The following is a 70,787-nucleotide window of genomic DNA, read 5'->3' on the forward strand; positions in this document are numbered from 1 at the left end:
AGGCCCGATTTAAAATCAATTTATATTGCTATGTAACTTCTACTGATCCCAGCACTCATTTAATTAGTGTTATCACAGTGTTGCCAAAGTTCATACCTATGCTAATTTCATGCTAATGCACCTGGACTATTATAAAAGTCTGGTTACTGCAACAAGTGTAATTGTTAATAGAGACAGAGAACAACAGCATTATGACCAATCAGCAGATCTCATGAACACCTGCATTCATGCACAAACATCAGTAGGCTATGCGGGCAAAATCCAAAGGGAAACATCTGTGTTTAGTGAGTGATCACAAAATGTGGTTTACAGCAAACTTTCTTATTACATTTCCCATGAAACCACAACCTGTGCCATTTTATCCTGTTTCACAAACCACAGCCAAGTATTAAGCATTCTAAAATGGTTTTTACCTGACTTCAGTGTGTTTGAAGATGGTGCAGAATATAAATGTGGACTGAGGTCAATGAACACCACTGAATTGCTCCTTTGGTATAACTTTCCATTAAAAGTCTCAGCTATCTAAAGAAGAAAGCCTCCACATAACACTGTATCAGAGACAGTTTGAGCTAATTAGTGTTGCAGATTAATATGCTAGCAGTTGTGCAGTCCAAATTGTCTAGTTTGGAGTTAATTCAGTTCCCTTTGCATTTCCTACATCTTTAAACTCCAGGCCTCGAGACAAATAACAATAAATCAGCATGCAGTCATTAATTAAAATGTAAATATTAGGATTTATGCTCTGCTTTAAGAATTGTCTATTGGCAAATATTCTCTTCCATTTCTGCCATGTATAAGGTCATAGAAATATTGAGACTTTTTAGGTTATATGGTATTATATTCAGTCAATGCAAATGTTGGCCAATTTCCTGTCAAAGTCAAAGTCATAGTTGTTGTATCTCATTGTGTACACAATTAATTAATTGATGATAATCAGCATGGAAAATGAGTGTGCACAGCCTCTTAGACATAATTAATTAACCAAGTTCAGACACCAAGGGAAAGGCCTATAATTAAATATAATTGTTGCGCTGGGTTTTAAAAAGTGCCTTCTTAATCAGATGTGCATATAAAATAATGTACAAGGGTGATGGGAACAGACATAGAGTAAAAAGTAAAACATGAAGGCAAGGCATCCAAAAAGGAAGGAAGAAAGAGACAAAATTGGAAGTATTTGTTGTCTCACTCACTGATGCAAATAGGTTTCCTGCTTAATGAAATTGTCAGTATTTTATAATTGAGGTGTATTCTTAATTTATGTGCATCAACACACCTCACTAGCCCATGATGGTTTTTCATCATGACAACTCTTACCCAACTGTCACTGAGCTGCCTGCTGGTTAACAGCAATTTGACGTGGCGAGACATGACGTGGAGTGTGTATGTATGTCAGAGAGAGAGAGAGAGAGAGAGAGAGAGAGAGAGAGAGAGAGAGCTATGATCTATGTATGTGACACTTTCATTTAAATCCTGTAGATCCTGAAGTCCTCACAGATACCTTTACCCCAAGTGTGTGTGTGTGTGTGTGTGTGTGTGTGTGTGTGTGTGTGTGTGTGTGTGTGAGAGAGAGAGAGAGCGTGTGTGTGTGTGTGTGTGTGTGTGTGTGTGTGTGTGAGAGAGTGTGTGTATGTGTGTGAGTGTGTGTGTCTGTGTGTGTGTGTGTGTGTGTGTGTGTGTGTGTGTGTGTGTGAGAGAGAGAGAGCGTGTGTGTGTGTGTGTGTGTGTGTGTGTGTAAGAGAGTGTGTGTGTGTGTGTGTGTGTGTGTGTGTGTGTGTGTGTGTGTGTGTGTGTGTGTGTGTGTGTGTGTCAGCATGTCATACAATGGACCTTTTCTTTCTGTTCCATTAAACTGCCCATGCTCTGGTGAGTTGCACTTGTCTAAGTTGATTCCATACTAATAAAGACTAATGAATCCATCTAACTGATGATAATTATGTTATTAAAATGCAAATGCTTAATTTTCATTAATTGTAATACATCACATACAATCAGTCACAACAACTTATTCTGCTGTCTCAACTTCCTTATTGTGTCTTTGTAGTGGTTACACAAGTAAAATTACAAATCTATGGCAATTCTGTTTATGTTAACAATTGTGATAATCTAGACAAACGAGTCTTACTGTATTGCAGTTCATTAGGTAAATGTGTATTTAAGAATGGAAAGGATGTAAATCATCAAATTACCCTCCACTGTAGATCATAAAGTTCAATGTAGGTTTAAAATCTTGGCTCAGCTAACAGCAAATGCTCAAAAAAAAACTGTGCTGCATTTAAAATCAACAAACAGAATTTTTTTTTTAACCCAAAAAGAATGAATGGCAGCTTACTTATACTGATTATTTCATCAAGTTTCTGCACACCCTATACCACACAGGGTTCTGGGATATACACTATATGCTTAAAAGGGTATACAAATATATCACAGCTCAGGCTTTTGTGCCTAATATTAGGGGATTGTGTATTGATGTATCACTGAGTGCATATCCCTAGACTTTTTTACACAAGGCCAGGTGTCTAAAGCCATAAAGTCTAAAAGAGTACACAGATATGTTTGTGTCTAAGAGACTCATGCAGAGAGAGAGTGCAGAGACCTTGGTCAATGTTGAGGTTCATCCAGGGTTGTTAATCGATAAACCGTACATCGAAACACTTCGTCTATCAGACCTTTTGTTCAAAGAGTTCCCAAATGTAAAATAAGAGATACAACCTGTTTAACCATGTTAATAAAGCTCTAGGCACAAATATGAGGACATGTAGTAGTTACAGTAAGGATGTCCTTGATTAAAATGGTAATTAATTGTTAAATTGTAGAAAGTGTCAAATTATAATGCAGATTAAAAATCAAAATTACATGAGCATGGGCAAAGAGAATCATTCATCTTTAATGACCACTTTAACCTGATCAGGGTCACAATGGATCCAGAGCCAATTGCAGGAACAATGAAAATGAGCCAGGAGTGCACATAATTTATTGCAGGGCACCATACACACATACACACACATTCACATATAAGGTAAATTGCCATAGCCAATCCGCATGCTGACATTTGTGGGACCTAGGAAAAAGGGAGAGAACCCAGAGAAAACCCTCACAGACTCAGGGACAACATTAAACAGGCAGTAATCTGAGCTCAGTTTCAATCCAGGGACCCTGGAGACGTGAAGTAGTAATGTTACCTAATGTACCACCATGTCACCTTATCTTATCTCCTAGTGAGTTAAAATAACCTGGCACTTTGTATATTTAACACATAGGACTGTCGATCAGCTACTTGGGGCAATGTAAATATCACAACAAATCACTACAAATACATAACCCATGATTAGCTGTTTCTATAATAATACTTTAAAATAATGTTCCTTAGTAGCCCAGCAATTATGAAAGGACAAATTTACTTAAATGTTGCTGTGTTTTTCTTCAGTAGTTCACATTGTAACTCGTTACTACTTTTTTTTGTTAAAGAATTTGTTATTGATTGCTACAGAACAGCTTTGTGTTGTTGAAGTTTTCCATTTCTCACATTAAACCTTGACTCTTACTCTGTCTTTCCCTGATAATAAGTCATACAAACATTTACATTTTAGACCCAATGGTGTTGAACAGTTTGAGATATATTAGATAGTAAATCTCCTTGAGGAAGGTAAGGCTTTGCTATTGGGAATTAATGTTGGTGTGATTAATAATTCATCAGTAGTTATTATAAAAGAGCCATATTAATTAGTAGTTCTGCAAGAGTAATGTAAGACTCTGAGATTACTGCTCAAGACAACATAGTTAATAGACAATTCTAACAGTAATTACCAAGCAATTGTTAGTATTTCATATGAATAATATAAGTTTTAATGAAGAACTACTCATTCGTTCTTCCTTAGCTCCTGCATAGTTATCTATGAGTTGTTGAACGCTGATGCAAAGTTTTATCATTATTTAATTCAAAGAGTTACTACAGTGTGTGTGTGTGTGTGTGTGTGTGTGTGTGTGTGTGTGTGTGTGTGTGTGTGTGTGTGTGTGTGTGTGTGTGATGTGACATCTACTTTTATGATGAGGTTATTATTGAATGTATTTGCATTGCTTCTGTCAGCCCAAAGCACTTATTTAAAATGCAACCTCAGTTATTTCATTTCTAAAATGGCTCTCATTGTTGTGTTCAGCACAGCTGCATGTTTCTGCTCTAACTAATTGCAGCCTACATACCAAGTGACACCAGAATTCCATTTCTCCAATTTTACATCTGCTTCTGAGGGAGGAGAATGACTTGGTAAAATAAGGTGCTAATGCTTGATTGTTAAATATTTAGAGTGCTCTTACACTAAGTGCCAAGCTGCTGCAGCTAAGGGAAATAAAGGAGTCAAACTACACTAAAGCAACAGAAATCAATCCTTTTTCAAAGCTCATCAGTAATTAGGAGGCATAATACATAGGATACATTTTGAAGAAGATTCAAAATGCAGCATAATTGAAGTAATTCAACAACTCATTTTCAAATTAAATTTGTTCCTTTCTAGTGAGTGAAACATTGCACACATTTAGAGTGAGGTCTGCTTTTAAGTAAGTTCACCCTGTGGCTTGATAAATGTTTAAAACAGATATTACAAGAGCTCAAGAAGCAAATGAAAGTCCTATATTTAAAGATTATTTATAGTTTGTCTTTTCTCTATAAGACACATTAACCCTTTATTGGCAGGGCAGGTTACAACCTTGCTTTGCTTTTAATTTCATCATTGATAACGTTAACTCAATGATTAGCCTATCAGTTACTGGTATTGGTGGTAGGGGGTGTTATAGAGCTGCCTTGTGGTACCTGGAAATGTTTCACTGAGTGCCCTTTACTGTGTTACCTTTGATTGCCAGAGTGTTATGCCGCAAGTATTTTGGTTAGTCAGTTTTTTGTATGCTATAGTTACATAATTGTAGCTTACTCCATAGACAGAACAGTTGGGGATCTTTTCTTCACTGCTGGCACTTAATTGTGTCCATCTGCAGGTATGAGTAACTCCTTTCTTGATGTCTTTTTTTCTTTGTATATTTTTAGTTGTCTTGTTACTTTTTTACTTGTTTGGATTTGACAAGTCCCCAGACTCCTGGCATGTGTAGTTGTTCACTATACTGAATTGGGTTGGATGAATCCTTACCCACACAGTATGTGTTTGCTCCCTGTACTGATTTGGGTCAGATAAACCCATACACATTTCTGGATGCTGCTGTTTTGCTTTATTCGAGAAGGTTCTATTCATCTGTCCATCATGTTGTCTCTTTCATACGTGAGAAGTTGGGCTGTCAGTGTTATTGTTTTGTTTTGTTAATTGTGTTTCGCTAGTTTAATTGTATTTTGTGTGTATTTCATTTTCAGTATCTCAACTTTTTTATCTAACTCTCATATGTATGGAAGTGCAGCCTTTTTTTTGGGTCTGCGTGTTGCCTTTGATTCTTGTGGAATTGTTTATCATCTCTGAATACAGTGCATGACTAATTTGTTGCTTTCTGGGAACCTAAGAAATGGGTTTGGATCTTTGGTGATAGTATTCCATTCATTAGGTAAATGCTCCATGCTGCATTGTGCTCTCAACACCCAGATTTTGTGTGTGTGTGTGTGTGTGTGTGTGTGTGTGTGTGTGTGTGTGTGTGTGTGTGTGTGTGTGTGTGTGTGTGTGCATACAAACATGAGTGGGGTGGTGTCTTGCTTTGTGGGTGCAAACATTAGCTCCTTGCTACTAATCCTTAGCTCCAGGAGGTCCAGTGGTTGTTTCTGATGTTCAGATTGTCACTGTACTGTATATGTGTATATTTTAACATTAGATAGATAGATCTAGTTTGTTGTATATTCTTTATTTGTAATATGATAAATGTATTTTTGTACCAGTCTTTTTAAATCAGTCTTTCAAACATAAGCATATGTCTCATATTGGGTAAGCTTAATGACCAGGAAACTGGCACAAAGTCCATGAAAACATGTTTATTCCACATCCTTAGACATGTGTTCTTTAATCTTAAAGACAAATGATCAGTCCTTTCCTCTGTCTTTTATTAGACAATTGGCATTATGTGTTAATGGACGAACACACCCCTGAGCAAGGGATCCTTCTTCCTAGTTATCGTCTTATTCAAAAGACAAATCATGCACCCTTCACTCTCCATTATTGTTCCCTAATCTCTGATAAGGTCCTCTGGAAAGCAATTAACAGCCGTGTCCATTAATTGCATGTGGAAATGTTGCAGCTGTATGCTGTGTAGAGTAAGTGTGAAACAAAATCAGTCACTTTAATCTAGTTTTAGCAACTGGTAAGGCAGACATGATTTGCTCAATTGAGACATCAACGCAGCTTCATTTACTGACATCCCCTCCTCCTCTTCCTTGAACGACGCACTAACTGTCCTAAAGAAAATGAGAGTATTCGTCAGTGTTCCCATGAGGAAGGGATGATGGTGGAGATGAAGCAGCCTCCTATGCAGCCAACTGAGTTGACCAGGTCCCACTTGTCACCCTAATTAGTTTTGTTTCACCGCCGCAGGCCTGCGCTGATGCTCTTTATTACAGCAGTCACTCCAGGAGGAGCAAAACTGCACAATCTATACTAAACAGATCTGCACAAACACACACAGTTGGAAAATAGGGGGTGTTCAAGTAAAGGGGTGGATTGTAAGGGAAGCAGTGTGGATAGTTCTGGTGAAGAAAGTAAGGAGTCCTGAACTGAATGGAGAATAAGATATAAGTCATAGAAAGACAGTCATACAAGAGATAAAAAGATGTGGACAGAGGGGAGAAACAGACAGGAAAACTAAAGAGGACAGACAGAATGGTTGTCCTGAGTAACTTATTGATCGTTCTATGCCAAAGTCCTGTGAAAAGTAAACAACCTCTCTCTCTCTCGCTCTCTCTCTCTCTCTCTCTCTCTCTCTCTCTCTCTCTCTCTCTCTCTCTCTCTCTATACAAACACTCATTTCCCATTTGCTGGTGGGCAGAGTCTATTAAACTATCACACTTTACACCATTAACCAAAAGCAAAATATTGAAACAGTCAAATAGAGAGGCAATATTTACATTTGTCTGCTGTAGTTATTACTCTGTTTGCCCTCTAGGATGGCAAATAGACAGACAAGTAAGTAACTCAAATGCTCTGGAAATGTTTTCAGAAGACAGAAAAATGAAATATTCAGGAAGTCATAGATAAAGGATGCTTGATACAGGTCAAGATTGTCATTTTTAGTGTGTGTTACTACTTTTAATACACTCTTTTTTAAGACAGTATGTGACTGCATATTGCATACTTAGATGTTATATAAAGACCTCATTTTACATTCCAATTACAGTTTTACAAAAATTCATCATTAGAAAAGTTAAATGTTTCTTCTAAAAAAACATTCTTCTTATTTAACATCAGATTATCTAATTTCAGTGGCATGAGAAGCCAGTTAATAAACCGACTATGAAACCCTGATAATTAACCAGGAAAAAACACAGGAATGTGTTCAAAAACTCAGTTTAAAAAAAAAAAAGAAGAACGTGAAATACATTCTAATGTCCTATGACATTAGTATGTGTTCTTGGCACATCATCATATACATAAATAATTCTACACAGATGGAAGTTTACACCACGCCAGTTTGAAACATTTTGTCCCTTTATGAAGGCCAAATTAACTTTCATGCCAACTGTGTGGTCTTGGCATCAAAAATAGACATGATGTGCCCAATGCATAGCATTTAAGAATGTAAAGATGTACTGTGATCAGATATGAATAAGTATTGAGCTTTAAGCAGCAAGTGTAAACATCGCCCCAACCCTCTGAAGACTAAATATCTGACAATCTTGCTTCAACTGAAGGACAGATTTAATGCCACCGATAGTTTTATTTGACAGCACTTGTAGAAGACTCTAAACCACTGGCCTTAAGGTGCTGAACATGTTTTAAATTCATCTTCTTTTATAACCATGAGTTAAATATATGCCATATATTTTTCTCCCCCAGTAAAACTTCAGATGAGTCAGATGACAATTGAGTGTCGATGACTGACACTTACATAGGTCTGGTATTTATGCTGCATTTGGCTTACCTAAGGAAGTCAGAATTCAGAACTACATCATTTCCAAACTCTGTTATTTAAGGTACAAAGTGGGGAAAAATACAAGCTTGTCAGCTAACTGTGATAAGTGATGTATGGGGTCAGAATCGTTTCGTTATTCTGAATAAATATACTATGATCCACAAATAAATATAAAGAATTTCACAAATATTTTTTTAAATCAACAAATGCACAATAAGCAAACCGTAAACATATGTTACAAATTTCACAAAAAGAAATGAAATTCACAAATAAATAAAATGGGATTTGCAAATAAAAAAAATATTTATAAATATGCACAAGACGTGCACAAGAATCCACAAATAGGTGGACTCCGCCCATCGTCTACTCCAGCCAACGGTCTCGTGGCGCTGACCAATCGTGGCACGGTCTATTGGCTGGAGTAGACGGTGGGCGTATTTGTCCACATATTTGTGGATTCTTGTGCACGTCTTGACGTTAGAAATGTTTCAAATCCACAAATGCACAGAACGCGATCCACAAATGAGCAGGAAGCCATTCACAAATAAATACAATTAAATATATATTTATAAATATTTTTTTATTTGCAAATCCCATTTTATTTATTTGTGAATTTCATTTCTTTTTGTGAAATTTGTAACATATATTTACGGTTTGCTTATTGTGCATTTGTTGATTTAAAAAATATTTGTGAAACTCTTTATATTTATTTGTGGATCATAGTATATTTATTCAGAATAACGAAACCATTCTGACTCCATAGTGATGTACTGTATATGTACTGCCTCAAATCCAATACTTAATTTAAACTCCTCAAAACAAATACTTATGCACCATAACTCACTTAAAAGTGCTACTTTTTTGAGCAGCCATGTTGATAACCATAATTTGCTGAACTCAGGGTCGAGAATACATCTCACATACCTGAATAGGAAATCCAAGATAAGAGGTTGTTTTCTTTGTCTTTTCCTATTACAGGTTATGACCATTAGTTGAATGCAGCATAACTGCATATCACTCCATCTTACATGTGAAGTTTTGTACAGTGCTCTCATCTCATCTCCATGTTCCTGCTTGAAAGATGTGCTAACACGGTGCTCTTTGGTTCTGTCATGCTAAATATGAATGGGAAAGTTCTATACTATTTTTATTATGTGGAAATAAAATCTATCAATCTACAGTGCAGCCAAAGGTTTATGGGCACTTAACCATCACACCTATATGTGCACCGCCCCCACTCTATTGCCACGAGGTTGTAAGCACTAGAATGTCATTGTATACTGTATCATTAAGATTCGCCTTCACACAAGAGCCCAAGCTTGTTTCATGACAATGCCCCTGTACACAAAGCAAGTAAAGACATGGTTTGCCAAGGTTGAAGTGGAAGAACTAGAGTTCCCTCACAGATCCCTGACATCAATTCCAAATGAACATCTTTGAGATAAGCTGCTAGGTCAGCTATGTCATATCACTTGAGATCAGGTCCTGACCCTCACTAATGCTCTTCTGTCTAAATGTGAACAAATACCCACAGTCATGCTCTAGTGGAAAGGCTGGAAATTGGAAAGCCCAGTAGAGTGGAGGTTGTTATTACAGTATGTTAATGCCCATGATTTTGTAATAGGTGTATATGGCAGTGATAGTTGTATCCACTTACTTTGGTTCATATAGTGTATATTAGACATAGCTACAATTAGCCAAGTACATAGTTACCATTATTTAACTATATTTATTAAGGATACACCAAAAGTCTAGCCACCAAAAATATTCCGGTGAAACTAGTCAAAAATGTCACTTTGACTCTCTTTTTGGTCCAAAGAGAAAAAGATCAATAAAAATATTGTTAAATCGAAACACTACAACATGTGTAACTATTATTGAAATAATATGGTGATTCTTTCAAACATTTTTGGCAAATGTGTTAGCATGCTAAATACATTCTAATGTCACCCTATATGTCCAAAACTGCACCCTATCCACTACTTATGGACCAATTTTGAATGCAATGTGAAAACGTTCTGCAAGCATTTCATGGCTACACAATGAACTAGGCTGATAAAGAAATGTGCTAAAAATACTTTGCCGGATGTAAGGAATAGATAGTATATGGGCAGCATTTTAAACACAGCTGTGGACTTGCTGATCCTGTTGAGCTGCTGGATAGTTTCTTTTGCATTTTCTTAGCTTCTTACTTTTTTACTTTGTCTCTTTCTTTTGGTCTCTCTAGCTCTGTCTGTCTGTCTCTCTGTCTGCCTGTCTGTCTGACACACAAAAGAAATACACAAGGACAAATAACTGCTCCAGCCTTTATTTTTTCCTCTTGTCCTTTCTGTAATTATAAATCACAAATCACAGTGTGATTTCATCAAGCTTTGTGAAATGTGTCATCAATACAAAAACCCAACAAAGACTTGCATTTGTTGTGAATCAACAATTAATTGCCAGGCTCCATGGTTACCGTGGTAATTAAGGGTTTTAAATTAGAGAAAGGATTATGGTGGAATTATTGTGTGATTATGATGGATAGTCAAAAGCGGTCAAGGCCATTTTTAAGGATCCACAACTGTTTTATTTAAATCAAGTTTATTTCAGTAAAACAACATCTCATAAGAAAGTGGGTCAGTTTCTGAGCATCCTAAATCCTATATAGAAATGTAATGAAAATGAGGAGAAAACCCCAGAAACTGAGGGGTCCCAAGCCCAGATAAAATGGGAGGGTTGCATCAGGAAGGGTATTAAAAAAAATGTGTATCAGATGTTCCGCTGTTGCGACCCCAGGGAGCAGCCAAAAGGGCAACAACAACTAACACGGGTGAAAATAGAATATATAGCACATTCCAACAGTGAGTATATGTAACACTTATGTTTCTTAACATATTTCTTCAACATCTTCAGGACTGTAATAATGTGTGGTCTTAAAAAAACGTTTGCATAAAAAAAGACTGCATAAAAACAGCATATGAAGATTTCAGCATGTAAAGTAATTTAATTGAAAACAGTCCATATTAAATGTTGAAATTGAGAAACTGTATTGATTTGCCAGAAATATATGCTGATTTTAAATTTGATGCCACCAACACCTGGGAAAGGGGCAAAAACTTGCAAACGGACAATAATATGGGTGGGTATATTAAGAGCATCCCAAAAAGGTATAAAGATGGGGATGATGTTTCATGTTTTAGAGATATCTCTGTATGCAAAGAACAATGCCAAAAAACTAATACATATTAGCTACAGTATGATCTTCACTAAAAACAGACATGATTTTGACATGGAAATCACTGCATTGGTTTCGTTAAACGTCTGAAAACCAATTTCATTGAACAGTTTGTTGTTCACGGTTTGTCTGTCAGAGAAAACATATAAACAAGATCCAGAAACTCAGCTGTCTTCGCTGGGCCTGAGGTGAAATGCAAAACAGGCCTGTGGTCTAACTAATCAAAATGTTTAATTCTTTTTTGAAATCATGCATTCCACATCCTCCAGGCTAAAGAGGAGAGGGACCATTCTGTTTGTTATCAGCACACAATTCAAAAGCCAGTATTCATAATGGCATGAAAATGCATTGGTGCACATCAGTGGTGTAGTCGGGGCCATACGCACGTATACGCAGTATGCTTACTTTTTCCCCAGGGCTGTTTGCGTATAACGACTTCTATGGCTTAATATTAGCGTATACCCTCGGTATACCCACTTGTTTTGCTGCTTAAAACGTCCATAATTTAACCTTGTTTTTTCTTCCCCTATAACTGCATCGCATTTTTTAACTCGCAAAACTTCGTTGTAATTGGTTCATTTTTATTTGAATTCCGCCCGCTTTCCCCGCCCCAACATCTGTCATGTACCAACTTCACCGAGCGTTTACAGGGAGCAGTTTACTTCATCAACAGAAGCTGGTGTCATGCTGAAGCAGACTTAAGTAAAGTTGGCCGCATATTTACAGATTGGAGTTTCCCGAGTCAATAACTCCTGAGCTAAACGCTCTTATTACACAAATAACACCTCTTTTCTATAGTAGTAATGTAGAGAGGCAGCTACAACCCAATTTTCCTCAAAATCAGCTTTCCTCCGAGGTGGACAAAATACACAAGTCTCAATGTGCAGACGGCTGAGAGACAGATTCCAAGGGACCGTCTGCAAAGTGCAAAACCCGAAAAGCGAATACTAAAAAACAGTCAATAACTTCACTGCAATACACTGTACTGTCATCAAATTCAGGTCACACATCACTGATAGTTATACTACAACACTTACTTTTTGTATAATTTTATATGATCTTTTTAAATATGAAAATAATTCCATAACTTCACTATTATGGAAATTATATTCAATAACTTCACTGTAATACACTGTACTGTCACCAAACTCAGCTCACACATCACTGATGTCCTGATAGTTATACTATAACACTTATTTTGAGAAACCTTGCTTTTTGATTATTTTTTTATTGTTTGCATTATAAACAATATACAACAATATACATTTCACTGTGATGTAAACTTCAATGTGTAAATCAGCTTTTGTCAAACATATGTAATCCTGCTGCTTATATAAGAGCTATTACAGATATTGTTATACTCTATGGTCTCTGTACTTGCTTTAGCTCAATGCACAATTCATAATTGAATGAGAAATAGTTTTTATATAAGTGTATGAGTGCATTATGGTAGAGCATTATGTTAGCATCGCAAAGGTTGTGGGTTCGATTCCCAGGGAACACAGATACTGATAAAATGTATGTAACTCAAATGCACTTTGGATAAATGTGTCTGCTAAAGGCATGGATGTTAATGTCATGTAAATGCAAACATTGACTTCTGTGTGTTGTTTTTGCTTTTCTTGTTTTGGCAGCGTGGCAGGGAACAGGGGGTAGTAGTATACCACTTTTTTTTTGAGGACTACACCTCTGGTGAACATGGCATGGCAAGTTGCATATCTATAAAGGCAAGAAAAACAAAATATACAGGTTATGGAGCAACACATTTGCTTTCATCCAGGTGAAGTCTTTTTCATGACAAGCCTTGCTTTTGCCAAACAACATTCTGCACATAGTACAACAACATGGCTCTGTAGTAAAAGATTCCGGATACTAAAAAGACCTGCCTGCCTGCAGTCCAGACCTGTCACCCACTGAAAACATTTGGCACACTATGAAAAGGTATATACCTGTACTGTTGAGCCGCTGAAATCCTATCACAAGCTAGAACAAAGCATTTGACTAAAACATTTCACTTTCAAAACTATAGCAATTGCTCCCCTCAGTTCCCAAACAGTGTGTTGTTAAAAGCAGAGCTGACGCAATAGAGTGTAAACATTTCTATTTTCAATTAAATATAGGGTTTAAATGATTTGCAAATTAAGACTTTCTGTTCCGATTTATTATTTTACACAGCATCCCGACTTCTTTTGGAAAAGGGGTCGTATATTATTTTAATTTCCTATGCATCTTAATTTGCCTGTGCATTTTCCAACACCCTTAAAATACCCTTGAACTTTGTCTTTCCATTTCTGTAATAGGATAAGAGCAGGAAAGTGTTCATCCCATTCCAGCTTATTTTCAGCACTCTTTAGACAGATGAAGTAGTGCAGATACAGTGCACTATACAGATACTCTCACCATAACCCATTACCTCCAAAATAGAGCTTCGTATCATGTAATGGTTCAATCTGAATCCATTCCTCGTCATTTTCTTTCTGTCTTAGAACTTCTATAGTGTAAATCGTTGAGTCAGTCGTATTCCCTGTTGACTGGGGTTAACTGCTCTCCCTCTACTCTGACTACAAAAATTAGCGTATGATCATTATGTAAAACTAAAATGAGAAATGTAATGTTTCCTCGTGATACATTTTAAAAAAATATTGTTATGTTTTGTTCTGTATATATTTTTTTTTTATCTAAAAACTTAATTTAGTTAGGTCTAATAAAAAATGGTGTAAATATTTGAATGTTTAACTTCATAAGGCTTAAAACAGCTATATATCAGTTTCCGTTTTACTAAAAATTATCACATTATGCAAATGCAGTTGAAAAACACCTGTACAATTAGTGAATTAATGCAACTCCATTTAATTTACTGCATATTGGATATGTGCACTATGGAGGACCGAAGCAGGATTAAATATAATTTTTTTTAGTTTGTTTCCATTAAAGAAGTACTAGACTGATACCAGATGCAGAGTGAGACAGTCTCTTCCCTGGGCATAAGAAAAGCCTTTTTCAAGGTAACAACTTGGACCAGAGATGAACAACGCCAGCCTTTGAGTACAGTCTATATAGTTTGGTCACTATTCAGTTTCAATATTAATCATTGATATTTTTCAGGGTATGTTATTACTATGTCAGTGTCATACGCAGCTTTATCTTAGTATATTGCCTACAACAAATTGTATACAAAATTACAAAAATGGGATATAGATGATCTGTTCATGGAATTAAAGGCCAAACCAATTTGTTTGGTCTGCATGAAAACAAAGTGTATTATAAAGGATTTCAAATTGAACCACTACCCAAGATTAGAGTTGCTTCATGGCTGAATTTAAAGAGGAAATTCAATGACAGCAGTGACTTTATACTAAAACGCCAACTGTTCAGGAATCCTGACCACAGTTTTCTTATGCTTTTTACCTTCAGCTTGATGTAATGCAGAACTGAGATGATAAAAGCCTTTGTAGATGAAACATGGCATGTCATTGTCCCACTGTACAGTGACACATAGATTTTTTGATGTTTCCAACCACACTCAAGCAGGCCATGAATGACGACAAATAAATTTTGCTCACACAGGTTAGAGTTACAGATGTGATGGATGTTATTCAACTTTTCATTTTCATGACAACTAGTAACAGCTCATTTGCAGCTAACAAAAATCTCTTGAAATTGGCCTCTTTGCATTATGCTACAAAGGCATGGAATATTTTTATATTAAGCAATAAAAAGCATGGCAGATGAGTATGTGGGCTTTCCTAAACTTTCTGCTCTTGTTAATAAAGGAGCACCAGTAAAGCTATTAAGTTCCAAAGAATTTTCTGGTCTACTCCAAAAGAGTGATGTTAACCACCCAATACTGCACTGTATCATACATAAATATAATTATATTAATTAAGTATACAATTATTAGCTATACCATAACTAAACATACCATTAGTCAGATGCATATTGGTTACTGTTTTCAGAAGGCCCTTTGTGAAAAGATCCATTACTTCAGCCATTTCACAGTGACAAACATTGATAGTCACATTTAGGGAGGAAACGGTTCACTGAAATAGAGGTTTACAGGCTTTTTAAAGAGATTAGCTATACTTATTCAGATTTACTGATTTAAAGAAAGTCAAGTGGATTAGCCTAATGAAGTGTATAAAGAGCTGAGTGACCTTAGAGGAAAATTCAATGCAAGCTTATACTGCACCAGATGTAGAGGTACCAAATTTCTCTATGACATAAAATAAATGGTAATAACTGACATATATGAGCCTTTGATTCTCAACTGGATGAATGTGCAGTTGTAATAAATGGCAAGACTAATCACTGTAAAATCTCGGTGCACATTTAAATGGGTTTTAGCATAAAGGATTTTCACCCTGACCCTCATTTATAAAGAGTACGTACGCAGGAAAATGGATCTGCAAAGTGAGTATGCAACCTCCCACACAGAAACCAGGAAGCTTTGACTCATGCATAGAGCCATCCGCAACCATTTAGAAACAGCAGGAATTAACGACACCCTATGAATATGTAGAGAATTACTGCTAAATGTGCAACTCACACGTACACATAAAATTATGCTGCTCTATAATAAATGCACATAGGCTACTTGGACATGAGAAGCATCAAAGCATAACACAATGTTTGAGTTTGTTTATTTGTTTGTTTGTTTGTTTGTTTGTTTGTTTGTTTGTTTGTTTGTTTGTTTGTGTATGTTGACTGGTTAATTGGTTAATCTGTTTCTGTGTATTGATATTTATTGCTCCAATTAACTATTTGCAGGCTACAGTTTAATCCCTTTGCCAAATGAAATAGTTAATCATTATGTATTGGTATTAATTGTGGGTAATTACAGGCTGCAAACAGCTGTGAAGTAATTTCCTAAATTAAAAAATCTATTAATAGGCTTCATAATGATATAAATGTCAAGGAGAATGAAGACCAACTAAACAATAAGGTGAGAACATGATTTTTAACACCACTTGCCAGGATGACAGATTTAAATTTGGAGGAGCCATTCTCTTGGAACTATCTGCTGAGTTGCTCCTAGGTTTAAAGAGATCAATGTGCAATACCTCCCCACTGACAGGTCTTAACAATATTTGGACAGATCAGGGATATCCAAGCCTTCCTTAAGCACCATCACATCAGCTATATTGGATGGCGTAGATAAACTGACAAGTCAGTTCATCAGAGTTCCTTACATGGTGGCGGAACAGGCCAACAGCAAAGAAATCAAAAACAATTTAATTCTATAAGCCCACAGAAGAGCAGAGAAGAGATGCTATAATGACTCACTCTTATATGCTATTCTGCTTAAAGTGTAATGGCATTGCCTGAATATGTCAGGAGAAATGTTGCTTTATATGGGAGACTGCTATACCACCCATAAAAGAAGCAGCCGGATTGTCAGGGCATGTACTGTACTCCACTACATGGCACAACAGAAAGAGATCCAGGTCCTTGTTTCCCTTAAACAACAACTCGATTAACTCATTCTGTGTGAGAATGTTGTGCTTCAATTGTGAATAGCTGAGACCAGTAACAACTTTTTTTATTGTAATTTGTATTTCAGACATAACCACTTTTATTTCTTTTAAAGGTTTATTTATTTATTTTTATTTATTTATTTATCTTATTTATTTATTTGTCTTAATCTCTGACTCCTGTTTAGATTTCTTAATAGTCCTCTACATAATATTCACTCACCTATCAAATAAATATTTCTTTTATTTCTTCTCTCTCTCTCTCTCTCTCTCTCTCTCTCTCTCTCTGTCTGTCTGTCTGTCTGTCTCTCTCTCTCTCTCTCTCTCTCTCTCTCGCACTCTCTCTCACTCTCTCTCTCACTGTAAATGCTATTTAACTTAAAAATTTATGTACATTTAAATATGCATGAAAGCATTTGTATTGATTATTTATGGACATTTGTGGCAGTAACTGGGTGGGAGAAGAAGTCTTTTCACCTGTGCTTATTTTTAAGAAAAATGTGATTTAAATAGAAATGCCATGCAGGTACAGTATGTGTTTATGTGGTTTCATATGTCAGGTGTGTGTGTGTGTCCTTAATTCAATTCGATTTGTATAGAGATTTTAACAATGGACATTGTCTCAAAGCAGCTTCAGATAAATATAAAAAATAATAAAAGTAATAAAAGTTACAAAGTTTAATATTTACATTTATATTTAGATGTCTCTGAAAGTAGGAAAATACATAAAGATATCCAAATTCTTCTTCAAAAAAAATGCAAAGCACCCTCTTTAAAATGCTATTTAAGTGTTCACCTGACTGCTCCAAAACTGCAGATCTTCCTTTGTAAACTTCAGTCTGACCCATTCGTTCAGATAAAGTAGGAAGAAAATTTAATTTTGGAAACTATTACTTGAGTCCCATTTTCTCTTTCTAATAGATTTAACAGCCTCCTGGTGGTCCAGCAGCAGGATGCCACATCCCAGGTTTGATTCCCAGGCAGGGAGCTAATCCAGCCACTGAGGAGCTAACTCTTTTTTCCGGTCTTAAGCCTGGATAAAATGGGAGGGTTGTGTCAGGAAGGGCATCTGTAATAAAACCTTTGCTAAATCAAATATGCAGGCCAGGTGATCCGCTATGGTGACGCTGAACAGGGAGCAGCCAAAAGAACAACAACATGATGTTTGGAAGCATTTAGCACATCTTTGAGAGCAATGACACAATTATGAACTGCATCAGAATAAAAAAGTAATTAAATTAAATTCCCTGTGACACCAAAGATGAAACTCTCTGCCAGCCCGTGCAAGATGGTTGTTCATATGTTAAAAACAGCATGGAGCATCATTTATCACCTTCTTTCATAAACTATGTAAGGTATGTGTAAATATTATCATGAACCAAAAACCGAACTCAAAATTTCTGCTAGATTTGCAAAAGCTTCATCATGCTCACATGCATATGTTGATGAATGGCAATAACCTGTAAATTGCAAGACATCTGTGCACAACTTATTTTCATTTAGTGATGTGACACCCCATTTTAATTTTTATTAACAATTAACAATTTTGTAAAAAAAAAGAAAATTATAATAATAATAATAATTAAATTAAATAAATAATTAGTTACATTTAATTCAAATGCTTAATTAAAAATAAATAAATAAATAAATAAATAAACCAACATAAATTAACTTATACAAATTAGAATTTACTGAAATAACAAGACATGATATACTTATTTTTTTGTGTAAAGGCTCCTACAAAAAGGCTCCTACAAAATACAGTTTAAGCAATTTAACTATTTAATCTATTTTGTGCCAACAGGGAAAGCCACAGGTTACTCATTAACACAATCAAAACACATTTGGGATTACACTTTTAGACGAATGTTGCTTAACTTTGTGTTGGGGTTTAATTGAATGTGCCTGCAGTTAATTGTTTTCAAGGCACTCCGAGGTGAAATGAGTTTTCTCTTCAGACTGTTTCTTAAAGGTTTTAACTAAAATAATTTTTTTGTGAGGATAAATATAAACTAACCTGATCTAACTTGAGAAATTATGCTGTAGCTATAAACTGTTAAATTCTATGTTATTGATTACCATAACATTAACATGTTTTTTATTTGCCTCAGCTAGCAAGTTTGCTATATTGGCTTTTGTGCTAAGGAGATGATGATAGCTAACGTTATTATTTTGAACAAGAGGATCTTATGATTTATACATTTATAAGAGATTATGATTAGGATAATTTTTAAAACATATATTAATATATTGTTGTCTACTTGTACTTTTTTGTTTCGTTTTGTGTTTTTTTTATAGTGTGTCCAACAGTCGTTGTTTTTCTTAGTGACGAACAAGTGCTGACATTTTCCAAACCTAACAAATGGATCAAACACTTAACACCAAGGTGACATATTTCAGGTAGTGCAGGTGTTCAGACAGTGGAAAGTGACTTTACACACAAAACAACATTAAAAACTTTACAACTTTCATTTACACTAATTCACTATCTTTTGTTCTCAAAACTAACCAATTGCTGTTGATGTGGGTGGCTCCACATCCACTAAGTAGTTCCAGAGTGACTTAAAGCTGTGCTCTTTACATTAAAATGGACTGCGGATTTGCAGCACTTGTGATCAAGAAGAAGCATGGGTCTTAGTTCTAGCAAAGTAGGTTTAATTTCAGAGCCTCCCAAGAAGCATGGTTATTTTAGCTTTATGAAAGTGAAATCCAACAAAAACAAGGAGTTTGTTAACGAGTCCTGCGAGAACAAAAAACAGCTTCACCTGTGGAGTGAATGCAGCAGTGAGAGAAGCAACAAGTCAGAGACTAGAAACAGACATGCAAACAAGTGTGAAGAAAAGTTTCGGACAAGGTTCGATCCCCGGATCACTGCGAGGTATTACCTATATTATACAGTTGAATTATGAATTGAATTAAATTTGTTATTTTTATTTTAAACATGTTATTTATTTTTGTTGTATTGGGAAATTTGCACCAGAACTAAACCATTCAGCTTCATAATTAATTTCTTATATACGTAGTATCATTCAGCACCCTTTACCTCTAATCTATGCATGCTTTTACATTTAAAATGAATCTCTAAATGCAAGCAAGATATCATTTCATGTTTATATCTCTTCCTGTATTACTGTCTCCAAAAACATGTTATGTCTTTATAATTGTAAGCTGCTTTCATATTTGTGAGATGCATCTCTTTGGCTGCCCTCAGCTTAGTGTCATTTTTCAGGTAAATATGACTCCTAGGAATATGAAAAAAAAAAATGCCATCATCTTTAACAGTTCACTTCACAGCAAGCAGCAAAGTATTTGATAGTCGCAGATGTTGGAGAATAACCTTTCTACAGTCCTGGAAAAATTGTATTGACAGCTTTTGTTTTTAATCAGGCCGATGTGAATTCGATACAGAAATAGGATTACAAGGAAAACTTATCTGAGCTTGTCTTGTGAATATAAAAAAGGAATAATAAAAAAATCTTATAATTGTGGTTAAATACTACATCTGTAGGTGTTTCAGTTGGACATTTTAATTATTGACTACAATTGCAGAGTGCATATAAGAAGAATACAAACCAGTGGCTAATATTTTCCAGGTATGACATCAAGGCTCTGATTGGTCGGGGGAGCTTCAGCCATGTGGTGCGTGTTGAGCACAGATACACACACCAGCCCTTTGCCATTAAACTCTTGGAGGTCGGAAAGCACAAGGGTCGTGATACATGTCATGTTGAGCTTGGGATTCTGCAAAGGGTCCACCACGCTAACATCATCCGTCTTGTGGAGGTGTTTGAAACTCCTCACCGTGTTTATCTTGTCCTCGAGTTGGCCACCGGAGGAGAGCTTCTGGATCGTGTAGTTTCTCGAGGCTCCTTCACAGAGCGTGATGCCACCAAAGCTCTTGTCATGGTGTCCAGAGGACTGAGCTACATACATGAACTGGGAGTAATTCACCGGGACTTGAAACCAGAAAACTTGCTGTACTACCATCCGGGGCAGGACTCACGCCTAATCATAACTGACTTTGGCCTGGCCTGCTGGTTTCGGAAAAGCCCAATGGTGGAATGTGATGATGCGGTAACAGGGGGCAGTTGTGTACCTGGAACTTGCAAAGATATTGCCGGTTGTGCTCGGCCACAGAGGGAAGATGACGGGGGTGCTGATGATGCCGATAGTTGTGATATTGTAGGGAGGAAAGCTAAAGGTGATGAAGATAATTGCAGATTAGTAGCTGATGGGAAAGCCAGAGATGGGAGCAGCCAGAGAGCCATTAGAGGAGATGGGAGAAAAGATACGAATGGGATCAGCACAGGAGATGAAAGGGAAATAGATAAAAGCTTGGGATTTGACAGAATGGATAAGGGCAGTGATGGAGTGGTGGATCAGATGACCAGTAGTCCAAAATTTTCTGAGGGCACTAAAAGAGCTCAAAATGCCTGCAGAGAGGAAAGCAAGACAGATGGGTTAGAAGCTTATAAATGCACAAGCATCAATATAACAGAAGGAAAAGACAGAGTTACTCCAGATATACAAATGCAGTTTTCACATGACAAACTAAAAGACAGAAGACATAATTATTGTATTAAGGGCAGAAGAGACAGAGCTGCTAGAAGCTATGACAAATCCACAAACCTGCATTGCAAAGTAAACAAATATTCCAACATTAATTCTGACAACCAAAAGTCACATGACTGGTCACTGAAGACATTATGTGGTACCCCAGAGTACTTGGCTCCTGAGATGGTGGCTGGGAGGACCTATGGCTGTGAAGTAGATATGTGGGCCTTGGGTGTGATCTCCTACATTGTTCTGAGTGGTTCCATGCCCTTTGAGCAGCGCAGCCAGCCTCGTCTGTTCAAGGCCATTCTTGGAGGCAGCTACAGTTTCCATGGCCAAGTGAGTGTCAAGATGTTTGATTTGCTGCCTCTTTCTCTCTATCTCTGCTTCTATTTAGTCATGTCTCTTCAAGGTCAACTGTGTAAGAGAATAGCAAGGTCAGATGTGGGTCTGTGACATTGTAAATGCACACATACTTATGGATGCCATTATTCTATGGAGGCATTTTTATCATTATGTTTTGATGTGTCTTTATTTCTGAAAAAGAAAGCTAAGCTAAGCCATAAGTTGTGAAGTAAATGTGCAAGGAAAAAATGGAACAAATTAAGAGTTAACAAATTAATATGATGTAAAGCAAATCATACACATACAATGGATTTATTTCATTAGAATATGTAAACTTTATTATATAGTTGAGTATTCCAATGACCAATCAGCCACTTAGGTGTTTTATGTATTTTAAAGAGTAGCAATGTAATCTGAATAGAAATGCATTTTCAGATTGGACAGATAATGTGTTTGGAACTAATATAAATACAGATATGTATAGAAAAGGCATCTACACTGCATAGATGCTTGAGTCTCACAGGACCACATTCATTAACATGAATGTGTGGTGATCCATAGCTACCAGTTTGTTTATATTAAAGCTATATTCATTACTAGTTTAAATTCAATAAAAAACATAATAGGGTAGTGTAAATAATAACTGCACAAGTAGGATTTAAAAAAAAAAAGCAATGAAAATCTGCAGTGAGTCCAGTTATGGATTGTATTATGTTGAACTGCTGCCTTTTCAACCTCTGGGGCTTATCGACTGTTTTCATAGGGGTGCAGGTTCCTTTTATATCTGGTTTAGGTGCTCACATTTAAGATATTGTTTGATATTAAATATTGATATTTGAAACCAGACACAGACAAGAATTTTGAAACTCCTAGGACATGTACATGGGGCCAGGTTTACATTGATTGTGTAACTACATATTTACATTCTATATTTGCTATTTATTTCACTGTAGTTACTGAATAACATGTTATGGTGATTAACTGAATACCATGCTGAAAGTTTAAGGAGTAAACACTGAATTCCTGTGTAGAATTGATTGTGTGAAACAGAAATGTAAATTATCTAGAGTGCCATTTATGTAGGTCTATTAAGGATGCAATTAAAAGACAGCTGTAAAGAGGTAATAAAGCAGTAAGCTGAGACCAGTAAACAGTCACATGTAAACCATTGGGTGAATAGTGTGTGTGCTTTGAGTGTGGTCAGCTGTGTAAACACCTTTTTTTTTAGGTCTAGCCAGTACACTGTATCTCAGGTTTAACCCCTGGTCCACACCAGTGCTAGGTGAGTAAGGAGGTGAAGTAGATATCAGCCGAGGTAGCAGATAGAGAAGAAGAAAGGAACAGTGATCACTGTGAATTACCTTGTGGCTTTTATCACCTCCTCACACAACATCTCAACACACACTCACATACACAATTTCATTTCCACCTGAATGCTAGGACATAATAGTCACTACTATGACTAGCTACTATGATGAATTGCTTTACTCTGGCAGAAAAAAAATAACACAGAATGCAGTTCTTTTATATTTCTCTACTCAAATAGCGCATTTAATCTAATATTACTCTCTGTTGTTCAAGCAGTCACTGTTTTGTCGCAGAAATGCAAGGTAAGATAAAAAAAAGCTCCAAAGTTAATAAAATAATCCAGCTTATTTATTATATTTTGTATTTTAAATGAGTTCTATTTTATCATTTTATCAGTGGAAAGTCTTTATATAAATATATGAGTGTTGTGGTGAGTCATTAAACCTACATAACCTTTTTTAATGCTTAAACTATACAGGAACACCTACATTAAGGCCCTAAACTCGTATCAGATATTTAAATTGATGAATGAGCAAACATCCTAGACAGAGAATGGTAGATGATGGATGAGCAGGCCAGAGTTAGTCACTCAGCTCTCTCAATGTTTTATTGATGTAAGACTTTTTTCTTTACCCTTCACAACAAACATATTAATGGCGCTTGCCTTTACTGGAGAAATGACACAGAATGACTTATGGTGTTGTATTTTACTCTGTGAAATTGGGCACTGTGTATGTGTGGGGGGTATCTGTCTTTCTGTGTGTCTGTGCATATGTGTGCATATGAGCGTGTCTGTCTGTCTGCGCATGTGTGTGCATGTGCATATATGTGTGTATGTGTGTGTGGGTCTGTCTGTCTGTGCATGTGTGTGTATGTGCGTATGTGTGTGCATATGTGTGTGCATATGTGTGTGTGTGTGTTTGTGTGTGTGTGTGTGTGTGTGTGTGTGTGTGTGTGTGTAATACCTACTCTTTGAATTCCATTCAAAAGACACAGACTTGCAATTGTCAATTTCATGGATGATTAATTGTCATTACTATGCAAGAGAGGGTGTTTGAGCATGGGAATGCATGTTTGTGTGCTTGTGTGTGAGACAAAGATTCAGGATTGTAAAACTATACATTTTAATGAGCATGTTTTAAGAGTGTATTTTGAAAAAGTGTTTCTACTTGAGAAGCCATAATGTATTACAGTGTACAACATGTCTACATGGCCATAAAGGTCCCAACTCCTACTTTCTCTATCAAAATAAATAGTAAGAAACATTAATACATGTATTTTGACTAGTGATAAAAATGTAAATGTGGGTTCCAATTTAGAGAGAAAAAATGACATCATTGTAAAACAAGAACCATAAGTCAGTATCTTACAGTCTGCTGATTTTGCCACTCAAACTCTGCTTTATCATCATAAAGAGTAGTGAAGTTCAATACGGTTACTAATCCAGATTCTGTGTTACTTTCCAAAAATATAACAAATGCTTCAGTAAGAATAGTTCTCTGGATGTCTAATTTCTCGCTTGACAACAGTCTTAACAGTAGCCACTAAAACAGGTGCAATAATGGAGAAGCTTTAAAACCTAATTTACCTTTTAATCAGCATTTAGCTTTATGTGAAACAACATAACGTAGTGACACATGCTTTTAATTGTATTCAACAAACACAAACAATACAGATACTATTATTTATGATTGTTATGTGTGGTAGAAATCAATTTCAGGCTACATCCCATACCATACAGTTTGATTTTAAACTGGTTTAGAATACTGTTTTTTAAGACATGTAGTTTGGTACAGTGGTGGGTGAGATAATGGTGCAGCAGGTAAGATTTGCTGCCTCACACCCAGGGTCCCTGATTCGATCTTGAATTCAGTATGCATGGAGTTTCACATGTTCTCCAAATGTCTATGTAGAGTTGTCCAGTTTCTTACATCTCCCAAAAACATGCCAGTCGGTGGATGAACTATCTTAAATTGCCCCTACATGTGGGGAGTATGTGTTTGTGCATAATATTGCATCTTATCCAGTCTCATCCCGGACTGGCATATTGCCACCTCATACACAGTATTCCTGTTATAGGCTTTGGATATGCCATGACCTTGACCAGGTTAAAGCACTCTAGATGAATGGAATATTTTGTACAGTTATATATGATTTGGGACTTACACTTAAGTGGCAATTTTGTGATTATTGCATTTGGCAATTAAGTGGTCTACGTTACTTATATTCCTGTTCAGAACTCACAGGAAAGACATCTGATTCTACTCAGTGCTTTATTCCTAGGTTTTGTTTGTGTATTGAAGAAGGACAGTAAATATTAAATGTGCTGGCACCTTGCGGGCTTAGTCTAGTTAGACATTTCAGTCTGTTTTATTCTCATATAGTTGTTTCTTTCATTTTAACTACAGAGTGTAGGCTATTCATTAATCCTGTAGAGATAAAATAAAATTAGAGATAAATCAGAGAATACCCAGAACTGGTGACATTTATTGACTAATGTTCCCGCATTCAGATGGTGGCAAGGCGAGAATGCCACAGTGTTTATTGATGCATGGGTGGTGAATTTTGGGTGAATCACACATCTTATCATGCCCGCTTCATTTAAGTTGCAACACTGTTCGCATTCAGTGACATTTTAAAGGAGCTTCTCCTAGCTGATGTCAAATGGAGAAATGTTTTATTTAGATATCTTGAGGATCTGACCCTGTGACCTTACTAAAAAACTGAGAAATGAAATACAGCACTGCAGTCCATGTGAATTGTTAGTTAGTTAGTTTTAAGGTAGAAAAAAAAATCATTACAGTAGGCTGCTCTTGCCAACAGGACAAATTACCTTAAGTCACTCTTAATGCACTTATTTCTTTTACACAAAATAGAAGCTAAACCACTTTAATACTTGAGTCATGAATGTTAAAGCAGACAAAAAAACACTGCTTTGGGATTTTCAAAGCTTTGTAAGCTAATTGATACCTTTCTAACATCCCTTTTCTGTTTCCATCCAGCCATGGAACTCAATCTCTAACCAGGCCAAAGACTTCATAGAGCGCCTGCTGAGTGTCAACCCTGAGCAACGAATGACTGCAGAGCAAGCTCTTAAACACCCCTGGCTGCTGAACATGGCTGCCTGCTCCTCTAACAAGAACCTTCATCGGCCGATATCACAAAATCTCTGTCAGAGGGCTTCACGCACCTCCAATTATAGCTCCAGTTCACGTTTCGTCCCTGAGTCACGAGCTGTTGTGAGTTCTCGGTCACAATCTCATCCTGATTCTAGACAATTAGCTAGAATCAGATCTCAGCACAGTGTTGCAGTGTATGCTTAAAGCTCCTGTTCTGAGACTAGGAAGAAGCACCAACCAAATCCGAGTAGTTGTTATGTCGTGGTGTACCTTGTAAATAGCTCCAGTTCCATGTAAATGTAGTGCTACTGTGATACAAGTTATAGTATGTGTTTATTTTAAAATGTTGTGCGAACCTCATAATATACACTTAGGAGAATGTCAGAGTCTTTGTCATATTTAATTATCATGAAATAATTATACTAGGGACACAAATGCTACAAATACCACAGATTAATTAGCTCCAGTTGTAGCTGATTTATCGAAAAGCTAAAAAGTGGTGAAAGTTAGCAGGTTGTTAAAACTTTTTGAAAATATTCTGTTCATTAGGGAATAAATGCAAATAGGATAAAATATAGCCTGACTGCCAATGGTTTTCTCTGCTCTTGTATATTCATGCTTTTTACTTACTGGCATTGATTGCATGAATAAATAACCCTCTAAAACTCTCCCATCTGATCACCTGCTACAAAAAAGACAGTGAAGATTATGCTAAAGATGTGCTGTCTGCCTGGATAAGACTTTTATGTGAGTGCCAATCTTCAGCTGCATTCAAAGCCATTTTGGTCAGTGTGTCAACTGTATCTGGAACATTTTACAGCACAGATGGTCCACTCCTTAAATGGGTTTAGGAACTGCAGTCCCTTGAAGTAACCCAAAATATTTGTTTTTCTTTCCTGGCTGGTGATGCCACAACAATTTATGGCTGAAAGTGCAAGAGAGCACATTTAGGCATGATCAACTGTGGTATAGTATACGTGAACATGAGCTAGCAGTTGGAAATTGGCTATGACTCAACTGGAAGAAGATGTGACGAATTTGGAAGGTGAAAGAACAGACCTGAAAACAGCAGAATTCTATTTTATACTCTTTACACATTGCCGGCTTTTCGCAAATGCCGAATGGTTAGATATTACCACAGACTGGTGTTGTTTGGGTATTGCTAAAACAGGAAAAATTCTTAATGCCAACTGAAGGGTCACAAAAAACTTGTTTTAATAAATTTGAAAACATTGCCCCCTGCTGGAAAATTCAGAACAGGTTTCAGAAACATGACGTTAGGAATAATGCTCTATCCATTATCTTAAACACCACAGGTTGCACATGTTAAAGATTTGCATGTGTAGCAGAGCGGTAGGGGAAAGAGTGTACAGTTCTAGGTTATATAAAGATTTATAAAACGCCACAAAAGGCCCCTAGGGGCACAACATTAGGGGACTACGCCACCCCTTATGAGGGGAACAGTCCCAAAAGGACACAGGTTCGTTACCTAATGATGATGAGCAAGAGACGAGGGCAAGAGAATAACACAGTAGACCTTTATTTTTGCAGTTTGTGCAAGATTAAGATTCTCAAAAAGAATGCAAAATCTTCAGTCACTTATAACACAAAATCAAATACACAGAACAGAAAACATCATACTTTAAATGACCAGGCCTTTCAAGAGAAAGAGGAGATGGCACCTGACCCATCTACAGCACAGTGTCAAGCCAAACCACTCACACGTGTGGAAGGTACACATCAAACACAGCACCCAATGTAAAAGCCACCCTCAATAGGTACAGCAAATCCTCCCCCTCAAAGATGACCCGCCCAACACAAGTATATCAAAAGTTAACTTAAACAAAACAACAAAAGAATTAAATGCAAAAACAAAACCAACATTACAAAACCAAAACAAATTAATTTAAACAAATTAAAATTTAAATTAAATATACTCACAATATAAATCAAACAAAATAACAAAACCCCGTTATGCGGCGTTGGAGTCAGAACGACCCACAAGGTTATTCTCAGAGGCAAAACAGCAGCGCGGTCATACCCATGGACTTAACCCTCTCATCCCTCAGAAAGTGGTTAGACAACCAGATCAACCTGCTGAGCATGTAACAGTATGTTATTACAAATAAATAAATAAACCGCCGCAAACAGGGACCAAAATAACACGTACCAGCGATTAGCAGTTATAACTCACACTAAACGCTATCATCTTCACTAGATTGACTTTTCTGGGTCACAAACTGGATGCCAACGCACACTGAGATAGCAGAACCAAGGATTTGGCACTTTTAAAAAGTGTTAACGGGAATTTGTCTCACATATGTTCCACAACATTAACTGTAAATGCCTGGTTAATTATATGGTGTCATTTATGAATCATTTTAAAACTAGTTTGCATGGATGAGCTGCTGTAGTATTAGAGGACTGCAATGCTTTAGGACAAGGTGCAATTGTAAAATAGTCAGCAAAATTCTAAATAATCCTCAATAATTAAACAAAAACATGTTTTTGTAATGGCTAAAAGGTCCCTTTGTTAGTTACATAGAGAGAAAAACATAAAGGGAGATGCTGTTGTAATTAACTTGTGGAAATGGACCTCCGCTTCATGTCATGCTGTATCGCCACCACACCAAATTTAATTATAACAGTATGTCAATTTATATTTTATAAATGGGGTTTAATAAAATGATATTTTAGCCATTACCAGAACACATTTTTTGTTTCAAAAAGGTAATGGAAGGGAAGAAATTAGCCAAACAAGCCATACACAAGTGTTTCATTTCAATGACATTTTTGTTATAATCTTAGATGCAATATTATATTTTCTTGAGCTATAAACACGTGGCAAAACAACAAGGAAAAAGAAATACAAGAATACTACACGTTATTTTACATAATATGTTATATTTGCTTTAATCTTTACTGTTGTGCCATTAATAGGGGAATTGTGATCTGTAAGACTGAGTTACACCATACAGAATATATAAGCATACTTACAGTATATATACAGACTATATTTTTTTAATTCATTGCTGGCTTTCTATCAATCCACAGTGAATCCATACTTTCCTTACAATGGCATGTATCTAAGAATAGCCAGCTGGAAATTGAAATACTTCCTGTCGGTCGTTTTTGCAGAGTAGAATGAGGTAATACGAGGAGAAAGTTCTAGTCAGCAGATGTTAGCTAAGAGCAAAAAGTATCTCAATATTACACTTAAGTGCTTTAAACAAAACATCGATTCTCTGTAAATCATCATGAGTTAGAAACTGTTACTGAAAGCAAAGTCAATTACACAGCCTCCGGCTCTTTCTATGCTTTTGTTTGGATTTCAGATGCTGGTAGGCAATAATAACTATAAAAAGTAACTTTTCTGATCCTAAATCATTCATTCATCTTCTACCGCTTATCCGAACTACCTCGGGTCACGGGGAGCCTGTGCCTATCTCAGGCGTCATCGGGCATCAAGGCAGGATACACCCTGGACGGAGTGCCAACCCATCGCAGGGCACACACACACTCTCATTCACTCACACAATCACACACTAGGGACAATTTTCCAGAGATGCCAATCAACCTACCATGCATGTCTTTGGACCGGGGGAGGAAACCGGAGTACCCGGAGGAAACCCCCGAGGCACGGGGAGAACATGCAAACTCCACACACACAAGGTGGAGGCGGGACTCGAACCCCGACCCTGGAGGTGTGAGGCGAACGTGCTAACCACTAAGCCACCGTGCCCCATGATCCTAAATCAGTTATTGCTATATCTTTTTATAGAGATGTTTCTCACTTATTTTTTTCAGCAAGTAAAAATGAATGCATTTTTGCACATTTTTAAAGTCACCAAATCTGATTGTTGCTCTTTAAGGATAAACTTTCTTGGTTATGAACCAGGACAACGTTTAGTTCTACTATTTCCTTCAGTGCTTTTGTGCTTTATGTGGGTTATGTTCTGAAGGACATTCCATTCCCTTCATCCATTTAAGTATCCCTCCTTTCTCACTTATTATTTCACAAACAAGGCAGCATGAAATAGTAAGAACAGAGGAAGTGTGCTTCTGTGCCTCCTCTGCTGATGGAGGATTGTGCATTCAACTCAGCTCAGCCCAGCTGGGGGTACTGAGACACAACAAACACTCTTATATCTTATACGTGTCACAGACATCGTCTGCAGGAACCCAGAGTCTCAATGCTGCTACTTCAGAACAACATACTCACACATACATCATTCAACAACAGCCTTTGAAGATGTGTTTTGTGTGTGTGTGTGTGTGTGTGTGTGTGTGTGTGTGTGTGTGTGTGTGTGTGCGCGTGACTAGTCCTCCTCTTAATATGCCATTAATAAACTCAGATTTCAGAATGCACCAGGACTTTGGTATAAGATTTTTTAGCAGCTATGTTATGCAAGTAGTGCATTAGTGCAGTAGCTAGAGGGACGTTTTATGCTTTCTTACCTTCTTTCTAGCAGCCTGCAGCTGGTTAGCCCTTGTAGTCTACTGGAAAGCAGCCTTGTGTGTAAGCCTCCTCTTGCCAGTGCATACTGCATCCTTTAAAAAGACTCCTGCCAGGCCTCCCCATGGCCACACATAGTAACTGAGAGCTTTGCTGCTCCAGGGCAACTTTGGTGGGGAATCTTGGACCTGCAATAGTCCCTGAAGGTTGTTTCAGGCCACCCAGTGCCCTGTTATTTTGTGGGTAAGTCTACTGAGACAAAGGCTGGTGGAGCACAGCCTGAGAGAAAATTGGCAATATTAGATGGTCCTTTGATAGTCTGGAGTGCCGGCAGCCTCCTGTAGCCACGATGGGGAACTGGGAATCCTAGATTATACCCTTGCGACCAGGATTTACCTTATCATGGTGAAGATAGAGCTACTGTGGACCACACACACCCCTGTGGCACTTTGCATAATTTTCCACCTATGACCAAGGTGTACAATATCTGACCTTACATCCAGTTACTGGCAAGGGCAGCAAATAATAATAATAATAATGCGTTTTATTTAATGGCGCCTTTCAGAACACCCAAGGTCACCTTACAAGCAATATACGGGTCATTACATAAGACAAAACACATAAACAAACAGCATATATATATAAAGTGCATTTAAGTCTCAATAAAACATGTTATAAGAAAGCCTGAATAAAAAGATAAGTCTTAAGACGCGTTTTAAAAGTCAGCAAGCACTCGCTATTGCGAACATCGAGGGGAAGAGAATTCCATAGGCGGGGGGCAACATAACTAAAAGATCTGGCACCCACAGTAGTAGGTTGAATCCGAGGTACCGCAAGAGAAATTGAAGATGAAGATCTAAGTGCACGTGAAGGAGTGTAAACCTAGAGAAGTTGAGTAAGGTATTGTGGTGCAAGATTATGAAGTGCCTTATACGTGAGTAGCAGGATTTTAAACTGAACTCTATATTTTACTGGAAGCCAATGCAATTGCTGGAGAACCGGAGAAATGTGATCAGTATAAGGTGTTCTAGAGAGAACACGAGCTGCAGAATTCTGAACCAGTTGAAGCTTATGCAGCAATTTGGAGGGAATACCTGTAAGAAGAGCATTGCAGTAGTCTATACGTGAAGTGACTAGTGCGTGAATGAGAATTGCAGCATTATTATTTGAAAGAAAGGGACGGAGACATTAATGTTGCGCAAATGGAAGTATGCAATCCGTGTTATATTATTAATTTGAGCTTTAAAAGTTAGTGTGCTATCCAAGGTGACACCCAAACTTTTAACCTGAGAGGAAGGACAGATTGCAGTATTGTCAATATGTAACGAGAAATAGTTAGATTTAGACACAACTGACCTAGTGCCAACAAGCAAAGACTCAGTTTTATTGCCATTTACTTTCAGTAAATTCGCTGAGAGCCAGTCTTTAATTTCAGCTAAACAGCTTGACAAAGACGGCGGAGGGAAAGAACCAGTGGGTTTAGCAGACAGGTAGAGTTGGGTGTCATCCGCATAGCAGTGAAAATTAGTACCATATTTCCTTAAGATATCACCAAGAGGAAGCATATATATAATGAAAAGAAGTGGGCCCAAAACAGAACCCTGTGGAACACCAGTGATGACTGTAGATGTTCTTGAACTAAAACCTTTTAATTGAATACGCTGACTGCGCCCAGATAGATATGGCCTAAACCAAGACAGAACAGTGCCAGTAATACCAATGGAAACTAATCTGTCAATAAGTATGTTATGTGAGATAGTATCAAAGGCAGCGCTCAAGTCTAGAAGGACAAGTATAGTTACAAGCATATACAAGCAAAGAATAATGGTATCATGTGTATTTGTGTGTGTGGCTGTATGCTGTGTCTGCATGTATCTGAATCCTAAAAGACCATTTAATTCACTTAGGCTCTTACATATTTTTTACATTTGAAGCTTGTTTCATACCTACACCATAAATGATCTGTTATGAATCTCTGCTGTTGAAAAGATTTAATCGAGCAAATATTAAATATGTCCTAGAAGCTGCACATCATACTGCAAATTCAATTCTTTTGCACTCCTCTAAGTGTTTAATAAAAGCGTACTTTTCATTCATTCATTTTCTACCGCTTATCCGAACTATTCTCGGGTCATGGGGAGCCTGTGCCTATCTCAGGCATCATTGGGCATCAAGGCAGGATACACCCTGAACAGAGTGCCAACCCATCGCAGGGCACACACACACACTCTCATTCACTCACGCAATCACACACTAGGGACAATTTTCCAAAGATGCCAATCAACCTACCATGCATGTCTTTGGACCGGGGGAGGAAACCGGAGTACCCGGAGGAAACCCCCGAGGCACGGGGAGAACATGCAAACTCCACATGCACAAGGCGGAGGCGGGAATCAAACCCCCAACCCTGGAGGTGTGAGGCAAAAGTGCTAACCACTAAGCCACCGTGCCCCCCGTTTTCATGTAAGTCTTCTGGACTTTGTTTTTGGTTATTTGGTTATTTATACATGACAAGTTTTATTCACTTCAAGGGAAAGAGAAAACCTATGTGACTTTTTTATTCTGTAATAAATAAAAATTCAGTTATTGCTGTAGTATAAGAGGAACAAAACACAAGATATAATAATAATCACTGCAGAGTGGTAACACAACACCCATCACACTACCCAGTTGTTTATTATTTGTCTAAACCACCACACACCCATTACATTTTTTCCTTACTTATCATATTATAATTGGACTTGTATTTTTAAATTGCTGGCTATATCTAATGCTGATAAACACATTTCATAGATGCTGCAAATAGGGTGGAAAAATTATCTGGCGCTATTTTCTAAAATATGAACTTACATGCATATTAGCATACTAAAATGACACAGTGAAACAGGCCTTTGGCTGCCAGGTATTCGAGGCCTTTGTAGATAAGATCCTTCACAAAGAAACAACTGAGCAGCTGCTTCTACCCTCTGCTATAACCTTTCTCTCTTGGAACAATGTGGTTCTGATAAGTAGTAGCAGCCTCTTCAATCATCTTGTCAATCTGGATGCTTTTGCGGCAGAGCTGACTGCCATGATGCATCCTATAGTGTGTGAGGTCACAGGGAAAAATATAAATTGCAAGAGAAGAACAAGAGGAGTGAGGAAATGGAAATACATAGGAGACATGGAGTCGGCCGTCCATAGTTTTTGACAGGTTTGTTTTTATATGACAGCTTGCTACTGCTTGCTTTTGTCTTCCTGGTTTTCTAGGGTGCCATATGGTGGAGGCACTTTCATTGCTAGTCTGTATATAGATGCACGCTACCTTTTGGCCAGAGGTGGGAAACCTGGAGGCACACTGCTGTCCACTAGTTGGAAGTATGTTCCCAGGATACTGTCTGTGTAGAGTTTTCTCACATGATGCAAAATAAGCCAATGGACTGATGACTCTAAAGTGATCTTTGGGGTGAATGTGTGTTCATGGAGGCCTGCAATGCACTGGGGTCCCATCCAAGCTGTATTGTCTCCATGGCTAATGTTTCACAGTATAGGGTCTGGATCTACTGAATATGAATTCATAAGCAACATTTTAAAAGATTTAAAAGAAAATGGAATATTTAAATTCATGATATTTTGCAGCTGGAGAACATGTGAACTGTGACCTAACTGAAATTGGTCACTTTCAGATTTCTGTGTGTGATTTCTTTGTATTTTTCCAAGTCTGCTTTCGAAGAAAAATGGCAATATACTACCAGTGATTATTGTATGCTCTTTGGTGATTCTGCACCAATAATAACCTCATAAATGTGTGAAATCTCTCTCATTCACATGAATCATTTCCAGTCACCTTTCAATTGCCCTCTCACACACAATCCCACCTGCTCCCTACCTCATCACTAAAATGTCTGTCACAGTATTTTAGGGCATTATTAAACTTCTGTCAACTATCAAAAAGCATAGAGAGTATACAGCCATTTCCTGATCCTATTGTTTACCCCCATCTGTGTCACACATTGAGGTCATATTTGCTATAGATTCAGATGTTACACTTAAATGAGATAAGGTGCTCTTCATAACCCCAAAATGGCAATAAGCAATTGAACATTTGAACTCAGAATTTATTATTAATGATCAATATATCTTGAAACATTTAAGATTGTGCAGTGTTGAAACTTGAGACACTAAACAGTCTTTGAACCAAAAGTGCCAAGGATTCTAACATTTAAAAAAATTAAATAAAATCAAATAAAAATCTGTTGTTAGACAGAAGGGGAATCTCTGTGGTGAAACCGTTCCTAAATATCACAGTCATCTTTTGCTACAAATGTGGTATGCTATTGTATAGCACCTACATACAGCAACAACAATTGTATAATAAGCAAGATCATGCTATATCATTGCAAGACCAAAAGGATAAAATGAATAAACTTGTGGATGTAATGGAAATGTTTAAATGTCTGTATGGGCATTTACATTAGTATGTGACATTATATTGTCTGATAGGCATAAAGTTCAGATAAAATAATAATGTACAGTATATGAACAGTGTATACAGTGACGGTATAGGATATACATCTTCTGATTGAAAACATCTGCATTTTTTTTGTATTTATTTTCATTTTCTTTATTGCCTTATAAAGTAATTAAAATAAAATACAGGCCTAAAATCTAAGAATACTGACAGATTATGTCTTGCAGCAATGCCACCCAGAGGCACATCTCAGCAACATGTTTTTATTTATAGCTCGTATCACCTTATTAGTCTAAACAAAAATAACATATCAAATGGCCCACTGAAGTCATATTAGTGTTTAATATCCCACTTTGTCATACAAATGGAAATATATTATGTTCTTCTCTCCTGTATGGAAATAAAACTCCAGACAGCTGGAGACATTAGTACTTCCCAGTGGTGGAAAAAGTACTGAAAATTTGTACTTAAGTACTGAAATGATACTTAATTACAATTAAAAGTACTGGTGTTAAAAAGGTCCTTAATTAAAAGTACACATTTCTCTTCATCTTTTAAGCAGGTGAAAGTTGTTGAATTATCAGAAACTACTGTTGAATTTGTTGAATTATCAGTAGCCACAAGATCCAGACAACAAAACACATTTTACAACAGACATTGAAAGATACCAAAAACACGTTTGAAACTTTTTAAACAGTATTAAATTGCTATTAATCTAGTCGCACTACCAGTCTTTTCATTGGTCCGTTAAGAGGTTTTTATTGGCTACCAAAATGCCGGTCAGTGGTTGAAATATTAATTTAATTTGCAGGTGTGATCAGTAAAGAATTGTGATTTTAAAAATAACAAAGTAAATAACTAAATGAAGCTTAATTTGTACTTAAGTACAAGTAGAATTAAAGACTTGAAAATGAATGGGGGGGGATGTGGTAGCCTAGTGGTTAAGGTGTTGGAATACTGACCAGAAGGTCAAGAGTTCAAATCCCAGATCCGCCAAGCTGCCACTGCTGGGCCCCTGAGCAAGGCCCTAACCCTCAATTGCCCAGTTGTATAAATTGAAATACATTGTAAGTCACTCTGGATAAGGGTGTCTGTGAAATGTACTGTAAATGGATAACATTTAACAAGTTCTAAAATATAATATACAGGCATGTTTTTGGACACCTGATGACCACACAGCCCCACAAAGATTTGGAGTGTGGCTGTAGAAATTTGCCCATTCAGCCACAAAAGTATTACTGAGGTCAGTCAGTTGTGTCAGGAGAGAAAGATCAGGGAATGTCAGCATTCCAGCTCATCCCATAGGTGTTGAAGTCAGGAATCTAGGCAGACCACACAAGTTTCACTCCAATTTTGTCTTCATGGACCTTACTTTGTGCACAGCATGGCAGTGGCATGGGGAACCAGGCTTGGGCATCTTAGGCCCAGTGAAGGGAAACTGTAATACTGTGTAAAAACACATTCTATGCAATTACATGGTTCCAAATTTTCAGCAACAGTTCTGTAAAGAATCCACATATGGGTGCCATTTTCAGATGTCCATAAAAGTTTGTTACATTTATTTATTTAAGAAACAGCTGGTTTTGAATAACCTCCAAACCAATCATTTATTTACAAAGACAATAAGAATATAGTTTTATTCAGATAAATAGTTGTATTAATAATAATAACACAGGAACACCTTACTGCTTTACAGTGCTCTGTTGACACTGTACATTAGAGGTCAATAGATTACAAACACTTAGACTGAAGATTATCTTTTTAAAATTTTTACAACTCCACACATTTTAAGTCACCACACACTTTCAGTCTATTAGAGCATCTACATTTCCTATATCAGATGTTCAGGCAGTCAAAATGTACATGACAATACATGTATATACATATATGTATACATGTATATATAGTCTGAGTCACCTCAGACTTGCTCATTAATACAAATACATTTAAATATATCTAATATTAAACAGGTAACTGTTATAGACTTTTCTGCATAAGGTTGAAAACCCACTCCAAGGTCACATTTTCAGGTTTTAAGTGCTTCTGATAAATAACAACAGCCTTGTTGTGTTATGTGCATTAAATGGCTGCCAGTAAAGTAAAGTATGGAGCAGCAGATTGTGTGTACTTATTATGTTCTGTCTGTATTCGTATCTTTATTATTCACCGAAACAGGTCGATATAGGTTAAATCGTTTCGTTCTGTTTGTTTATTTTCTGTTATTTTGCTCGGTTAGCGGTCGTATAGTGTAAAATACATGAACTCATTGTTCTTCCGTAATGGTTGTCTGGTAGCTTGTTATGTTTTGTTTGCTTCCCAACCACATTCCGGCAGGCCCCGCCTCCTGCGCGAGGAGGCTATACTGAGAAGCATTTTGACCAATAGGTAACGGTGTACGATAGTCAGTTTAAATGTATCATCCAATCATAGTGCAGGAGGCAGGATTTGACTAAATGTGGTTGGGGAAAAAACGGCACTTGCCAGCCGTGTGCTATGTCTCTCTACAGGTGATTGGTGAGGCTGTGTGACCAATCAGAAAGCGTCTAATCGCTCAGAGAGAAGTTGTTAACCCTATGACTGACGACGAGTCTCTCAGCTGAAGTGATCATTAAAGCGGTGTTGAGCTACTTTTTGCTCGACAGTTAGTGAGCGAAACCGATCTGGATGTTCGGTGTTTCCGATGGCACTTGTGATGGATGAGAAAACGGGAGTAATGATCGTGCTGCAGCGCGTTTGTTGTGTCGGAGCTCCTGGTCTTAACTATGCAGCCGTAGCTTGTCATGTACAACACAATTGTCACCGTCCACCCTAGTGGCTGAAATGGGTAAGTTGCTCTTTTTTTTGTGAACATAAGTCTTTTTTCTTGTTGGATATATATTCTATCTCCCCCACGTACATGTATGTGGTGTGTTTATTAGCTCGAACCTAAAGGCAAAGCGTCGCGAGAACGAGATAACATTAGCTATGTGGCTAAACGGTAGGAATGTCTGGTCCTGGCAGGTCCATGGTGTCGCTCTAACCTTCCATTTCTCCTTAAATGTCTAACAAGAAAAAAGTGACCAGTCTGAAGCAGGAACGTCTCTATTTATGCCCGTTAACGTAAACAAACCAACTCCAACGCGGCTGTATATATTCTAGATATATTTTTATTAGTCTTATCTCTTTTTAGTTCCCTTTCAGGACTTGTTTTCCCATCGACTGTCTGGTTTTATATGCGGTTAAAAAAAAGTCTGTTTCAAAATAATTACGCTTTAAATCCGTGTATTTGTCGTTTTTTACTTCTGAAAGAGCGACGATTTTTGTGTCTGGAGCGTGTTTTTAATGAGTCTTCGGTCGTGTTAAGGGACTTGGTGTACACTTTAAACTTTGGGTTGTGTTTTATTAATAGTTTGTTCACTTTGCTGTACATTTCCGGTTGTGTCGGTTACATACATCTTGGCACGCGCTTCCAACTTCCTTAGTGTTGGGCGTCGGGAGGACGCACGCGCTGGTGTTTGCTGTATTAGACACGTTTTTCAGCATCGTCCTTGTAAAGTTGATTCGCTCTCGTTTCGACGCACGTATTTGGCCTCCTTTGCGATGGGGCCTTGATCGGTGTCTAATTATTGTCCGAAGCGACTAGGCGGCGACGCCGTGAATATTTTCTGCAGTTATGACATACGTTCAGCATCAGACATGATGACTACACCATTACAGACAGGGACACGGTGACTACACCATTACAGACAGGGACACGGTGACTACACCATTACAGACAGGGACACGGTGACTACACCATTACAGACAGGGACACGGTGACTACACCGTTACAGACAGGGACACGGTGACTACACCGTTACAGACAGGGACACGGTGACTACACCATTACAGACAGGGACACGGTGACTACACCGTTACAGACAGGGACACGATGACTACACCGTTACAGACAGGGACACGGTGACTACACCGTTACAGACAGGGACACGGTGACTACACCCTTACAGACAGGGACACGATGACTACACCGTTACAGACAGGGACACGATGACTACACCGTTACAGACAGGGACACGATGACTACACCGTTACAGACAGGGACACGGTGACTACACCGTTACAGACAGGGACACGATGACTACACCGTTACAGACAGGGACACGATGACTACACCGTTACAGACAGGGACACGGTGACTACACCGTTACAGACAGGGACACGGTGACTACACCGTTACAGACAGGGACACGGTGACTACACCGTTACAGACAGGGACACGGTGACTACACCGTTACAGACAGGGACACGGTGACTACACCGTTACAGACAGGGACACGGTGACTACACCGTTACAGACAGGGACACGGTGACCACACCGTTTACAGACAGGGACACGGTGACCACACCGTTTACAGACAGGGACACGGTGACCACACCGTTTACAGACAGGGACACGGTGACCACACCGTTTACAGACAGGGACACGGTGACCACACCGTTTACAGACAGGGACGCGGTGACCACACCGTTTACGGACAGGGACGCGGCGACCACACCGTTTACGGACAGGGACGCGGCGACCACACCGTTTACGGACAGGGACGCGGCGACCACACCATTTACAGACAGGGACGCGGCGACCACACCATTTACAGACAGGGACGCGGCGACCACACCATTTACGGACCTTGAAATTCTTGATTTTTTTTTAGTCAGACATGGCATTATATAATTATAGTAGCCCGACATACAGGGGGATTGGAACTGCTGCTGGGTTTTAGTCTTTCACACATTTCACACTTTTCATCCCATGATCTTTTTATACCCATATCATTATAATATAGATCTAAGTTGGTTATTCATCCTTTTTTTTCGACACTGCAGACTGTAGCTCTGGCTTTGGGCCACGTCCTTCAGGTACTAATCTCCGATCCTTGCCCCACACACACAGTGTGCATCTTAGTTCTGCCCCATTTTACTCTGGTGCAGTTGCAGTGGGGGAAGGGCGGAGGTGGATTTTGGGTTTTCTGAGCCACACAGTCTGGGTTGGGAAGGACCGGTAAAGCAAAGGGGGGGGAAGCGGCTTCAGTGGTTAGAGTTCCTATTTTATTTTTTACTATAATAGTGTCATTAAGGGTAGACTGAGCCTTTTCAGACAAAGCCTTCTAAAAAATGAACTGAGAGAACGAGTAGGGCCTCAAAATGATTATTTGTGGTCGGGGAAAGGTTACAGTGACTCAAATTCGTTTCAAACTTCTGAGATTTAGTAGCTAGTTTAGAAAGTAGACAGTAGTCAGTCTTTGTGTACAGAATTTTTATTTACAGGATTGAGTTGAAAGAGAAAATACAGAAAACAGAACAAGCTGATGTGATCTGAGGAACTCGGCCTAGATGAACATGAGACAAAACTAAATCAGTGCCGTAGACTATTTATTTATTTGGAAAAAAAACACTTCCTATTTCACGTGAATACCATATTATTTGGGGGGGTGTCACATTTGGCCTGATGGCTCCAAGCTAGTGAGTATACTGTTGTTGGAAGAGAAATCACTGTATATTTCTTGTGTTCATTAAAAGGAAACATGTTGAAATTACTTATTTGATTGTATTTTCTGGATTTTGACCAGTATTTAGTAATAATTCATAATACAGATGTGTTTAGAACAAGAAAAACAGTGCATTTCGTATGTATTTCCCCCCGAACTTTTCCACAATTCATAGTGTTACAACCTTTAATTAAATTATGTTTAATTGTACATAATGTATTTTATGTCCCATAACTTGGTGGCCTGTTAAGGAGGTAACAATCCAAGAGGTAATACTGAAAGAGTTGGATAGCTGCAGCTCAGATGGGGAAGTTGTTCTTCAGACTAATACCCTGCACAGCATTTTTGGGTAAAAAATGTGATCTAAATTAGCATTTAGAATTTTGCTAAAAGTTTTTTGGATGTAGGTTCTCTATTTTAAAATTGCACTTTGTGGCCTGGGTACACAGTGCTACTTTTGGCAGAAACACAACACAACACAGCTCATCAGCCTAAGAACACCATCTCCACAGTGAAGCTTGGTGTCATCGTGTGGGGATACTTTTCATCAGCAGAGACTGCAAAACTAGCCAGTGTTAACGGCATGACGGATGATAAGTCAATTCTAAAAGAAAACCTGTTCCAGTCTACAAGAGAACTTTCCTTCCAATCTACTATAAGCTTTCTGGAGAATCTACAAAGGAACAGGACAAGACCAAGAACCTGAATGTTTTAGAATAATTGATTTACTGATTAAAAATTGCTCTTCGTTAGTATTGTCATCTAATTTGACAACACTTAAGCAGTTTTACCAAGAAGAATTGGCAAAAATATAAGGATTCAAGGTTGATCAACAAGTTGAGCAAATGCCACCTAGCAGATAACAGTACCAAAATGGTACCAGGATACACAGTTTGGATATTATACTGACACTATTCTGAGACTACAGTGGCCTAAAGGTGAGGAGGATTTATATTTTAGAAATGATCTTGGCCCTTGTACGATCTGAGAGAAGCTGCGATTTTCTATCAGATAAGATTATAGTACAAAACCTGTTAAGTTTCTAATTTAAGATTTAGCTTTTATCATAATTGTTTTGTTGCATAATATTCTCCCAGGATTAAAACATGAGGCCTCATACCCGGTTCACAATACGGGGTTAATTATTGCAATAGAGTTTGGACCTTTTTTGTCTTTGGTTATCATTATATCACGACATCATCAATCTCTTGACCAATTACCCTGATGTTTTCTTAATCAGTGGGTACTCAACCCCCGCATAAAAGAAGAAATGGATGAAGATTTATTGAAGAATTATTATTCTAACATCTCTGTAGCCATGTAGAACTGAATCCTGAACAGCATTAACGTGTTTGACCAGCAGAGGGAGACAAACTGCGTTTACACAGCTTTATTGGTAGTATTGAACGTTTAGTATTTATTTTTAGTTTTTTTATTTACGATTTATTTTTAAAGCTTTTGCATATTTTCATTAGAGTTAATACGTTATGTGGTCATAAAAAGACATACCTTTAATTTTGATTGTATACATGTCATACAGTGCTGTATTTCCTTTACAGAGAATAAATACGGTGTGTAATTTACACCTTTTTTATTATTTCAAAGTGTTTACTACTATAATTCGGTTAAAACGTGTAAATGTGGTGTTTTTTTTTTGGTTGTTTTTTTTTAATAGTATGTTGTATCAGCATCCACATGTTAGTAGTAATAATGATTGTGATAATAATAAATAATAATAATAATAATTTAATTCGCTATTATTGTTATTTATTATTTATTGTTGTTCAGGTGTGTGTGAGGAATGTGCAGTATATTTTATTCGGATTAAAAAAAAAATACCACAACACACAAAAGCCGTTTTTATTTGTGTGCTGCACCCCTTCCCCCAGCGCGGGGGCGCGCACGCGTGATGAAGTGCGCGGGAATGAGTGACGCGTGAACGCGCGTCGCAGGAGGAGGGGGTCGGGCCGCAGGAAACAAACCCACAGCTAAAGAGTTTTTAATGTCCGCCATGTTGGCCATGGCGCACTGAACCAGGGAGACAGAGCGGCGCTACGGCGAAATCACACCGACAGAGAGCGACCGAGCCCCGGGCCTTTTCGGCTCCGTTCTTCTCGCTGGACGCGTATTTTTTCAAACCAATTCGACGACTGACTCCGAAGAGCGACACAGATTCCTCAATGAGAGCTCTAACAGTGTCATTTGGGAATGTAAAGGGACATTATATGTTTATTTTACGTCTTTCGATATAAAACATGAGTAAATTGTCGTTTCGGGCGCGGGCGCTGGACGCCACCAAGCCGCTGCCCGTCTTCCGCTGTGAGGACCTACCGGACCTGCACGAATACGCCTCGATTAACCGCGCTGTGCCGCAGATGCCGACGGGGATGGAAAAGGAGGAGGAATCGGTACGTTTTTAACTCGCCATCGCTCGTTTTTACACACGGTTTCTGTGTTATTTTCGCCTCAGTATCGCCTGCGCAGGTTTTCACAAAATGGCCGCCGCTTTTGGGTGTTTTTTTTCTCCCCGGTAAATCGTCTTATTTCTGTATACGTCGGTGAAATTTTTCACACCGTGCCAGGACGTAAAGACGTTATCTTACGATTTTGGGAAGAATATTCGTTTTGTGGTGTTGCGTTCGATTAGAAATCGGCTTGCGATACACAAAGGAGTCACGTGACCGTGGCCGAGCGGCCATTTTGTTTTTACTTCGGTCGTAGGAGCTGGTTGTGGCTGTAATGACCGAGAACAAACAGCAGAGGGCGGAGCTGAGCTCACACACCCACAGCGCATCCACATTGTAACCCTGTACTAAATTCAAACCAGTGCAGCAGGTTTATAAGCAGATCTGGAAATATGTGGAGTCTTTACACACTCAGAGTGTTTACCAAATGCTTTTGATAACGCAGTTGTTTGTCCTTGAAGCATAAGTTGTTTTTAGACATGCGTTCTTAATGCTTTAGCAGATAAGTGTTTGTTTAGAGAGCAGAAAGATGGTCTGTGAAGGTGAATAATCTGACATTGTATGTTCTGCAGGAGAAAAGGACTAAAACCCCGTAGCAACTTCCACTTGGGTCTGATTCATTGCCCAGTCTATGAGAAGTGTTTGTATTCACTTTGTGCATCCTGAGCATTCTTCAGTGATGATCTGTGGGTATTTATTAGCCTTCTTGCCTAAACTGCTCCAGATAATGACACACACAATGACCGTGGACCTTTATACTGAATGTTATCAGTTTAGTTGGCTCCGATATGAAGTGTTCACACCGCACTGGGTAACAGAACTAGGTGTTTTCCCCGACACTTCTGTTGTTTTTGGCCTGGTCACGGTTCCCACTTCAGGTGAAAAGTCTGCTTTTTGTGCATCACACTTTATTTAGGACATAATGATTAGCTGATTTTGTCAGGTGACATGTTAGAAAATACTTGCACCTAAAATGAGTATGTACAGATGTAGAACCATCGGTTTGTTCAATGAACCCTAGTTTCTGTGAACGTAACATTCTGAGTGTTAGCATTTGGGCCTATTTTGTTCTAAAAACTGGTACGAGAGATGCTGTTGTGTTTTGTCACAAAATGTGTGTGTTTACTGTCCACATAAATCTTGCATGTGATCACAGGATAGAACTTGTCATAAATGGTGATGGTAGCAGGCTTTGTTTCACAGAAGCTTGCAGAGAGACCACTTCTAATGGAGCATAATATAGAAACGTATCTCCGGTATTAGTACCAATGTATTGTATGCATTCGGTGGATTCACCATGACCGTTCAGTCCACTACCTGTCAAAGTGCAAAGCCACTTGAAAGACCAAGAGTATTAGTGCATTGTAAAACACTGTTTATGAATAGCATGTTTTTGTTTTTCTTTTTTACTAGATTTATTGTAAGTTAATTTGCTTCAGACCCCTTGCTTAGCTGTCATTGACGTGTGGCCAATGAGCATCATGTACTAGGGAGATCAACATACACCATCAAAAACATGGACGAGACACTACATGAGTGCAGATTTAGTATTGTTCAATACAGTTTTAAGCTTCTGTCAACATGACTAATTATTATTATTAACGTATATAAGAATGCATATTTGTTTCTGTAGCTGTAATCCTGTACACACATCGAGCCGTTTGAGGTTGACCCTATGGCTTGAGGAAGTGGGCTGTTCATGTACCTGGAGGCTGTTCATGTACATGGAGGCATTACTGCCAATTAACACCTTGTGTAATGTCTGTTTTTATTTTTGCTGAAATAACAAAAAGGAATCTCACAAAAGAACTCCCATTAGTCCCTGGCTCACAAGGGCTTAATCTATTTAATCTACTGATTTGGTGTATAAAGCTGTAGTTTTCAAGGCTGTCCCAGAGTGCACAATTAAGTCTTTGGGATGATTCAGTTGTAAGAGAATGAGTCACACCAAAATAAAGAGAAATCAGGGTGTATGCTTCCAAGAATAAAACTGCTGAACTGTCTGTAATGTGCTTTTCTATTATTTTTACCATAATTTCTTTTTCATTAGATTTTGATGGAAACATAATTAAGGGACAATTTAAGCAGTTACTTTCATAGAATTTAATTGTAAACACGTGGAAGCCTCATCACTGATCAGTTGAATGTTTCTGCCTTGGGTTGTCTCCAACAAGAACATGTATAGTCCAAACTTATAGTCTTGAGACGGCCTGCTAGAAGTCCCCCAGTGCACAAGCATAAAATGTTTTTCTCAGAAAGGTCAAATGTCCTGTTTTTTTTTTTCCTAGTTGAATTTTAATACAATTTAAACAGACATGCATGTATACATACATACACACACAGTGGCATTACCGTGTGGCTGGATGGATAACGACTGCAGGGATTTTGCAGATCATAATTTTGTTATAAGAAAATTATCAGAGCATTGTTTAGTGTTAGAATCTCATCTAAAGGCCAGCTATTTAGCATGGGGATTTGTAAACTTATTCGTCACTAGGGACTTTTTTTTTTGTTTGTTTGTTTTTTTTTCCTCTCCTCCACCAAACTGGAATGAAGGCCAGTAAAACTGAGTGCTGTCCGGGTGATGATTGCCTTAGATTTTCAGTTGTTTAGTGTTATAAAAAAAATATGCAGTCACATATAACAAAAAGCCGTGCACAAGTACATAATGGAATTGAACCCATGTCTGAAGGCGTGTTCTTAAAGGAGATTGGATTGAATTAGCATGGACATTTTCAATAAATTACGTAGACGCATTGCATACTTTGAAATGGTCTTCTCGTTCATCCTCTCTACTGGTTTTATAAGCAGCTGTTTAGCATTTTGGTGAAGCAAAAGAAAATGTTGTGCTTTGTTAAGAAATAGGTTGATGTTGCTACGTGTTTTTCCCTGATGAATTTACAGAAAAGCAATATTTTACAGAAAAATATTACAAAATGCAGAAATACAATACATATATTAGGTATTTGGTGTTAGATATCATGTTTACGTTTATATGCACTGCAGTTTATTCAAGCTTTTTCAGGACTGGTTTTTATAAACATCCCAAATTCTTTAAGGGAGCTTCTTGCTCAGCAACTAAACTATTGACAGGATCTGTAACGTGATTAAAGTTGTGCACAGAATGCTGTTGATGAGCCAGAGCACTATGTGAGTAAAGGTTGTATTGTCCACTCTGAGCACCTGCTGGTTTATTTAGGAAATAATATCTGACTGCTAAATATAAACTGTTTTTTTCTATAGAATTGGCTTGTATATTGTCTGTTTTTTAATTGATATCTGGATGTCTGTCAGATGTGGCAACAAGTAGTTATTGAAGAGCATAAAAAAAAAGCCCTTTGTGATGAGATTTTCACTATAGCATTGAAACATTGTTGGGTAATTAGATGACAAGACATCTCTTGCGCTTAAGAAGGGTGAGCTGTGACATTCTTTGTTTCTATAGTTTATATTACAATGTACATTTGACTGTTTTAGTACTGGATGAAAGGGCAGAAACTCGGACACAAGCTGTTACAGCTGCAAAGGGGGACCAACTACGTACATACACGATACACACAATAGTGTGTGTGTATAAAAATATTTTAGATTGGTGTGGATTGTATTGCAGATTATTTTAAGTTCAACAAGAAGTAATTTCTTTGTCTGCTGAGTGGTTGTGAATGTTTGTTGTCATGTGATCTACTGTATAATTAGCCAAAAAGCAATGACCAAATTCCAGCCCTGTTGGGGAGTGTGTACACAAAAAACAATTATTAAAAGCGGAAGGTTTAAAGCAAGCATTAACTAAATATCTACCTAGAACACTCGTACTGGTGGTTAAAATACCAGATGCCGGTATCTTTAAGCAGGCAGAGGTCTAAATATGGATTCATTAGAGTAGTATTTTGTGAAATTCAGCAGTACTGCATCCTTCTCTTTTCTTGAGCCAGCAGCTGAACAATGTCTTCTTTTTTTTGTTTGTTTATTTTGGAGAAGCCAAGATGCTTTATGTCATTATGGAGACTGGACGAGAGGTGATGGAAGTGTTCCAGTTGGAGTTGACCTGCTTTTCTTTGGTTCCCAGGCAGAATGCTGAGACCGAGTAAATAGGCAGCCAAGGCTGCTTTACTCAGCACTTTGTGCCCACCATGTGGAGCAGCAAGTTATCCTAAAGCCGCTAAGTTGGAATGGCCCGATGAGGCTCAATGAGGCTCAGTATCAGCTTGTCTGCTTTGTCACGTCTATGCAGGTAGCACTGTTGTGAAAAACTTGGTTAGCACATAGCTGCAGTCTTGAGAATCCTAGACAAAAGTCTTGTGCCAAATCATTAATCCAGCTACTTGGTTTATTGTTTAAATGCATACACTGATATTTTTGCATTTATTGTGGACTTCGTGCTTTCAGTTCCTGTGTTTTTGTTTTTTTTAATCAAGATTTGGGTTAAACACCCTCAATCAAATAGCCAAACATGCTGATAACTTGGGTCATCCTTAAAAATATTCTTGTTTGCCGTAACCCGACCGACCCTGTCAATTTAGGACCGACTCAATTTTTTTTTTTTTGCTTTAAGTTCAACCGACTTGCCGGTTGTAAATTTGCGTTAAGACAGACCAATTTTTTTTTTTTACTCTCCAAACAACTAATACAAAAGCAATAAAATGATATTAATTATATTTTAGTAAGTATTGTAAATATATAAACTGTCTAGGCCTACATACAAACGAAGGCTACGTTCTTTCTTTTAAATAAAAACCTGTGACGTCATCTATGTTTACACTATTGGTTAACGGATGTCTCACTATGGCTATGAGTCAACGGTTCGCACTTGGTAACAATGGCTGCGGCTGCAGTAAAACAAAATGTTCGCGGTCACCGTTCAAACAAATTTGTTTGTGGTCTATATAGCCTGCATCAAAAATGAGGTTTGCAATGCTGCGCCCGAAGGCACGGGTTGAAGAACCAGTCAGTTACGTCACGATATGCTAATTTGTTTAATTCATACCTAACGTCACCAAAATTGTATTTTTTTTTTTTTTTTTAATGCATTGAAACTTGAAAAAAAAAATATATAGACCTACCTACCTTTTTTTTTTTTTTTTTTTTTTTTTTTTTTTAATATATATAACTGTTACTGCAAACCAAAATATTTTTAAGGATGGCCTTAATTAAATATAACTCAATTAAATCTAGTAATTTTTTTTTTTTTTTTTGCAATGACTGGGTGGGAGTCACAGACCCCTGGTTATCCAGACGCCACCTACCCAAGTGCTGCTTTAGTATCAAATGTAGTGCTTTAAACTGTGCAGACAAGTTTAATATTTTACCCAGAGTAAGGTATCATGTCTGTGGGGAACACAGCAAATTAATGCTGCTACTTGTGAGATAAAAAACAGTGCATGATTTTACCAACTTGAGTTTATCTTTCTCCTCAAGCTGTGCTATAGTTTAAATTTAACAAGCTGATAAATAACCAACTTCGAGGTGACTGCTGGACTGCAGAGATGCAGATGCCCAATGCTGCCGTTTTGAGACCAGAAACGGTTGCAGTGTTGAGTGCTTGGCTTTAGATAAATCAGTGTGCCAAAAGCCATGTATGTGGATCTGTGTGTGCAGGTGTTAAGTTAGAAAGTAATGTGGCATATGCGTTTTTGCCACTGTATCTAAATGTATGCATGTTAAGCTTCTCTTTTGCACATGCATTTTCTGCATGTTAATTTTATGTTGGTGCAGTGAGGCTCTGAAGTTTTATGCAGTCATATTTTGAGTCGTTTACCTTCATCAGAAATGATTCGGATTATAAAGCGAACAGGTTGAAATATCAGGTGCATTTGGGCCATTGTATGCTACATAATGGCTTCAGCATCGGAAGGACTAAAGCTGTCTTAGGCTTCGCTCTTTAGACTCTAAGCTAACACTGGTAACTTGCATTTAGAGCTTGTTGTTTTTATTTCCTCATTTGTAAGAGGCATTGGATAAAAGCATCTACTAAATTAACACTTAAATTTGTTTTGAATGTCCATATTGTGGAGATTATTGACAGAATCACAGTTTTCATTAGAAAGGGGCTGAGATTTGGGTGCCAAAACTTTTGAATCTCCATCCCTTTTGTAAAGAGATGCTAGTGCTTTTCAGTAAATGCTATAATTATAATGATTGGTTAATTATTTATTATTAATTATTTACAGCATTTAGCATTTATTTGATGTATGACATGCTGGATATTGTTGGAGCAGGATGGCAGGAGATAAATGACTCGTTGTTTTTATTTATTTATTTATTTATTTGAGTTCAGGCAAGACTGTGACATTTCACAGTACAGAATAGTACAGTACACAAGACGTAACTTAAATGTTAATGTAATGCCACACTGGGCCATTAACGGAAATAATTCAATTTGTTTTTGCCAATTAAAGTAAAGTTTTTGTCAGCTTACCTTGCGTACTGGAGCTGTTTGTCCTGATCCATGTGTGTGCTTTTGTTGTAGGAGCACCATCTCCAGCGGGCCATCTCGGCACAGCAGGTGTACGGGGAGAAGAGGGACAACATGGTGATCCCTGTGCCCGAAGCAGAGAGCAACATCGCCTACTACGACTCACTGTACCCCGGCGACTTCAAGATGCCAAAGCAGCTCATTCACTTACAGCGTGAGTTGGCAAACATTTAGACTTAATATGAATGTTAATTAAGCAGCAGGGCATTTAGTGAGTCCAGCAGTATCGCGACTGCTCGTGAATGCAGAAGCAGGTTTTGTGTGTGAGGGCTGTTCATGCTGCAGATGCACATGAGCTGTTGGTTGGAAGCCATCTGCCTCTTGCCTTTAAGCCCTCACTTTGAGGTTTTTCTTTGAGATGCCATTGGTGTAGTAATTACTACGGCTTTGTGTGAAGAGTGCATGTTGTATAGTAATCACCATTTGTCCATCTGTCTACATTTTCAAACTGCTTGGATTTCCATGGAAAATTTTGGTCTGTGTTTGTCCAATTTTGGAAATACCCCATAATCACATCCCCCAACATTATTTTTTACCCCCTTTCCATATTTTACAATACATAAAGCTTTTAGCAAAGCACCAAGTGCTTTCATACAGGGCAGCCAAGATGGAGATTGCCAAACTTAAGGATGAAAGTTGGCAGAATAATAAAATGACACGAAAAGAACAGAATATCTTTAACCTGTACATTCAGGAAAAGGTCTAAGTCCCTGCCTGCCATTTTTGAAAACATTTTGAAATATTTAAAGTTCATGAGACACAAAATTGATAGTTTTGCTTCTCCTGAAACAAGACGAAGGTTATAAGACCAAAGTGGTTCCCCTTTTAAAATTGAAACCAGCTGACAAATGCAAACCTCTGGTGTTATGTTTTTGTTTTTTTTTCTGTGGAATATTAACTAGAGGTATACAGGCCTTTTAAAATGCATGAGAGAGAATTGTCATGTTTCTGTATTAAGATGGTGTGTGGAGATTGATATTGATGTTTTCTTTATCCATCCGTACATGTTTATTTAGTTACATCTAGTCGAAAATCCTTGGGGTTGCTGCTTTGTGTAATGAGTTCTCTGTGCTTTTTAGCAGGATGTCCTGAAAAGCGTTTAGATGCAATGCTTCCCTATGAGAGACATCCATGAGGTGTTTTAAAAAATATTCTCATGTTGTGTTGATGTGCTTGCGGTTTACAGCCTAAGAGTTTCCTTTGCTGCATTTCATTTTTGTTTTGAGAAGCAAACCAAACACAGAATTTGAGTGCAGGTCTGTCCACAGTACTGTTTGTCTCGAATAAACACTGAAGTTTTGTGGACCTCTTGCAGAACCAGTCAGCGTTCGGTTCATTGTCTATAAGAGAACCATCACATTCTGAATAGAGCTTGAACTGAAATCGTACACGTCTGTCTTTGTAGTTTCTTGTAGTTTTGTATATATGCGAGTGTAGGGAAATGTGTCTGGCCAGAATGCACGTATACACTACTGACCGGAAATGTCCTGCTGCTAAATTGCATCTGAACACAAAATAATTCACAGATTACGGTCACAGAGTAATGGAGGAAATGGAAAGAAATTAACCATTAACTCTGGGCTTTTCTGGAGTTCCAAAAGGCTGTAGTTGGTTTTAAATCTCTGACATTTAAGCACTATACTTCTGCAAATTAGTTGTGTGTGTGTAACTAAATTTGATGCATATTTATGCCTTGTTAGTTACTACAGTGATTGTAATGTATTCTAGGAATGTGGTTATTCCCTTCTGGGTTATCTCTTTTCTGTCTGTGTTTGCTTAGTGCATTTAGACGTGCTGGCTTTATTTTTTATTTATTTTTTCATTTGTTGTACAGCTTTCAGTCTGGATGCAGAGCAGCCGGATTATGACCTGGATTCTGAGGATGAGGCATTTGTGAACAGGCTGAAGAAAAAAATGGAGGTGGGGGTGCTGCAATTCGAGCAAATGATTGACCGGCTAGAGAAAGGCAGTGGACAGCAGGTAACCGCATTTGTTAGAATAAGATTGAAGGTTTTTATGTGTGTGTGTATATATGTATTTGTATTATCGTCAGTGTTAACAATTTTCAGAAAATTGAAGAATGCATTCTGGTTATTTCTTTATTTAATTTTTAAATTGAACTCATTGTTATTGCTCTGTGAAATTTCTAAATACATGTCATTGGCTTTTCAGTTGGTGACGTTGCAGGAAGCAAAGCTTTTGCTTAAGGAGGATGATGAGCTGATCAGGGAGGTGTTTGAGTATTGGAGCAGAAAGAGGAAATCGTGTAAAACCGGATCACTTGTGCCACTAGTCAAGCAGGAGAAGAGAGATTGCTCCAGCACCAATGACCCTTATGTGGCTTTTAGGCGCAGGACTGAGAAAATGCAGACTAGGAAGGTGAGTGTCGTAAGACTCAGTTTAAGTTAAATGAAAACTCCAAAACGGTTTATCTCTACACTTTCCATTAATATAAGGTATCATAAACCTCATTTCCAAAGGTACCCACTTTGATAAATAGCTTCTTTTCTTGATTATTAATTACAGAACCGTAAGAATGATGAAGCATCATATGAGAAGATGCTGAAACTGAGGAGAGACCTGAGCAGGGCTGTTACCATTCTGGAGATGATCAAGAAACGTGAGAAGAGCAAGAGAGAGCTGCTGCACCTCACACTGGAGATTGTAGAGAAGAGGTATGACAGCAAAATTCTATGAAGCATGCTATGTTCATCTTGGTTTCAAATAAATTATGATACCACGAGCATTACATATTGATTATGCTCAAGAAACTAGGTTTCAAACAAAAAAAAAGAGCATCTGGTTGGGGAAACAAACACCCCCGCCACACACAAACAAAAGTTCTTAAAAGGCCTCTTCCATCCCTCACGCAGCATGACTAAATATTTTCAGTAACTTCATATTAACAGCTGTTAATCACTGCTCTGTTGTTCCATGTGGGTGTAAGTGTAATAGGAGAAAGTTTTAACATTTTATAAGCTCAGTCTCTACAACAAAGGCACCAGACTTTATGATGACCTTTCTTACGTAGTATATCATGTTTGTGTGTCTGAGGGTAGTCACCATAATGTTGGGCAACCTTTCAGCACGAGCTGTGGTCTTCTTTTCTCACAACATATTTATCCGGCTAATATCTGCATTTTTGCTGGACCTGTTTAACCACAAGGTGACTCTAGTAGTTTTGTGGCCGCTGTGTGCTACACTTTGTTTTGTGTTCCTGATGAGGAAAAAGAGAGTTTTGTCATTCATGCTCAAAAATGAATCTGCCTAAAAAGTAAGAAATGGTCTATAGAGTGCCAAGAGCTGCTATTGCCAATATATGAAGTGTATGGCATGTGGTATGTAAGTTTGGCAGGATCTGGACATGCTATATTTAGTGTCGTCATTCCAAGAAGTGCTGTAACCTCCTCCACCTGAGAGCTCGTGGTACCAGGGGCAGGGTGGGGCTAAAAATGTAAATCATTATTAAAAACAAAGGAAGCTTATATGTATATACACATGTATTTTGGTGTTTTGCAATTTAATATCGAAAGCCAGTGGGAAAAGGAATACACAAGGTATACAACAAGAGAAGAGCTGGATGTGTCGGAAAAAACAGCGTGATTTGTTTATTAATCGACAGCTCATCTGAGTAGCCACCACCTTATACATGAATACCTTAGATCAGGTGAAAGGTCTGTAAACCTGTTTATTGTCAATTCGTTTTGTTTATTTGGTCTAAAGTTGTTGCTGATTTTATTCGCGGACGTCATGGCTTGCTCTCGTAGCTCACTTGAACCCAGAAGCGTATTCAGCTGTGGCATGACGAATATTTAATGTATTTACTGAATGGTATGGTGGGGAGATTCCTACATAGTTTTGGATGGAATGAACACCTATGGTGAAATAAATTAAGTTTTATAGTTTGGTAGCTGAGAACTCCGAAACAGAGGTGCGTGTGCCAAAACATTCATTTACAAATCCTCTCTATAATATGTCTGATACACGAGATAAATCAGACTTGAAACAGTTAATGGTTAGACATTGTAAAATAGATTTCTTGAGTTTTTAGGCTTTGTCTGAATTAATTCAGAGATTGTATTTATTTATTTGTCTCTTGCTGTGTTCCATCTTCTCTTACTCTGACCTGGTAATATTAATAGCACTTCTCAATCTCACAAGTGTTACCTTTATTTTGGTACCAGAATTATTTAAATACACCTTGTAGTTTTCGACATATAATTTTAAATTGAGCGTGTCATTTTTTTTTTAAGCAAAAATAGGCCTAGGGTGGAAGAGGTTAAGTTTAAATTAGTTTAAACTAGCCTAGAAACATAAACTGCTTATGCAAGGCGCTCAGTATAATTATTAGTTTATGCTTATCTGCACTGTATTTAAGATATGCAAACCTCTTCCATTTCACTTGTCTGTGTTGGTTGGTTGTGGGCCATTTTGTTACCCAAGCGCATTGGCGTTAAATATTGCACACTATGCTTATTAATATTAATGAGGAATTTTATTGACCTATATTACTGTGTAACACAAGTTTGCCATTGCAGTCTGAGCACGTTTTATCTGACTTAAAAAATGTATATTATAGTTTTCTGGTCATAAGTGGCAAAGACTTATCATTACCATTATCTTATAAAAGGAATAAGATCCGCTCTTTGTGTTTGTTTATCCAGGAACAGCATGCCCGAGTTTGGTGCTGATGTCATGGCAGAGGCGCTGGCCATGGCCAAGCCCATTTACAAGATTCCCATCATTCCCCTGCCCAGCAGCAGCCAGTATCGCCACCAGGACCATGTTGAGCTCAAGGAATATAGGGCTAAGGTGAGGGTTTATCTGATCCTACTACAGTTAAACCTGGGCTAAAAAAAAATGGATGTTGCAGTGTCTGTGAAGTGAATGCCTAGATTTGTTTAATCCTAATTCCATAGTTTAGTATTAGAGAAATGAGAATTTCGTGATATAACTTTGGTGGTCTACTAAATCAGCCTGAGAAGACTGAGATGGTCCGGACAAAGAGGAAGTACGAGAAAAAGCCCAAGATCCAGCCGTTCTCCACTCCCCAGCAGTCTGGCTCTCACCTGTTCAACCTCAAAGACCTGAACCAATACGACTTTCCCAGCTCAGACGAAGATCCTTTCTCACAGGTAATTGCATGCAATTTCTGCATGCGTTTTTCTTAAGGCTTCTTTGTGAACTTTGTGCTGCCAGTTTCTTCTGAACAAACACTAACTCTTGAAATTCTTTCTATTGTATGCTTTTCTCGTTCTCTCATATGCAGATGCATTCTGGGTCGTCAGAGGCTGAGGAAGAGAACGATCCTGATGGAGCTTTTGCTTTCAGAAGGAAAGCAGGCTGTGTTTACCACTCTGTATGTCCCCCACTCTTTCGTTATACTCTCCCATTTTTATTTTTGCTAGTTCTTTAATCATTTGTTAGGGCTGTGATATCAGCAGGGAACGGTGATGAAAGCAAAAATACTATGTATTGATATTACTTTTAAATAACCTGTACACATGATTTATACTCTCTCGCTCCCCTTAGGCTCATTTGGATCAGAGAGGAGGCTGGCCATGGTGTGGTGAGACTGAGGGTGGGTCTTGTGATCCACGATTCCGATATTCTCTCACCAGCCTTTCAGCTCCTCGTCGTTGTCTGGGGTTGGCACGCCGTCGGTTGGGACGAGGTGGCAGGCAAGTCTCTTTAAATCATGTAGCATGTGTCATCCACAGCAATTTCATTTTGCTCTTGTGGTGTTTTTTTTTGTTGTTGTTGTTTTTTTTTTTTGGCACTGCACAATATATCTGCTTAAAGGGGGGGGGGGGAACTGGTGGTAAAATCAGTGTGACAAATATTTACACTATATTTAAGAACGCAGAAAAGGTTAACATCAGACTTTTGCTCTCAACCTAGTCTACATATTTGTTGTTGCTGTGCTTTTGCCACATTTTAATGTCATTACTTTGCATGATGATCACAGTTCCTGTGTTGTGATGGGCTAGAAGATTGTCCTTGAACTGTAGGTTTGTAGTTCAGGACAGTAGTTCCATTCACTAACTGTATAATGTCTGTGTCTCTTATGTACAGAGTGCTCCTGGATCGGGCCCACTCGGATCTTGACAGCATTTTCCACAGTCTAGATTCTTACATGGAAGGAGATTTGACAGCTTCTGCTGCTTCTCCTCTCCCGGAGGGTTCCTCGTATAGGAGAGCCGCCTCGTCCAACTCCCCAACACAGTCTTCTGCTTCCTCACCTGACTTGAGGCAAATCCTGCAAAACATTAAGTCCTGCCGCTGGAGACACTTTAAACCACGGACACTAAAAAGCCAATCAGACACAAGGGGTAACGCGACCCACTGTGGTCTCAGAGGTTTCAGTCGATCCTTAACCACAGTGTTAGGATCAGGAACACCAAACAGAGGAGCTGCTAGCATAAATTCTTCAGTGGGTGAGTTTGTTTGTGAGTTTTGCTTCACACCTGTTGGTTATTTTCCTTTAGCAATAATAATACATTTGCTTTTTTTATTTCAAGGCAGTCCCCACCTGGTTGTACAGAAATTGTATATTTTCTGACTTGTAATGTTAATCTCCCATTCCTTTGTGTGTGGGAATAAATGAAGAGGAAGAAGTGTGTGTGTGTGTCTGTCTGTCTGTCTGTGTGTGGATAGAAAATTAATTTGTACAAATTCTCTGGTTCTTGGTCTTGCTGTATTATGTTGGGAGGCTAAAACTAGCAAACCCAAATACACTTTCACGACTTTGTGTGTTCTACGCGCTCATTTAAATACTGTGACCAGTTGCTATATGAATATTGAAATCGGTAATGGTTTCATTATTATTGTGGAAAAGGAAACGGATAATGCTTGTATGTTTTCTCCCTATTCCCAGCATCCTTTATTTCACTCTGAACATGAACTTATTACCAAATGCTAATACCGATTAGGTTAAAGGGCTCCATTTCAGCTTTAACGAGGGACGTGTGCGGAGAGATCTATCAGATACGGAAAACATACTCTCATAAAGTGAATAGTTGTATTGGTCCGTGTGGTTAAACTGAACTTGTAGAAGTTAAGGGAGCTGTTGCTCTCTTGCTGTTTGAGATCTCAGTTGTTTATTCTTATTTTAAAATGAAAGAGTCCATCACCTGCAAGGTGCTTCTTATAAATAAATTGTGCAGTGTTAAGGAGTTATTTAGTGCAGCAAAGCTTTTACATAATGTGACACTTTATATACCGGAGGGTCAACACCGTCATGATGGATAATGCTTTGATGGAAATATTTATGCTTTGTGCTAATGGTCATCATATTTGTGTTCATCAGTATTCACAGCAGAACAGTTTCAAGAGCACCAGGAGCAGCTGGTTCTCATGCAGAAACAACAGCTGGAGCAGATCCAACAGCAGGCCAGTGACGTCTCCAACAACACACATGTATGTTTTGCGGGTAAAAGAGAGACATGAGGCAGACAGTGCGATTCTTTTTCATTTATTAACTTTCTGTTAACTTACCCTTTAGTCTCAAGTCTCCACGTCTAACATGCTGGATTCAGCCAGTGCCCAGTTTGCAGCATCTGCCCTGGTCACATCTGATCAGCTATTGACCCTAAAAGTCAAGGAAGATGGTGTTGTAGGGAGTGGAGTCAATGGCATTCTCCAGGCCTCAGGTGAGAAGAACGGGTACAAATTTCTGGAAATGCTTTACTAAACCCTTTTTCTTTTTTTTTTTACATTAGTTTAGTGTGACTTATTTATATTGCTACTGTATCAGAGGCACAGAGCATATTTTGGTTCAGACAAGAGTAACAAATTCTGATTATGGTGGCATATGGCATCCAAATATAGCATTTGCTGCTTTCGCTACTACCCTGACTCACATTAATTCTGGTGTAGCACAGGGTGAAAAAAAAAAGAGAGATTGATTGGGAAAAGTGTCTACTGTTTAGGAATAAGATCTGAACATGGGGGGAGTAAGACTTCTTCAGTCTTGGGTTTTTTTGTTTGTTTTTGAATTTGACCCCGTTCAAAGAAAACCATACATTTGGTGTCACTAATTACTACTTATAATTATTTTGTCAACTGTATGAATTATTTTACAGGAGTCTACAAGGGCTTACAACACTCTACTACATCTGCTTCAATGCTCACAGGCCCACCACCAGTGACTATGACCTCTGCCCCTCTTAGCTTACCTTCTTCTAATAGTACGAACTCCACCACCACTTCTATCCACAATCCACACAGCAATCACGGGAACAGTACTGCCAACTCCACCCCACAGCTTCTGATAGGCAACAGTCTGCGTCTCAGTGTTACCACACCCCAGATTGCCAGCCTCAACCCTCGCCATCTGCCCAGAAGTCTCGGTGGCGTCCCACCTGCTGCCTTAAAACTCGCAGCCGCTGCTAGTAATTGTCAACTTCCCAAAGTCACCACTGGGTAAGTACTTGAAGACATGATTTGTTTAGATCAGGTTTATTTTAGAAAGAAACAAACTTACAAATACTGTTTTTGTCGTCTTTTTTTTTTTTCAGGGAGAATCATGAGCAAGAAAAGCAGTCACTTAACAGTATAACGGAAAACACAGTTGCTATGGAGGTGACGTAGTAACCGTTGCCTGGGCGATCATTTCCCAGCCCACTACCTTCTTTTGGTGCTGTGCACCAATCACTTTTGGAAATGCAGAGACGTCCGGTTTCCACAGCAACTGTCAGGCTTTGACAGCAAATCTCATCTTTTTTCCCCTTTTTAATATATATTCATTATTGTTAGAGAAAATTCATATGTAAATTATGAATATGGCAAATATTCAATGTACAGTAACTGCATATTTGTATAAAAAAACCCTCCTCCACCCCACCAAAATCTTGTATATATGTTACTTGAATCCAGAATTGTTCATTTGTGATGTTTTGCACTTGGAAAATCCAGAAATTTAAAAAAAAAAAAAAAAAAAAAAAAAAAAAGTCAAAAATACAGAATGGGAGAAAAAAATATAATGCAGAGTGAGTGTTAGGCGTGTTGCGGGCGAGAGTACCGAGCATTGTGCATGGTGAGGAAACCTGCTGTTTTACCTATTTATTGTGCTGTGTTTACACTTCTTTTTCCATGAACACTGTACCGTCATTTGTTCCTGTGTTGTAGGTGTTTGGGTAACTACAGTTGTGTTGTGGTTTTTTCTTTCTTTTTTTTTCCCTTCCTATTTTCTTAACACTTTGTGAACAGCATCAGGTTCTTCATCTCTCCATTTCTGATGAGTCTCTGCAAATCATACGAGTGCAACTTTTTTTTTCTCCCCCCCCCTTAAATGCATTTTGTCTTTTAAATTGTTTATCCCCATTTATTTGTGTTCCGTTGCCTGTTGATTTTGTTTAGAATGGGCTTTGTGGGTTGTCACTCGGAGGGTTTGGGAATGGTGGGTGGGGTGGTGTGTAGGAATCTTCCATTTAACTAATAATCCCAAAACAAGTGATAGACAGGTCATGAAGTCTTCACTCGGAAGCATCTGTGGCTTCCACCTCAACTAAGCACTGTTTTATTTTTTGTTTGTTTTGTTTGTTTTTGGGTTGTTTTATGTTGACTTAAGTAATGATTATCGCTGCTTTTGTATACTTTCAGTTCCTTTTTCATACTCTGAAATATAACTTCCCTTCCCCCAGTAGTTTCTTTGTACAAGAGACAATTATTTTTGTATTTTTTTGTTTTGTTTTTGTTTTTTGGGTGGGGTATTTTTGTTTCCGTTCTTGTGGTGAAGCAACTTTGTGCTTCGCAAGGTGGAAGACTTTTGTCCTTGTCAGTATCCATCACTGATGAGTGAATGCCGATGACTGTCCGTTCTTGCTGTGCTCGTGTCATTATTTCAGCTAAACGGCACGCGAGATAGAGAAAGGAGCGGGAGGAGTCACCCAGCTCAAATCTCCAACAGACTCCAGACTATTTCATTTCCTAAAACCACAAGTTAAAAAGGTGTGCCTTCCTTTGGGAATATGCTTCTTCATCTCTTCCATGAAGAGGATGGCTCTCGGGCAAGGCTGCAGTTCTGTGGTCCCGTGTTGTCCAGAGCCTGGATCTCCAATACTCAATCCACTGGCTGAACTGAACCACCATCTAGTCCAACCTGGTGGCTGACGGAATTTAACTATTTAAAAAAAAATAATAAATAAATCATATTGAAAATCAAGAGGGGGAAAAGATGAGACCATTCACACAGAAATCTGATAATAAAGCCCAGGTTATTATATGTGAGAAGAGATCTGTGTGTGTGTTTTTTTTTGTTTTGTTTTTTTGTTCAATGAGAGCTGGTAGTTGCCTTCATATTTACAGGTTTAATTCCACAGCACTGATCTTGTTCATTTAATTAATGTAACTGCTTTCTGCATCCCTTGGTTGTGGATGTCGTGGACGCTGAGCCTTTCCCAAGGCGTGAATGTGAGCACGTCGCAGGACTTTCGCAGGTAATTCATGGTAGATCTCCACAGACATGAATGGAGCTTTTTGGAGGTTGCTGTTTGAAATATTTGAAGTCCATACAGTCATAGTGAGAACATGGAGCACTCCATACACACAGTAAGATGCAGCGTGAGGTAGAAACTAAATCTATGAAGAAACTAAATTCTAAAATTGCTGTTTGGATTTATTGTGACTTTATGACCTGCTATTAATTTTAGGTGTGTTGAGGATAGAGGGTAGTGGTTGTGTGTTTAGGATATATGTATATTTTCTATGAGCGTTACAGGGGAAAGCCATGGTGTGCTTATGATGTCGCAATATGCTTTTTCTAACAAACTAACTTTGCATAGAGTGGTAATTATTTCCATGGCAACAATACTTTAAATTCAGGAAGTGTTTTCCTTTCCTAACAGCTGATTGGTCCAAGACTTGTTCACAGTCCTGAAAGTACCCCTGAGCATGTTACTTAAAAAAGGCACTATTTTGAAACCTGAAAATATTTAATATGATCAAACAAAGCTCCATAATTTAGAGCTCAAATCTATTTAGCTTTGTGAAACAAGATATAGAGCTTAAAATAAAATCCTGGGCCAATAGCCCTACCTGTTGTATGTCTCCTTACGTCAGTGACGATCTCGAACTAAAACTCACCGTCCTCCTAGCTAAATTGGACTGTTGCTTTGCAGCTTCCAACCTGCTTTGCTTCTCATCTGTTGTGTCCCATTCAAAACTTTCAATATGCTGCCATCTCAGCTTGTATGAATGGGTTGGATTTGTTTTTTAATTATTGGTTGTAAAAGATTTACAACTAAATACAGCTTCTATAAACGTGGATGAAGGGGGATGATGGGGGCTAAAAGGCCTGTATGTCTTGACTAAAGTAGATGTAAAACCAAGGTATTCTGTGTTAAGCTCTTAATCATTTTAAGTTTTAAATCCAGTCTGCTGCAGTACAGACCCGTAACAACAAAATGTGAGCTTATATGGACAAAAAACCTTAGTCGGTTCTTTAAAAGGATCCTGAGTCATACAAACACTTCTTAGTGTAGATTATCTTTTCATGCGTCATGCGGTTTTCAGTTTAAAGCTGAAACTGATTATTTGAATAAATAGATAGTCCCATATGATCCTTCATCAGTTTGAGCAATTACTAAGAAATTGAATTTCTAATTGATAAATGTATATATTTTAAACATATAATTGCATAAACCACTTTGTGTAAGCTCTGATTAGTTTTGTGCTTATTCATGAGCCAAGATCATGATCCCTGTTGAATGTGTGTGAGAGAGAGAGACAGATGTAGATACAGTGATGTATGACTCACTGTTATGGCCAGAGGATTTTCACTCCTTGTGTTGACCAGCATTGTGTTCTGTATTTCTTTATGAGCACTCAAAATGAGTGACTGCATCACAAACAGTTATCCTTATTTGTGACCTGTTGGGGCACAATTATTAATGAAGCTAAGTAAAGCAACGCTTTACTCAAATCTTAAGGTTCACTTCAGTAACCCAAAGGACAGACTATGACTATTTTAGTTTTCTCTGTTTTTTTTTAGCTAATTAAAGATACCGTTTTATAAATGTATGTTTTTTATTATGGGAACAAACCAAATGTTTTTATCACCATGAAGGTAGGATAGGTTTCTTTTGCAATAAATAAAATCCTAAACAAAACATGTACATTTGATTTTCTCCACCAGCTCAAAACTGTCAGTTATCCCTTCCTTTATAAATTCAGTTGGTCCTCACCAAGATATAAAAACTTCACTCACACAGGCTGGCTATTTCCTGAGTTGATGAACGCTTCTCCTGGAGGGTTTGAAGGTCACTACAGCCAAATGTCTGCCTGAAGCAGAGAAAATCATCGGCGGTGTGAAGTCTGTCTCAGAAAAATATCAGCACTGAAGCGCTTGATGAGTAGGAATCCCATTAAATTTGAGATGTTTCATTATTTAACTAATGAGCTGAGTTGTATGTCTCAGGCATCTGACCATATTTGTTTCTTGTTTTTCACTCTTTTTTAAAAAATCAGTAGACTCTACCACCAAAAACACACTTGTTTACTGATGCTATTGTAAGATACATTTATTTTTAATGGAACCAGCTGACAAACTGATAGAAACTTAGCAATGTGTATTTAAATGTGGTTTGATTAGGTCTGTTGGCCCCCAAGATCATTCAGATAAGGGACACACGCATTACCACAAGAAAAAGCAAGACTTTTTTGTTTGCATTAAAAGGATTTGGAAACCACATTAATTTGCTTTACCTACACTGTAGTACTTGCCTACATAAGTTACTATAGAACTGATGTCATGGTAGAAACAGTGTGTGTTTTGTGCTGGAAACTAATTTAGTAAACAGATGATAAAACAATGGGAAAAAAACAGGCAATTGCTGCTGCTCGCAGAGTTCATGTGATTGGGTGATCTCTGGCTAACTCGTTAGCTGAAATGATTTGTTTTGTAGGATTCGTCACCTGTGTGTCACAGAGAGGCGCTGTGGTTTCGAGTGTATTAGTGAAGACACACTGAGTCACGCTGTCATTCCAGGCCTGAGATCTCAGCATGCTGTTTGATCTGATGGAAAGGGTGGGGGGACATGATGAGCAAACAGCAAGCAGAGATTAAAGAGAAGCCTGAAGTGGGGTGTGTGTGTGTGTGTGTGTGTGTGTGCGTGCGTGCGTGCATGCACGTGCGTGTGTGCCTGTGTGTGTGTTCGTGTGCCTGTGTGTGTGTGTGTGTGCACGCCTGTGTGTGTGTGCGTGTGCGTGCGTGTGTGTGCCTATGTGTGTGCGTGTGAGTGAGTGTGTGTGTGTGCGCGTGTGAGAGAGAGAGTGTGTGTGCCTGTGTGCCTCTGTGTGTGTGTGTGTGTGTGAGAGAGTGAGTGTGTGCTTGTGTGTGCCTGTGTGCCTCTGTGTGTGTGTGTATGTGTGTGTGCGTGTGAGAGTGAGTGTGTGCTTGTGTGTGTGTGTGTGTGTGTGTGTGTGTGTGTGTGTGTGTTTACCAGTTCTACCTTGGCTCATCAGCTTGGCCAAACATTTTGCACTTCTTCTCTCCCTTTGAGTCGATCTGGTTTCTAAACAGCACTGACCAGCTCACCTAAATTGGTAGCCACTTAAATGTGCTTTAGACCAGCCTGGCCAACTTCACATTAAGGCTGATCTAAATTACATATGCAGAATGTTTTTATTCCTCTTTTCTTTATACATTAATTTTTATGATTAATATAATGTTCATGAAACAGGTTCCTGTTATCACTTACATTACAGCAGTTATATAGTCATTTCATCATCAGTCTCTCTTATAGAGCATTAAAAAAAAACAGCTTGTCATATTTTGGGGAAGCAAACAAGCCCTTCATCCTGAACATTCCCATGATGGTAAAAAAATGAAGTGACTCTTTAAGCACTGACAATGAGACTCTTGTAACTACTGTCAGAGCTGGCAGCTGCAATAGAAACTTAATCAACACCCTGGAGCTGAATTCTGATTGGAGATTATTTTGAAGAAAATCCCTGCAGTTAATCGTCCGTATTTGATCGACACCTATGTGCTGATTAAAAGGTTTTTTTTACGCGTTTAACCTTTGTTAATCAGCATCGAGACGGAAACTTCTTAAATTTTACAGCTTGCAAATTTGTAATCTTTTTTTTTTAATTGCAATAATCAGTGCATTAGTGCCTTTTATATTTTGAGGCCTCAGGACCATTGTTCTGTAGCTTTTAAGAGAGAGAGAGAGAGATTCACAGATGACTTTCACTTCACTGTCAACTGAGGAGTGAGAAGAATTACATGACCTTTCAGCTAATCCCAAGAGAGAAACATGTGAAATGTGAGAGGAGGAGGATGTGAAGAAGATGCTCCTTCTTTTGGTGACACCAGAATTCAGAATTTCCCATTACTACCTTATCAAAATCTCACTACACATGTAAAAAAAATAAAAATAAAAATACTGTAATAATGGCGTTGCTTCTTTATTTTACATGCTATATGCTTACGTCTGTGAATGTGGTCTACTATGTATAGAACTTTTAGCATTGGCAGAAAATATGGTTGTTTGAATTTAAAACAATGAAACTTTGAACAATGAATCAACAAACCAAAAAAAAACCCACTTTGAATCTGTGAACGAATTACTTGGAGCCGTCAGATAGAGAATTAAACATAAGCTAGAAAGTGTAGAGTAAATGTTTTGTTTTGGATCTATCCAAAATGACCCGGTCCAGGTCCAGAGCATTGGGAGTACAGGCTGATCATTAATTTGTTGATCTGTTTTCCTGCTGCTAAGCCATTCTACTATCGAACATGTGAATGGTTTGGAATCTGTTGGTGAATGGTCAATGAAATCTATTAAGACAACTGTCACAATATTATTTATCTCAGTAATATCAATGAAATGTAAATGTATTTTTCTACTATCTTATACCATAGCTCTGTTAAATCTGATTGGTCAGAAGCTTTTGTGCTGGGTGTAATGCATATCATAGGTTTTATTAATTTATGCGTATCTCTTATATTCTTATATCTTATATCATTCACAGGGACATGTAATAATTGGATTAAAATGTTATATATAAATATTATTTTCCTTGTTATATAACTGATGGTCTTTAAAAAGGAAAAATATTGTGTATGGAGACATTTATTTAACATTTGGTGAAGTAAACCTCTTCCTGGAGTGAAGTAGAGGACTTGAGGACCTGTGAGGGGGGTGAAAAAACAGAATATATACATACATGCATTATAACTATAAATGGATAAAACACAATATGTCTTTATTAAAGTAAAAGGAAAATGAATAATTGCTGCCAGTATGAGCAACTTTGGCTTGGCATTTTAATTATTAGTAGTATTAAGTAGTGATTAATACAGTGTTGGTTCTTTTTAGAAGTACAATACAGGATGTTGCTAGAAATCTACAATGTTTAATATTGGATTTTCAAGACTGTTTATCACTGTTTCATAAATATTTTAAAAAAATAATTAGACTTTATAGCTTTTTAGACCAAAGGCATTGTAAAGAGTGAACCTGCTTATTTCTGTGGAAATGTTCTTCAGCAGGGTGAATGTAATAGTACGTGCCCATGTCACTTCGTTAAACAGCTACAGCAATCCATTTACAAGCATGTTGCATTTGTTAATCCTGTCACTGGTTCAAGAAAAAACAACAACCGATCGGGAATCTTTACAACTCCCTGGATGCCCACTCAGAGTTTGTGTTAAACCACTGGCTAAGGTAAGTCTTTATCATTAATGATCCATTGGTGCAGATCAATGTTTCATGCAGGCCTTACACTGACAAGCTGGACAGACATGGGGACTGATGGGTAAAGAGAATCTGTGCAGTTTGTATAAACAGAGCTGCCAACATTTCTTACAAGACAATCCTGGCAGGCAGAGAGAGAAAAACTGTATCTGATCATTAAAATCCTAGAATATATTGGTGGACAGGGCAGAGCAACACTCAAAGTGAAAAAAAAATGATTACATATAATATTAATATATTATTTAAACTCAATCAGTGGAGAGGTTTGGATTTATGAGTAAGTATCAGAGTGAATCGGCTTACGATTGAAATGTCTGCTTAAATTAGTGCATGAAATACAGGTATAAATAAAGTACATGAATAAAGGTTGACGTTTATTCATGTACATGTAAGATAAGATAAGATAAAATATAATGTAATATATAAAGTAAAAACAGAATACAGATCTATAGTCTTCTTCTTCTTCTTTTGGCTTTTCCCTTCAGTACAGTCTATAAATACAAAAGAAAAACCAAGCAAACAATACGTTAGTTATATTTTTTTTCTTTTGAATTTATACACTTTACAAGATAGTACAAGATAGTACAAGATAGTACAAGACAGGTGTCAGCAATAACATCAAAACAAAGGCTCAAAATCATAAATGTTTTAGCTAAACCGTATATACTTGCCACCATTGTATAACCAAAATCTCTTAACTTTGGTTCAGTGTTTGCTTACATTCTAGAAGGCCAAGAAAGAGAGAAATATTTTCCTAGATTCAGGTCACAATGCGGAAAATAATAACTTGAATAAGATGAATGACGTGTATTCGGTTTGTGTCAGATTGGATTTAGCTGGTGCTGCTTTATTCTGTTGCTTTATATTGACAAACACTTTTCTCCGGATGCTATTACTCCTCTGAGAGGGACTGAGTAGCATGCAGCAATAATAATGATGAAGGCTGCATGTTAAGCGACTCTCGTAACAGAGGATACTCTTAGCTTTCACTTTGTATGTGGGAAAGATTTCTTTTTCCTAACATGTTAGGGTCATAAGACAGCAAACTACATTTGAGGCAGATTACAAAGATTGAGGGTCAAAGGGTCATTGAGTAATGGCCTGATAATGAATGGAGCTGACAGGAAGAGTGTGTCTGTTTCTACACGTGCAAACACTAGAACTGCTCAGCAAAGGTTGGCCCTTTACATACCACAACCCTAGGAACATGATGTGGAAAAAATATGAAATTGGACTGAGATGTTTGGCAGTGTTATTTGGCATCCAGAGAGGGGATTTGCATGCACCTGTTCAGATACAGACAGAGAGAGAGAGAGAGAGAGAGAGAGAGAGAGAGAGAGAGAGAGAGAGAAGAGAGGCTTGATCGTGGAGAGGGCTTACACACACAGAGCTTCTGTTTGCCATGCACCTGCCTAGCTCTCATTTAACGAATGGACAAGGGAGAGGGTGGAGGGAGGGATGGAAGATGGGGAAAAGTAAGAGATGGAGGGTTGGGGGTAGATGCTCTGTCTCCACTGGTAAGTAGATATACAAAGCAACAAAGAAGCTCTTTGTGAGATTAAAGGGATTGAGATAAGAAAAGCTGCTCTTCCTCTAGGTACCACTCCATGTGTCTGTTTTCTCTATTACTCCAACTTTCTGCCAGCATCTCCACACTCTTCTCTTCTCTTCTCTTCTCTTCTCTTCTCTTCTCTTCTCTTCTCTTCTCTTCTCTTCTCTTCTCTTCTCTAAGTTGGCCCATCTACATGTGTTTCTGAGACGTTACCCTTCTGCTTCACCATGTATTTATGTTTATATATAGATCTAAATGGCCAAAGGCCTACTGACAGACTGGCTTTACCCTCTTTTTGGACGGTGGTGTTGCTATGAGAGACGCAGAAGGAAAAATCAATCTGAAGTAATTTGGTGAACGACCACCTTCTGCTGATCAATACATGGATCAATGCGGAGCATCTTAGTGAAAAAGCAGAATGAGGATCATCAGTGGAACTGGATGTTCTGCTGCGCTGTCAGAATCAGTCTTCTCATTAATACAAAGCCTTTCTTTATTTTTTGGAATCAGTTGTAATTGAAAGTAGACAATAGCAACTTCTTTTTTCATACTGAGCACAGGATGGCAGCCATTGGCAAACACTTTTCTTTTAGGTTTCCTATGAAGAATGAAGGCAGCTTTGGTAATCATGTTAGTTAATCAGAGATTTTGGTAATAGCTAGCTAGCAAATACAACCATGTGATTCGGTATTCACTCTAAAGCTACTCTCTAAAACCCATGGATATGTGATGCATATGCTAATAAGGCATAAAATACGTATCTCTGGCCCGAAACAAATAGCTATCAAAATGTATTGCTGTTGTCCAATTCCTGCTGATGAATTGCATCATGGGGGGCACGGTGGCACACCTACAGGGTTGGGGGTTCGATTCCCGTCTCCGCCTTGTGTGTGTGGAGTTTGCATGTTCTCCCCGTGCCTCGAGGGTTTCCTCCGGGTACTCCGGTTTCCTCCCCCGGTCCAAAGACATGCATGGTAGGTTGATTGGCATCTCTGGAAAAATTGTCCGTAGTGTGTGATTGCGTGAGTGAATGAGAGTATGTGTGCCCTGCGATGGGTTGGCACTCCGTCCAGGGTGTATCCTGCCTTGATGCCCGATGACGCCTGAGATAGGTACAGGCTCCCCGTGACCTGAGAATAGTTTGGATAAGCGGTAGAAGATGAATGAATGAATGCATGAATGAATGAATTGCTTCATGTTGATGAGATAATGAGCTACAACTAGGTTATTGTTGGTATTTTTGAGTCAGGAACTCTATAGCAACTATGACACCAATCCAATTGTCATTACATGGCCATTCATTTTATACCAGGGGCCAATTTGGATAGTCTTCAAATGCAACTTCATCATAGAACCTGTTGCCACATCATGTTTAAAACCTGGACACCTCAATATCTTAAACACCTAAGAGATGGGCAAAAATGCCAGTGCAAAACGGAAAACTTGTTCATCTAAAAATAAGAAACAAGAAACATGATTTTTCTGTTGCTTTGGGGCGTTATAGTTCCTGATTTTGCTGCATAATGAGACTGATGAGGAAATAGGTGGCTAAAATTCCTAAAATTTATTTTAAAAGAGAATAAATGGTACTTTGATAAAGCCAATAAAAGAGACAGTGACCCTTATGTACTTTCCCCCAAACTCATGCCATCACGTATTTAATAATATACAGTATATTATATATTATCTCATACACAGCCGCATCTATCTGTTCTGGATTGCCTGAAAGCATTTAAAAGCACAGATACTTAGCAGTCCTCCAATTTAAGGATCCCTGGATATTTCATGAGGAAGAAAAAAAAATCGTTATTATCATCACAGAGTGTGTGGGTCGATATCAGCAAACTCTTTTGTGAATGTTAATAATTGCTGCTTGCTGGTTAGATAAACTTCCCAGTTGTCCCATAACATTAGCAGACCCATGTGTTAGCTAGCTAGTTGACATCTACAAGACAGCATAACAAAGAGGATCCACGGCCTTTGTGATTGTTGAAGATGCGTTGTATGTAGTTGGCGTATTTACTGGCATCACCTCATTGTTGAGATGTTACATTTGGCCTAGGAGTTTAATGAACCTCTTGAGCGCTGCGGGAAGTCCTTGACATTTCCCTACGTGATTCGTTAGCACGAGTTATCGAGTCGTTTCTGAAATGAACGGAACCAAATCATATTACACCGAAAAATGACACGAATCTGACCTTCTTGTATTAGAACATTTCATAGAGAAGTGTCCTTTCTTTAACCTGCTTGCAAGGGGGTGGAGTACACTGTGCTTTGCTATCTGTTTGGGATGGAGATTACTCAATAGCTGTATGGGGCAATATCTATTGACTGTGTGTCCTGCAGATATACGATTAATGCTCTGCGAGGATAAAGATATTTAGATAGAATAGTTGACATGGATTTATATAGATCCCACAGCATGACTTTAAGAGGCTATTTATAGAGGCTTTGTAATGCTTCTACGCCTCCACATGCACTCATTCATTAAACTCACATAAACTGAAGACGTGTGTGTGTGTGTGTGTGTTCGTGCTGTGTGTATGTGTGCACGTTTGTGAATATGCACTCGTGAAAGCGTGTTAGATCATATTTAATGATCTACACCTGTGAGTCTAATGAGGTATGATTTGGATTCCCTGTAGTCTTCACTTTACACACACACACACACACAGATTCCCACAGGTGAAAGGACAGTCAAAAGAGATTAAATGCACAGTGTAATGAAAATCTATAACCTTAAAATTAATATTAATCTAATTTCACTGAAATACTTATAGCGCTCTTATTAAAGAATGCAATTAAACAAAAGGTTTGATCCTACCTGTTATATTTGACTATAGATTTTTAAAATAATAAAATCAAGCACATGAATATAAAAGCATATTTTCCAAAAAAAAAAAAAAACAATTATTGACTATACACATTCAGAATACAGATAAAAGGCATTCAATGTGATAAAGTATATTTCATTTTCTGCTTGTGTATGCAGGTAAGATGCCCAGAGAAACTCCAGATTCCAATATTTTACTTATTTTGTTAAACATTGCAGGTAGAAAATATTACACAGAACATCTTACATAGAAAACCATCATCAATTGAAGAGTGAAGCTCTCTTCAGTGGTTGCTGGCTAACGTTCAGTTTATTTCAGCACAATGAGCGATGACCTTGGATACTTTATGTTAGTAAATTATGTGCAAACTGCTACTGGGAGCTCAAGAGGTGCTTTGTGAGATACAGTACATGAGTATCAAAGCTGATGTGCACAAGAATGTTAACCTGTTCGGTTTGCTTGTAAAGCCTTAAAAAATTAAGCTTGGTGTTATATATATATATATATATCCAACTGATATTAGCATTAAAATAGCTCTACTTTTTGGACAAGAGGTTTTCTTTCCTATGGCAATTACATTGAAATTATCTTTGGACATCTATATCTTTCAGAAATAGGCCATTATTCTCCTACAAGATAAATGGCACCTTTCTAAGGGAAAATAACAGTCTTTAAAGATTTGTGTCTAATCTCTTAACCTTTATTTGGGATTGGCTCCATCATTACACTCTTCCCATTCAAGTGAGAAACGACATGCGTGAAACCGTGTACCTGAATCCTGTCCAAAGCAATAATCACTTAGCACTTGTCTGACTGCCAGGCCGCCTTTCAAACTTACATAAGCGCATTAAAGAAGCAGCAAGCTTTTCACACCACAGATTTTTAGTATGTAGAGTGTGAAGTCTGACACAGAGAAGAGAAGGTAAGCTCAAAGATTTTTTTTAAAGGACTGAAAGAGATGGGCCGTGTAGGACTATGAACTCATTTCTTCTTTTCCCTAGACAACCTCTTCTGATTTTACTGACAGAAATGTTTGATCACTTAATTCCAGCTACACAAGTGTCTTATTTAATATGCATACGGGAAAAAAGTGCGTATAAAAAAACATCAGTGTCTTCATATAAGATAAAAACGGAATGAATTCCATTAAAAACTATTCTCACAAACAAAATTTGTTTTCAGAATTCTGCCATAGTTTGACACGACATTTTAGTACAAATTCTTTTTTTTCTTACATCCTAATTGGTAAGTGTTGGTACAAAGGATAAA

General features: G+C 38.0%; 2 protein-coding genes and 1 long non-coding RNA gene across 4 annotated transcripts; all 3 read left to right on the forward strand.

The window, feature by feature from the left end:
* The first annotated feature begins 4,857 nt into the window (after positions 1 to 4,857).
* Positions 4,858 to 18,107, forward strand: LOC132859313 (uncharacterized). Its single transcript, XR_009649729.1, has 3 exons — positions 4,858 to 4,986; positions 14,198 to 14,327; positions 17,656 to 18,107. It is a non-coding gene; the product is annotated as an uncharacterized LOC132859313 (long non-coding RNA).
* Positions 18,108 to 20,271: 2,164 nt separating this feature from the next.
* LOC132857769 (serine/threonine-protein kinase H2-like) lies at positions 20,272 to 26,360 on the forward strand (the record flags this gene model as incomplete). The annotated part of the gene is made up of 2 exons (XM_060887808.1): positions 20,272 to 21,627; positions 25,944 to 26,360. Coding segments are annotated over 2 exons (1,677 nt in total), but the record flags the coding sequence as incomplete, so codon positions are not given.
* Positions 26,361 to 37,511: 11,151 nt separating this feature from the next.
* On the forward strand, positions 37,512 to 59,661 carry epc1a (enhancer of polycomb homolog 1 (Drosophila) a). 2 transcript variants are annotated; one of them, XM_060896693.1, is made up of 14 exons: positions 37,512 to 37,790; positions 49,423 to 49,582; positions 51,263 to 51,408; positions 51,601 to 51,807; positions 51,955 to 52,103; positions 54,093 to 54,240; positions 54,405 to 54,563; positions 54,698 to 54,787; positions 54,961 to 55,109; positions 55,504 to 55,865; positions 56,738 to 56,847; positions 56,933 to 57,080; positions 57,513 to 57,852; positions 57,948 to 59,661. In XM_060896693.1, exons 2-14 carry the CDS (start codon positions 49,483 to 49,485, stop codon positions 58,018 to 58,020), a joined length of 2,181 nt encoding a protein of 726 aa, XP_060752676.1. In that variant the 5' UTR covers positions 37,512 to 37,790; positions 49,423 to 49,482; the 3' UTR covers positions 58,021 to 59,661. The 2 variants fall into 2 exon arrangements, with proteins under 2 accessions (XP_060752676.1, XP_060752668.1); XM_060896685.1 differs by lacking the exon at positions 37,512 to 37,790 and adding an exon at positions 42,420 to 42,899.
* Positions 59,662 to 70,787: the final 11,126 nt, after the last annotated feature.

The sequence above is a fragment of the Tachysurus vachellii genome, chromosome 2 (assembly GCF_030014155.1).
Source record: "Tachysurus vachellii isolate PV-2020 chromosome 2, HZAU_Pvac_v1, whole genome shotgun sequence".
Taxonomy (NCBI): Eukaryota; Metazoa; Chordata; class Actinopteri; order Siluriformes; family Bagridae; genus Tachysurus; species Tachysurus vachellii.

Excerpts from the sequence above, each read along its gene's own strand:
- epc1a (XM_060896685.1), top strand. The coding sequence starts at position 42,747 with ATGAGTAAATTGTCGTTTCGGGCGCGGGCGCTGGACGCCACCAAGCCG. Across the intron at positions 49,583-51,262 it reads GCAGCTCATTCACTTACAGC|CTTTCAGTCTGGATGCAGAG; the intron begins GTGAGTTGGCAA and ends TTTGTTGTACAG. Across the intron at positions 54,788-54,960 it reads CAGGCTGTGTTTACCACTCT|GCTCATTTGGATCAGAGAGG; the intron begins GTATGTCCCCCA and ends CGCTCCCCTTAG.